At 40.9% G+C, this 55761-nt stretch overlaps 1 protein-coding gene and 1 non-coding gene across 3 annotated transcripts; both read right to left on the bottom strand.

Annotated features, from left to right (window-relative positions):
• Positions 1–10711: 10711 nt before the first annotated feature.
• Positions 10712–10787, bottom strand: TRNAA-GGC (transfer RNA alanine (anticodon GGC)). Its single transcript has one exon. It is a non-coding gene; the product is annotated as a tRNA-Ala (tRNA).
• An 8328-nt stretch (positions 10788–19115) lies between these two features.
• RWDD1 (RWD domain containing 1) lies at positions 19116–41597 on the bottom strand. Of its 2 annotated transcripts, XM_066373395.1 has the most exons (8): positions 41329–41596; positions 39956–40083; positions 33288–33353; positions 30912–31042; positions 24375–24518; positions 22691–22823; positions 21808–21870; positions 19116–19386 (listed from the first exon to the last, which is right to left on the bottom strand). In XM_066373395.1, the coding sequence occupies exons 5-8, from the start codon at positions 24498–24500 to the stop codon at positions 19265–19267; spliced, it is 444 nt and encodes a 147-aa protein (XP_066229492.1). In that variant the 5' UTR covers positions 24501–24518; positions 30912–31042; positions 33288–33353; positions 39956–40083; positions 41329–41596; the 3' UTR covers positions 19116–19264. The 2 variants fall into 2 exon arrangements, with proteins under 2 accessions (XP_066229492.1, XP_066229491.1); XM_066373394.1 differs by lacking the exon at positions 39956–40083 and having other exon boundaries at positions 41329–41597.
• Between the last annotated feature and the right edge of the window lie 14164 nt (positions 41598–55761).

Genomic DNA, 55761 nt, shown 5'->3' on the forward strand with positions numbered 1-55761 from the left:
TTTCAACCCCTACAAGTCCCCTAACCCTAAAGCTCTCCTGTATCCCTGAAGAACTAGGAGAATGAATAACATTCACCTCTTAATGCTTTTCAGTCTTTTTACCCTTCACATAGTAAGAGGACAAGATCACTGGGTCTTCTTGGCTGAAGAAGAGCCTACAAACAAGCATGAAACATTTCCTTTAGCTCAAGCTAACTACTCTCTCCAGGGCTGCCAGGAAAAAATATCTCTAACTTTACCATGGAAGAACTTTCACACACACACACCCTATACAACCCTCCTTATCTCTGCATTGCTAATCTCCAAATACTTGCCTCTTTCTTTATTAAGTTCATACAGGCCGGGATGAGAGAAATCTCTAGGATTACCTACAATCAAATGCTCCTACACTCCTATTCCCCAGTACCCCAAGGAGAACTTCATGAGGGAAATATCAAATAGGTAGGGATGACAGCAGGAAGAAGCCGCCCCTCAGCCCGAGAAGTTCCCTCCTGAATGTTATCCAAACTCCCCCTTCCTTTTCAACCACACATATGCAGTCCTTCTAAAAACTTACACCAACAGGTTCCCTGTCTCCTAAAATCTCCATATGTCCTTCCATTCAAGAGGAACCAGACCAGCACGTCTCATGAGACTCATCCAGGAGACCATGGATCACCATGTCACTCTGTCCACTCGGCACTAGCAGCAAGCAACTAACAATTATTACCTCGCAAAATTTTTTTACTTCCTCACTCAGGTTTTCAGAGACATCGCCTGGTTCAGACCTCACAGCATGGAAATTGATGACCTCTTTAACTGGATGAGGGACTTGGCTTGGCAAGATTCCCTTCTTGAGTTCTCTCCAGAAGAAGAAATAATTTTCCAATTGTTTCTCCTCTTTCTCCTCATCACCCCTGTAAAGCCAGTAGCCACGACCAGGGCCACTATCACAGCAGCCCGGCCCTTGCAGGTTCGCATTGGATTCGGACAGTCGGTAAAGAAACAGCGGAGCCAAAAACTGGTGGGCCATAGTCTTTAATTCTAGCTTGCACCCGGCGGGCAAGTAAAAATACACACTGGGCTCCAAAACCCAGTCACATTCAGTGCTCACAAAGCCACTGACTTATCCGAGTTTCCTAGAATCAAAGGTTTCTAGCTCACCAGACTTATTCACCTCTGTTCCACATCTCCTTCCTTACCCCAAATACAAACTCTACACAAACTGGCATCTCACTCAGCACTCCACCATCTTGGCTGCTTTTCCTGGCCTCCTCCACGTGGCCTCCTTCCGCTGCTGGCTCTACTCTCTCTGTTCTCTCATGCTAACCTCAGGAACCAAGAGCAAACTCTCGTTCCGTCCCCATTTTATAGTGTAGAAATCCAAACTCTTAATCCAATATACAAAATAGGGAAGTCTCTAATACAAAGTCACTTCTCTGAGGCATGATTGGATTGTACCGCCCTACATCAAAAAGGGTGGGAAAGGCTTAATCCCAAAACCAAGCCCCAGGCTACAACAATCCTGCCTGCCCCAACACACATTAATATCACCTGGGCAACGGCCTCCTCGTGGGCAGCATAATCCTTAACAAAGTGAGCATAATACATTTTATCTGCCCAACAACCCCTCACCATATATTATAAAATTAATAACTGCCTTTCTTTTATATGTAACCACAGAGTTGAGACATGATAGATACATAAATTCCAAACTGCCCTCTTGATGTTCCGCTTATCTGTCAGACCTCACCCTTACTGGACTATTGACCCTGAGACAGAGGAATTCCAAAAAGCTGAGAAGCCGCCCCAAGGAGGGGCTCCGGACACACCAGGACTTTTGATTCAACACCCACATGCTCAAAGCCCCCCAAGGAGGAGCATTCCGGACATACCAGGACTTTTGCCTCAGTATCCCCTCAGGCTCTCCCAAACACTATATAACTCACCCCTAGTCTGTAACCGGTGCTCTTCTCCCCCAGGAGAAGTGCCCAGCAGGGTTCCTTTCTTCCTTTCAATAAAGCCTGTGACTCTGGTCTTTCGGACTCCCCTGGATTCCAACACTTTGATCTACTAGCTCGATTTCATTCTGTATTTTTCATTCTTAGAATTGATCACAATTTGTCACTGTAATGAGTTATTAGTGAGTTTTACCTCCCAGAGCTTTGCTGGGCTTTCAGTGTGAAGATTAGAGAAAAAGATCTCTTGCTTTTGAGAGGAAGAAGGGAAAGGTAACCTTTTTTTTTTTTTTTTTTTTTTTTAACTCTCAGAGCTCTCTGTTCTCTGTAACAAGGCCTGCCCTCAGGGGAAACTATTTTTACTGAAGCCTAACCAACTTTTACTAGGATGGCTTTAGGGTTTTACTAAAGCCTAACTACCTGAGGGCAGATACTCAAATCCAGGCCCCTCTAGCCTTCCTGTATTCCTAAGATTGAGGAGGAGAAAAAGGCTGAGAAGCACTTTTAAAGGTCACCCCCGAGGATACAGAGGAACAAAAGAATGAGGATCTAATCGTAGGGCTATGGATGCTTTGCCTCCCTGCCAGCACCCTCTGACCTCCATATGAAAAGGGCTCCTGTAGTAACAGGGGATTACACCTGGAAGAACTTCAAACCTGCGACCTCATTCAATAAAGAGTCTACAGGAAACCCAAAGACAGCAGAGGACACATGAATAAGGACCCTACAGGAAATTTTAACTTCTAAACCAGGGGTTGGAACCTTTTTGGCTGAGAGAGCCATGAACGCCACATATTTTAAAATGTAATTCTGTGAGAGCCATACAATATGTTTAACACTAAATACAAGTAAATGTGTACATTTTATGTAAGACCAACACTTTTAAAGTACAATAAGTCTCTGAATTCTTTTTAATAACGTTGTTATGCTGTTGCTAACCAATGATGAATAAAGTACTTCTTTTTTTTTTTTTTTTTTTTTTTCATTTTTCTGAAGCTGGAAACGGGGAGAGACAGTCAGACAGACTCGCGCATGCGCCCGACTGGGATCCACCCGGCACGCCCACCATGGGGCGATGCTCTGCCCACCAGGGGGCGGTGCTCTGCCCATCCTGGGCGTCGCCATGTTGCGACCAGAGCCACTCTGGCGCCTGAGGCAGAGGCCACAGAGCCATCCCCAGCGCCCGGGCCATCTTTGCTCCAATGGAGCCTTGGCTGTGGGAGGGGAAGAGAGAGACAGAGAGGAAAGCACGGCAGAGGGGTGGAGAAGCAAATGGGCGCTTCTCCTGTGTGCCCTGGCCGGGAATCGAACCCGGGTCCTCCTCACGCTAGGCCGACGCTCTACCGCTGAGCCAACCGGCCAGGGCCGAATAAAGTACTTCTTACCATTAATGTGACTTCTGGTGCTGCATGGTTTTGCTGATGGCTTTGTAGTCTGGTTGATACGCGGTGAGGTTAAGCTTCATGCAGGCATTGAGACTTCCATCCGTTAAACGTGATCGTAGGTTGGTCTCAATGTTCTTTAGATGTGAGAAAGACTGCTCACATGCATACGTAGAGCCAAACATTGTCAGTACAGCAATACTCACACGCTGCAGTGTGTGGTATGTGACAGGAAATGCGTTCCAAGTATTGACAATCAGCTGGTCTGCGGGATGAAGTTTTTTCATTTCTCCCACTTGTGTTTGCTCGCCAACTCTGCTTGCTGTTGTGAGTCTTTCCAAATCTTCATTTAGTGACTTGAACTTATTCACCCACGTGTCTGAGGCCTTCAGATCAGCAGCTTGTAGCTTAAAATCTCTGATGGACACACCGGGGATGTAACTCAGGTCGGCGCTGTGCACTGCACACTTGTGTGGATGGATGACGAACTTAAAAAGACGAGTGCGCTCACAAAATTCTCCAAAGCGCGCTTTGAATGACTGCAGGAGATTAGATGTGAAGCGCGCTAGCTGCTGGAGATCAAGATGTTGAGCAGGGTCACTTGCTGCGCATGCATCTTTAAACTCTCCCAGTTTTTTGCCCTGGCCGGTTGGCTCAATGGTAGAGCATTGGCCTGGCGTGCAGGAGTCCTGGGTTCGATTCCCGGCCAGGGCACACAGGAGAAGTGCCCATCTGCTTCTCCACCCCTCCCTCTCCTTCCTCTCTGTCTCTCTCTTCCCCTCCCGCAGCCAAGGCTCCATTGGAACAAAAGTTGGCCCAGGCACTGAGGATGGCTCTATGGCCTCTGCCTCAGGCACTAGAATGGCTCTGGTTGCAACAGAGCAACGCCCCAGATGGGTAGAGCATCGCCCCCTGGTGGGCGTGCCGGGTGGATCCCGGCCGGGTGCATGCGGGAGTCTGTTTGACTGCCTCCCCGTTTCCAACTTCAGAAAAATACAAAAAAAAAAAAAAAACCCCAAAAAATAAACTCTCCCAGTTTTTCAAAGTGTAGTAAACAACCTGTTTTAATTTCGGCGATGAAGAGTTCCAGCTTGTTCTCAAATGCAAACACTGCTTATTGAAGGGATAAGACTGTATTTCCAACGCCTTGCATTTTCACATTGAGCTGGTTCAGATGTTCAGTCATGTCCACAAGATAGTAGAACTTCAGGAGCCACTCAGTGTTAGCTAACTCAGGATGCTCGACTTTTTTCGTTTCAAGAAAAGTCTGGATTTTGCTCAGACAAGCCACGAAATGGCTGAGCACCTTCCCTCTTGACAACCAATGCACATTGCTGTGCAGAAGCAGACCAGGATAATTATTCCCAACTTCATCCAGCAGTGTTTTAAACTGGTGATCATTTAAAGCTTGGGCAACAATAAAGTTGACCACCCGAATGACCAGTGACATCACCTCACCAAGCTGCTCGCCACACATCTGAGCACAAAGTGCCTCCTGATGTAGAATGCAGTGAAAACTTAGGATGGGTCTCTTTTCATGTTCACGAAGAAGTGCTACGAATCCTCTGTTTTTCCCCACCATGCACGGAGCACCATCAGTACACACTGAAATAAGTTTATCCATTGGTAGATTTTTTTCTTTAGGGAACTCAGTGAAAGACTTGAATAAATCCTCCCCTCTTGTTGTCTCTTTCATACGTAAAACAGCAAGACTTTCCTCACGTAGTGTGTCACCGACAGTATACCTTGCAATCATGCTGAACTGGGATAAATGGCTTATGTCTGTTGACTCATCCAAAGCAAGAGAAAAGAATGGTGCTGCATTTATGTCCTTCACTTGTGTTGCCTCGATTTGATTTGCCATCATGATGGTACGATCGTGAACAGTTCTTGCTGACAGAGGCATGTCTTTTATTCATTTGATTATCTTGTCTTTATCCGAAAAGTCTTAAAAAAGTTCATTGGCAACATCAAGCATGAATGTTTTGGCATACTTCCCATCTGTGAATGGCTTTCTGTTTCTCACAGACAGGAATAGAGAGAGATGAGAAACATCAATCATTAGTTTTTCATTGCAACACCTTAGTTGTTCATTGATTTCTTTCTCATATGTACCTTGACCGTGAGGCTGCAGCAGATGGAGTAATCCCTTACTCGAGCCAGCGACCTTGGGTCCAAGCTGGAGAGCTTTGCTCAAACCAGATGAGCCTGCGCTCAAACTGGCGACCTCGGGGTCTCGAACCTGGGTCCTCTGCATCCACTGCACCACCGCCTGGTCAGGCACAAAATATTATTTTTATTTCAGTTCTGTTAGCTCATTGAAAATTGTGAAACCATTAGCTTACAGGTCACACAAAAGCAGGTGGTGACCTGCCTTTGGCCCAAAGCTGCAGTGAGACAACCCTGATCGAGACTGACATGAATGAATAAATGAATGAGTGAGAAGGAAAATATCTCCTTTGGATGAGAATATCAAGTAATAAATATAGAAAAGATGGAGAAAATCACCTATTCGTGTTTAAACTAGTAGGTAAAAGTTTGAATATAAAAGATGACATTTGCATGTTCTCAAAAACATGCAAAGTATACCCTTACAAATTACTGATTTCTTAGTGTTAGGCAAAATATTAACTTATAGTTTAAAACTCTGGCATATGCCTACCAACTTATTAAGGTTAACATCAATAATATTGAGATAGCTATCTAATATGCTTCCTATAGGATCACTGAGGTCGCTAACTTTCAGTATATTCCTGTCAAAATGTACAGCTTTAATCTCTAATGAGGAAACATAAAAAAAAAATAATAATCAACAATCTTGTATGTACTATTTAGAAATACCAAAGTCAAGTAACACCAAGAAGGAATAAAACAATTCAGATTAAAGTGGACTAAAAATATATAACAATTAAATATAATGCGTAATCCTAGATTTGATCTTGCCCTGGGCTGGGAGTGTACATATTTATGGCATTATTGTGACAATTAAAAATTCTGAGTATATATTTGTGGGTTATATAATAGTATTGTATCAATGTTACATTTCCTGACCTTGGTAATTGTATGAGAATGTCTTTATTCTAGGGAAATACAGACACAAATAATTAGGAATGAAGGGGCATCATTTCACTGATAGTCAAGAGAAAGAAAAAGACAGAGAGAGTTATAAAGCACTTGGGGCAAAATATAAATAATTGGTGATTGTAAGTAAAAAGCACACAAAAATTTTTGTCCTGTTTTTGTGACTTTTATTTAAGTTTGAAATTATATAAAAATTAAAATTTTAGCCAAATCCCATGGACTGTAGATTATTTGTACATTCATGCAACTATCAAGAGAAGAATTTATGTACAGAAATTATTATACATTAGTAAGAAAAATTAAATAGCAATATCGAACAAACACAAAAAACCATGACTAGGCAATCATAGAAGGAATTAAGTGAAGAATTGAAAATATTTTAAATGCTCTCTTTGTCAGTAATCATTGAAATCAAATTAAAACTACTGCACACTCATTGGCAGAATGTAAATGATGATTCTAAGTGTAAGAGAGCATTTGTGGAGCCAAAAGAAGTCTCATATAGTAGTGACGAAATAAAAATGAGTGTATTAAATATGGAGGGCAATTGGACAATAACTGGTCAAGCTGCAAAAACAAAACATATCTCTGTGAACCAATGACTCTTCAAATTCTCCTTTTCTTTCACTGGCTGATGGAGTCTTTTATCCAAGACTGATATCTAGGTGCTAAAGTTTGAAAATGTCCTTGAATAGTTTCACATATTTTAAGTTTTGTGTTTCAAAAAGCTTGTTGGGTTTCTTATTGCCATTATGTGAAATGTATATTTGTATATAAGAAATGTTAACATCTTTTTATATTATTTCTCTCTAGAGAGGAAGTATATCTCAACATCTTAACCAGTATATATTTTTTCTAAATGTCTTCATAGAATCCTTGTACCATTATTATTTTGTTGTTTTTTTGTTGTTAAGAAATTCTAGTTTTTGCATCTTTTGGAAGATTTTGTGGTTTTTTTCTCCCATTCTATTTCGAACTGTAATTGCTATCTCTCAGCCTTCGAAGTGGTGACTCTCAGATTGCTCTTAAAGTACCTACTACGAAGATTGTACTTGGCTAACAGCCTCCAGGTTTTATCCTTTTGCATGCCACACTTCAACACCGAATTAACTTTCTCCCCTGGCTCTTTCAAGGCACTACCACATATGGGGTTCAGTATTAGGTCCAGGACAAAGTTTTCTGAGACTTGCTCCTTGCTTCTTGATTTTTTGGAAATTAGATAAAAATTGTTTTCAATTTTTAAATTTTTGGTAGCATTCAAAGTGAAGCCATCTAGACTTGGGTTTTTGTGTGTTGGTAGGTGTTTTTTTTATTATTACTGATTCAATCTCTTTACTTATTATTGGTCTGTTCAGATTTTTTATTTCTTCCTGATTCAGTCTTGATAGGTTGTGTGTTTCTAGATGTACTGATTTCTTCTAAGTTGTGTAATATGTTGGCATATCATTGTCCTTAGTATTTCTTCATGCTCCTATGTATTTCTGTAGTAGCATGTGTAATATCTCCTCTTTCATTTCTATTTTGTTGTTGTTATTTGAGTCCTCTCTCTTTTTCTTAGTCAGTCTAGCTAAAAGTTTATCAATTTTGTTTATTATTTTTTGAAGGACTCTTAGTTTTGTTAATTTGTTCTGTTGTTTTTCTGGTCTCTATTTTATTTATTTCTACTCTGATCTTTATTATTTCCTTTCTCCTGTTAACTTTGGATTTCAGTTGTTTTTCTTTTATGAGCTCCTTGTGGTGTAAAGATTTTTTAACTTGAGATTTTTCTAATTTCTTAATATAATGTGTTTATTGTTAAAGTTTCCTCTAGAACTGCTTTTGCTGCATCACATAAGGTATGACATTGTATTTCGATTTTAATTTGGTTTGAGATAATTTTTTTCCCTTCATTTGCTTTTTTATTTTTTATTTTTTGTCCCACTGGATCTGCAGAAGTGTCTTGTTTAGTTTCCACATATTTATAGATCTTCTCACTTTCTTCTTGTTTATCTGTAGTTTCATACCATTGTGATCCAAAAATTGATATGATTTCAATCTTCTCATATTTGCTAAGATTTGTTTTGTGTCCTATCATATGCCCTATCCTGGAGGGAGAATGTTTTGTGTGCCCTTGGGAAGAATGTGTTCTGCTGCTATTAAATGGAATGTTCTAATAGATGTCTGTTAAGTTTCTATGTTCTCAAGCATGGTTCAATTCAAATGTTTCCTTGTTGATGGTTTGTCTGGCTGATCTATCCATTGTTGAAAGTGAGGTAATGAAGTCCCTTGATGTTACCCTATCGTTGTTTACTTTTCCTTTAAGATCTGGTAGTATTTGCTTAATATGCCTAATATATTTTGGTGCTCATGTGTTGGGATTGCATATAGTTACAATTGTTTTATCTTCCTGATGTATTCACCTCTTTATCTTTATACACTAGCCTTTGTCTCTTGCTACTACCTTTAGCTTGATATGTATTTTGTTGGCTATAAAAAAAAGTAGTCTATGCTTACTTTCTTTTGGTTTCTACTTGCTTGCAATATCACTTTTTCTCTCCTCAGTTTGAGCCTATGTGTGCCTTTAGAGTGGAAATGAGTATCCTGTAGGCAGCATATACTGGGATTCTTTCTCATGCATTCAACCACTCTAGGCATTTTGATTGGTACACTCAACTCAGTACATTTAGAGTGATTATTGCTTTGTAAAAACCTACTACTGCCATCTTATCTTTTGCAGTATGGTTAATTTGTATGTCCATTGCTTCTTTTCCCTTCAGTTCTGGTAAATTACTGGTTTTCCATGGTGATTTGTTCAGTCTCTCTTTTTTATGTTTCATGTCTCTGCTCTAGAATTTTTGTTTTGTGGTTACCATAAAACTTACATAAAATATCTCATAGATAAAATAGTTTTATTTCTGCTGATAGCAACTTGTGTTCACTCACCTATAATGAGTCTATGCTTGTACTTCTCCCTTTCATATTTTTATTGTCACAGATTACCTCTTATGCTGTGAATTTGTTAAGCAATTATAGTAGCTGTAGTTATTTTTAAATATTTTCTTCCTTTAACCTTTCTACTATAATTGTTTAACACAATTCTAAAATAGAGTTACAGTTTTCTAATTCTGAATGATTATTTATCACCTTTTTCAGAGTTCTGTGTACTTTTGTTTGTGTCACTAATTAGTATATTTTTATTTTAACACAAAGAACTTTCAGCATTTCTTTCACAGTAGTTGTAGTGGTCCCAAGCTCCCTCAGCTTTTGTCTGAGAAAGCTGTTATTTCTTCTTTGCGTCTGAAGGATAACACTGCTGGCTAGAGTACTCTTGGATGGCAATTTTTATCTTCTAATACTTTGAACAAGTCACTCCATTCATTTCTGGCCTACAGAGTTTCTGCTGAAAATACGACTGATAGCCTAATGGGATTCTTTTATAAGTTACTTTATTTTTTCCCTTGGCTACCTTTAAAATTCTTTATCATTGATTTTGACTGTTTCATTATAACTCATTTTGCATTGTGGTAATAAGGTGTCTTATTAGTTTTGTGGACTTTTATTCCAGTTCCTATGCCAACTATTATTACTTCTCTGTTTTTGACAGAGTGAGACGGAGAGGGAGGGTGAGAAGCATAATTCACAGTTGTTTTCACTTAAGATGTGCATTGATTGCCTCTCGCATATGCCTTGACTAGGGCTGTACCAGTGTCCTCTTGTTCAAGCCATCGACCCTGGGCTTTTCATGCCAGCAACCCTTGGCCTCAAGCTGGAAAGCTTTGGGATTGAGTGAAAGATCCCGTGCTCAAGCCGGTGACCTCGTGCTGAGGAGCCCACACTAAGAATTGGCAACCTCAGGGCTTCCAAGTGGCGACCTCAAAGGTCGATGCTTTATCCACTGTGGCACCACTGGTCATGCATCAGCTATTATTTCTTTAAATAAACCCCTCCTCTCTCTCTTCTCATTCTGCTATTCTCAGTATTCTTATATTGACATTCTCAATACAGTCTGATAATTCTTATGGGGTTTCCTTACTTTTTTTTTTTTTTTTGTATTTTTCTGAAGCTGGAAATGGGGAAGCCGTCAGACAGACTCCCGTATGCGCCCAACCGGGATCCACCCGACATGCCCACCAGGGGACGATGCTCTGCCCATCTGGGCATCGCTCTGCTGCGACTAGAGCCACTCTAACGCCTGAGGCAGAAGTCATGGAGCCATCCCCAGCGCCTGGGCCACCTTTGCTCCAGTGGAGCCTAGGCTGCGGGAGGGGAAGAGAGAGACAGAGAGGAAGGAGAGGGGGAGGGGTACAGAAGCAGATGGGCGCTTCTCCTGTGTGCCCTGGCCGGGAATCGAACCCGGGACTTCCGCATGCCAGGCCGACGCTCTACCACTGAGCCAACCGGCCAGGGCCGGGTTTCCTCACTTTTTAAAAATCTTAGTTCTCATGCCCCTTCCACTAGAATCATTTCTAAATTCTTACCTCCGGATTATTTGTTCTCTCTTTCATCTAGTCTTCTCTATTTCCACTGATTCTAATGCACCCTTCATCTCATTTATTCATTTCCTCAACTTCAGCTATTTGGTTCTTATTTATAATTTCAGTCGCTTTGCTAAAGTATTCCTTTTGTTCATTAATTTAATTCCTGAGTTCACTGACTTGTCTTTCTGAGTTTATTTTTACCTCATAGCAGTTATTTTGTATTTTTTATTACATATCACAATATTCTTCACCTTGGAGTTCTGTTCCTAGTGAATTGTCACTTTCTTTTTGAACTACTGTATTGCAATGATTTTTTTTGTACTATTTGAAATGATGTAGCTCTGCAATCTCACTTGAAGTAATGAACACCTTTCTATTTAGGGAAGGCTGTTTATTTTTATTCTAACAGTTCAACAGATTTGCAATTTTCTAATTTCTTTTGTTTTCCAGAAGGTGGCACAAGGTTTTAGTTACTTTTACTGAACCCAACCTGCTGCTAAAGTTGGAGCATGCCTGAAAAACCTGGTGTGAAAGAAAAGCTGGGGGAAGGTGTGGGCTTCCCTGGAGCTTTGGTGTGCCCCATAGACCAGTAGGGGGATTCAGATGTGAGGTCCATGGATAGACCTCTTGCTGAAATTCCAAGGCAGACAGCAAGAACCATGTTCCTTCTATTTTCTGCCTGCTTTCTTGCCTTTTCTCTCCCTTCCTCTAGTCATGAAGTTCTCTCCCCAGCTATCCAGGTGCTCCTGACTAGCAACAGGTCCGTCCAGTGGCAGCCTGAGCAGCTGCGTCGACTTCCCCTGCCACCTCCCCACTCCTCAGCTGGTGAAGCTTCTGCGGTGCTGCTGCTGCCGTGACGCCCCAGGCTCCATACTAGTCTCCTCCAATATCCAATCCACCCACTTTCAGATGCACCAATAGATACATCTCTCAGGTGTCCTGATGTGCTGTGCAAAGACACTTTTTTTTGTATGTCTGAATGCCCAGTTAGTTATAAAGCAATGAAAAGTGGGGAAAGAAACAACTTATTCCAGCAAGATGCTGATGTCAATCTCAAATTCTCTCATTTTAATAGAGAAATTGAAAATAAGGACTCTCTTCTCTCTGGAATTTTGTCTATGAGGGGACTGGGATGAATGCAGTACGATTGCTACCTGGAGAAAGCAGGGATGCAGGGAAAGTTAGGCAGGGATCTTAAGGCCAGGTTTTAAGTAGCAAGTAGAGGTGCATGTTTTTCTGTACAAACATATTACTCGTACCAGAGGAGAGAGAATCCTACATGGGAGGTCAAGATTTTGTTTGAGATCAATTCAGTCCAGAGGAGTGGCCTGAAAGACCATCGTGGTTGCCCAAAGCTCCATTAAATCCTGCAATCAAATCTCTGTCACCGAAGTTCAGGTTCCATTTTTTGAAACATCTCTAAAGTCTGGATAAAAACACACACAAAACCCACCTTCGATGATACCAAGAGTAAACAAAGGCAGGAATTTTGAAAAGGGGAAAAAAACTTGAAAAGGGGTAAGTTTTTCTGGTTTTTGTTTGTTTTTGGTTTTTGCCCGCTTTGTGCCTGGAGCCAGCTCAGCTGCAGAACAGAATGAGCAGCCAAAATGCAAGATTCTTTAACCACTAGATGGCACTCATGAATACATTTTTTTCCTTCTTTTCTTTTCTTTTTTTTTTTGTATTTTTCTGAAGCTGGAAACGGGGAGAGACAGTCAGACAGACTCCCGCATGTGCCTGATGGGGATCCACCCAGCATGCCCACCAGGGGCGACGCTCTGCCCACCAGGGGGTGATGCTCTGCCCCTCCAGGGGGTCACTCTGCCGTAACCAGAGCCACTCTAGTGCCTGGGGCAGAGGCCAAGGAGCCATCCCCAGCGCCCGGGCCATCTTTGCTCCAATGGAGCCTTGGCTGCGGGAGGGGAAGAGAGAGACAGAGAGGAAAGAGGAGTGGGGCTGGAGAAGCAAATAGGCGCTTCTCCTATGTGCCCTGGCCGGGAATCGAACCCAGGTCCCCCCGCACGCCAGGCCGACGCTCTACCGCTGAGCCAACCAACCAGGGCCTTTTCTTTTCTTTTCTTTTCTTTTCTTTTTTCTTTTCTTTTTTCTTTCTTTTCTTTTCTTTTCTTTTCTTTTCTTTTCTTTCTTTCTTTCCTTTCTTTCTTTCTTTCTTTCTCTCTCTTTCTTTCTTTCTTTCCTTCTCCCTTCCTTCCTTCCTTCCTTCCTTCCTTCCTTCCTTCCTTCCTTCCTTCCTTCTCCCTCTCTTTCTTACTTTCTTTATTTCTTTTATTTATTTTTTAAATTTTTATTTAGAAAATTAACTTGAACAGGGTGACATTGATCAGTAAGAGTCCATAGGTTCAGGTGTACCTTTCTCTCGCATTTGAACTTTGATTATGTTGTATACCCATCACCCAAAATCAGATCATTTTCCGTCACCTTATATTTGTCTCTCTTTACACTCCGATTGCTTTCTCATATATGCCATGGCCAGAGGCGGGGGTGGGGGGTGGGGCTCCAGCCGAGTCAGTGACCCCTTGCTCAAGCCAACGACCTTGAGCTTCAAGACAGCAACCTTTGGGCTCAAGCCAGTGACCAAGGGGTCATGTCTATGATCCCACGCTCAAGCCAAAGACCTCAGGGTTTTGAACCTGGGTCCTCTGCATCCCAGTCCGACACTCTGTCCACTGTGCCACTGCCTGGTCAGTGAACACATTTTCAATACAATTTACTCAATTGGGTTGAAGATGGCATAGTGTCCTTTTCATGATCAAAAGAAGTATGGAATTTAATACTATGTATTTACATACTCATTAGAAAAAGTCTGAGGAATAAACCCTGTTCTTAGCAAAAATGACTCCCTTTATATGAAGAAAAAAAAAACCTTATTAAATGGGAGAGATGTATTGTATGATATATATGGTAATTCAGAATAAAGCACCCAAATCTTATTTCTCTCATTCACAACTCAACACAGACTGAGCATGTGCTTATTTTTGCTTGTTTCATTATAAAAAATATAAAATGCTAAAAAGAAAAGAAACATCTTACTGACTCCACACTATCTTTTAGATATAATTACCACTTAATATTCTTGAAGTATAATTGCAGGACCTACATAATTTCCATAGTCACAGATACCTTTCATTGGGTATTCTTTCATTGGGTATTTCCATTAGCTAAAGGGCTTGTTCCTTCTAGCTGCCTCCCAGCATTCATTCAAATTCAAACCAAGTTCTCAATTATCCTACAACACAGCAAAAGGGTTACACTCTATGTCTCAGCAGTTTGTGGGGGGAAAAGGTTATTTTTTTATTTTCTATGCCAATCTGATTTTATTTTCAAATCTCTCTTTCCACTATACAAATAAAATTAAACATACAGATTAAAGATCAAATATCTCTCTCAGTGTTAAACAATGACTTGAGTAAAGTAATGGCGATTTACACTTACTGTCAGGGCCCTTTCTCCCCTCTCCACACATCTTCCCTACTCTGCCTCCTCCCCAAAGGGGCCTATGACAGGGGAGCAGCTTAGCGTCCACGCATTGGTGGAGGGAGGCTCTTTTAGCGTGGCCGGGGTTCTGTTTTCCTGAGCTTTGCAGACCCCCACTAAGATGTCTCTCATTCCACCTGGACACCCAGCACAGGTGTCTGTTGCATGAAACTGGCAGCCACTGCAGGTGACACGGGCCTTGCTTTCCCTAACATCTCAAATTCTTCCTGCTCAGGAGTCTCCTTATCCCTACCCTAGCTTTCTTCTTCTCTGTAGATTCTCTTAGCACTTCACTCATTACAGGAGCTTAATAGAACTTCTTTTATATTCTAGAAAAAGTCTTAGACCTTATCATACCACCCAGTTCTTTTTTATCTTCCTCTATTTTTCCACAATACTCTTTGTTTGCTATAGTTCTATGGGTTTTTCACAGCCATGAATTTTTCACAGCCATGTGTCCAGAGGCGCATTAGAAATGTATGCAGAATTCAGGACAGTTTTTCATATTGTGGAACTGTCCTCTCACCAGAGAACGCAAGGAAACCCAAAGTGATAATACCAGCTGATTCATGTCTGATGAGAACCTGCTTCCTTGGCTCTCTTTTCCCTGTAACCTCACAAGGCAGAAGGGGTAAACGAGCTTTCAAAGGCCTCTTTAATAAGGGCACTAATCTTGTTCATACCTACCAAAGCCCCCTCCTCACCCCCCGCCTAGTATCATCACCTTAGACCTTAGGATTTCAACATGCGATTTTCAGGGGGATACAAACATTAGTCCATAGCAGTATACTCAGTGGTGGGACTCAGCCCGTTCGCATCATTTTGGCAGAACCAATACCTAAATTTTTGTTGAATTCAGCGAACTGGTTGTTAAAATGGCACTTATAATCAGGGTTCTCTCTAAGGTGGCAGCCGCCCAATGTGGAAATCACAGATTTACATTCCTTACTCTTTAAACATTCATCTGCACAACAGCGTAATCTAAGCACTTGTCGTAATGTTCATTCTGTCCATCGGTGAAAAAACAAAACAAAACTGCAAGTGAGGACGCCAATCAAGAAGCAATATGGAAATATCGTAAATAACAGTTTTACTGTTTTTTGTCAGGTATTATTTAATATTTTTTCATTAATATTTTATTCTTTTCTTTTTTTAAAATTTTATTTACTCATTTTTAGAGAGGAGAGAGAGAGGGGGAGAGAGAGAAACAGAGAGAGAGAAGGGGGGAGGAGCTGGAAGCATCAACTCCCATATGTGCCTTGACCAGGCAAGCCCAGGGTTTCGAACCGGCGACCTCAGCATTTCCAGGTCGACGCTTTATCCACTGCGTCACCACAGGTCAGGCCTCATTAATATTTTAAAACTCATAACATTTTCTAGTTTTGTGTACTTCTTTTATTGTTCTTACTTAAGTATTAAATGCATGAAATAATAAACTACCTTTTGGTATATCATTTTTTTATACTTAAAACAGTCATTAGGGCAGAGAACTGGTTGTTAAATTATTTGAATCCCACCACTGAGTATATTTCATCAACGTTATTGATTGTGTAGGGCAAGTGGAGTTTGGTGAACTGAGGAAAGTGTGAGACATTTGTAGACAAAGCCTTGTGAAGAACTTGGCTGGTAACAGACCAATTTTGAACATGACTACTAATTTCCTTTTAAAATAAAATTTGCATATTATATTCCCACCTTACCGAGGAAATTGAGAATCAGAAGTTAAGTGAATGTTTTTCTAGCTCCCACAGTTAGTAAAGAGCCTGTTATTCTAATTTTCACTCTTTTTTTTTTTTTTTTTTTACCAGAACTGTCTATATTTTCATACTAAGCAATGTGTTAAATTTCGGTAGTGAACTAAAATATTAAGTAGTAAATATTAAATCTTCATTCTTCCCCTCTGTGCTCAAACTTCCTGGGGAAGGATCAAAATGTGCTAGTTTATCATTGATTGTCACCAATGTCAGAAAGAGAAATCCCAACCTCCCCACGTGAAAATACATGGGCACAGAGACATTTCCTACCTTAATTAGAATCCCATAGATTAGTTGACAACAGCAAAGAAAGAGACATCAAATGCATACCTTTGAGAATGTGCCTAACATTCTCCTTCAATGTCATTTTCAAGGGCCTTAGCATCAATACCTAACTTTAAAACAAACATTATTAGTAACAGATCCTAATATCTTAAAGACCTTTAGATAGAGATGGATCTATTTTAGAAACAAAAATTAGATGTTCGAAGATACATCCAAATTAATGTTGTTGTTTTTTGAGGCAGAGACAGAGAGAGTCAGAGAGAGGGACAGATAGGGACAGACAGACAGGAAGGGAGAGAGATGAGAAGCATCAATTCTTCATTGTAGCTCCTTAGTTGTTCATTGATTGCTTTCTCATATCTGCCTTGACCTGGGGGCTACAGCAGACGGAGTGACCCTTTGCTCGAGCCAGCAACCTTGGGCTCAAGCTGGTGAGCCTTGCTCAAACCAGATGAGCCCACACTCAAGCTGGCGACCTCGGAGTCTCTAACCTGGGTCCTTCCACATCCCAGTCTGACGCTCTATCCACTGCGCCACCGCCTGGTCAGGCTGTTTCTTTTAATCTCAAAAATATAGGTAAAAAATGTTCTGATTCATATTTTCAAAATAGTCCAAGTTCCATAAGAATAAATCTATTAAAGATACCACCAAGTTTGGAATATAATTTAATGATTATATCCCATTTAGATGTTTGGACAGGTAAGGTCAAAACCAGCAACCTATGCCTGACCAGGAGGTGGCACAGTGGATAGAGTGTGGGACTGGGACATGGAGGACCCAGGTTTGAACCCTGAGGTCACCAGCTTGAGTGCAGGCTCATCTGGTTTGAGCAAGGCTCACAAGCTTGAGCCCAAGGTCGATGGGTTGAGCAAGGAGTCACTCATTCTGCTGTAGCCCCCCCACCACCACCCTGTCAAGGCACATATGAGAAAGCAATCAATGAACAGCTAAGGTGCCACAATGAAGAACTGATGCTTCTCACCTCTCTCCCTTCCTATCTGTCCCTCTCTGTCTCTGTCACACACACACACACACACACACACACACACACACACACACACACACACCCCAGCAACCCAGTTTTTAACATCTTGGGTTATGTGGCAGTAGCCCACACTGGAGTATTTCCAGGTCCTTAATGGCTTTAGTGTAACTGTCTGCTTGGGATTGGCATAATAATGCTTCGTTTTGCTTGTCCCCTGAGCATTTTCATTTACAGAGACTCCCCTTCCCCCAGAGGTCCACATGGTTCACCTGCAGGCCTTTCTACCCAGTGATCTCGGATGAGGCCAGGGAGCCCTGAGGCCTTTCTGCACTACCTGGGACTAGGCTGCAGGGAGTGAGGCACCAGCCTTGGGTGAGATGTGTGCTCCCACTTGACAGTTAAGAGTCAAAAATACAAAAATAAAAATTCAACACTAAAGTTAATATATATTTATACTGGATGAAAATACTTGGAAGTATCATTAGAACGAACCAGCTCCACTGCATTTCCACATCATTACGTTCTGCCTAATTCTGAAAGTGACATTCTGAAATGACAAAGGCGGCAATCTACTTCAGCGCCTGCAGAAAATGTGTAAAACTTAAGGCTTTAAAAAATCATGGAAGAGGGGGAGGTGGAATTGTGTTTGACACTTCAAGTCTCCACTGGCCTCGTTACTTTTAACCATAACTGAACTACTCTTTTAAATTCTTATGTATCCGCTGATCATCTTCTAACAGGAGCTCTCCTTAGGAAAAGCAAAGCCTCACATAACAGAAGCTTTGGGACTTCCTCTTTCACAGAAATGCTGAACATGATTACTTGTACTTGGGATCAAAGCTGTGAAAAGTATTGAATTCCTCAATGATAGCTTAGCTTACATTATTTGGTTCTAATCATAAGGTCCGGCTCTAAATATAAATGTAGTGTTGATACTGCAGTGCCCGGGAATGCACCTCTGAATGGAGGCAGTGCCGTGCAAGGCACCAGTGATTTCTCACTACGGGTGAGATTAGTCCTCCAACAGCAGCGACTGGGTAACTTGCATGAAGCCTGACTCTCTAACCTGGATTCCCTATGTCAATCATTCCAGATTTTTTACACAGGTCTCATCTGTGCACGGATGTGGAATGTGGTTCTCTTGTAGACAGTGCACACGCCAGGAATCCAGCCCCCTTCAGACTGGTTAATCAGAAACACAGGGAGCAGCACATCTAGACTTCCCAGCTGTAGGACAGTGGTTCTCAATCAGCAGTGTGCACTTCAGTCACCCGTCACTGGCACGAGCTTTCTCTGTTCTAATACTCAGGCTGAAGCTCAGCTTTATTGACCTAGAATTGCACACTTTAATAACTCCAGAGATGATTCTGATTCAAATACTATGAAAGGACTAACACCCATTTTATTCCTGACTATACCAGAGGCTTCTGGTTTTGCTAAGACTTAAATTTATCATGCTCAAAGGCTAGAATTCAGGTTTACAGCTTTATTCACCGTAGTCTTCTAATATTTTATATGAATGAGAACACTTAGAATCCGAAAGCCAGCGGTCTCTAGCATAGAAATGCTGAGTAATTCCAACGCCTGCACTCAGAGCCACACCTGAGCACAGCAGCAGTCCAACGTCACGTCTGGAGGACAGGCGGATCTCTCTCCAACACTACATGGTTTTGAGTATGTGCCCTTCTTCCCACCGAAAAGAGGAATTAAACATTTTATATTTGAAATTTTAAGGTCAGTTTATTAAGTTCATTTGATGAAAGCTTTCAGAAGAATATTCTCCTGAAAATGATTTTTTTCTTAGAAAAAAACGAAGGAAAATGAACACCCTCTCAGCACAGCCACAGATGCTGTGGCAGTCCGGCCTCGCTGCGGGCGGCCTGGCCTGTCAGTCGGTCAGGTCGCTCTCTACGTCGGCAGGAGTGTAGTCTGGGTCATCCTCATCCTCCTCCAGCTCCAAGTCATCCATCTCCTGGAACAAGGACTCGTCTACCTCCACGTTGTTCCCAGCTGCAGAAGACAAGAACGTTCCCCTTCAGCCTTATGCTCGGGAATGAAAGACACAACTCATTGGCAGTGCCAGACAGAAACCTGCCCACAGGCCCGGAGGTGACGGGCCCTAAACTGCTCCTGCGCATCACACCAACAATGGGCTGCAATGGTCCGCACAATTTAACAACTTCACGCTTTCAGTCGCAGTCTAAAAAATCCAGTTATATTAAAAAAAAAAGCCTTTCTGGAATGAATTATTTATGATGTGGCATTTGACAAGTTGAAGACAATGCTATGACCTGGTTATACAAAGCTGACGGTCACTGACCACAGGCCCCATTGCAGAGTTTATCTCTTCCAATAGTGGCAGATATGTACATCATTAAAGCTCAACTATACTTGTTATTGAATTGACAGATTTAACATGATCTTCAGCATCACCCAGTTCCCCTTGTAACCAATGCTATGATTTCCCAAGATCCCAAATATCTAAGCACTATGGAAAGCAATATCCAGGCTTTGCATTAAATATCTTCACTCTTCAGTTTGTCCGAGGTACGTTAGATATTAGTACGCCAAACTGTTCATTTTCTTTCCCTCTAGACGCTAGCCCACTGAACTAAGTCTTGCTTCATGTGTATAAGCAGGTCAGTCATAAAATACAATTTGCTAAGGGAAGGTCAAAAAATGACTGACCGACAGAACTAGTGAAGGCTTCACAGAGCAGATGGCCTCTGAAATATCTTAATGATAAATCCGAATCCACCAAGAAGAAAATGGGCCAGAATGAGGCAATCCTAGCAGAAGTGTACGGAAAGGCGGAGAGAAAGGCTAAGACACTGACCACTTCTATCTAGAACGGGAGGTTCTCGAGGTAGGCCAATACAGACGAAGACAGACTGGCCTGAAGAACTGCACAGGTCGACCTTCCCCCCAAGCAGCAGAGAACCATCCCAGGATTTTAAGGAGAGAAATGTCATGTGGTTTTGGTCACCGCTCAGAGGCGGTGACAAAAGGATAGGCAAGGTCACTAAAAGGAGAAAGAGGTTGATGCAGGAATATGATTTAAGAAGCTACCACAAAAGCCAGGTTAAAAAACCTTCAATACAGAAGGAAAAAACTGGGAAGACATTAGTGGCAGAGTAAACAGAAAATCTTTGGTAAGTTATTGGATATAAAGAGATATTTGATCCATTAGATAGGGAAAGAAGTCAAGGATGAGTGTGAGCCCCGGTCGGGTGGCTCAGCTGGCTGGAGCATTGTCCTGATGAGCCACGGCTGTGGGCTCGATCCCCGGTGAAGTATGTACAAGAATCAACCAACAAATGTGTACGAGTGGAGCAGATTGATGTTCCTCTCTCTCTCTCTCTCTAAATTCAATCAATAAATGAGAATTAAAATAAAAAGAATGAGTAAAGACAGTAAAAATTCTAAAATGCAAGGGAGAATGGGACAGCTTTTTGGATCTAGAATTTCTCAACAAAATAGGTAAAACGAGCCCTTTAAAGTGAGAAAAAGATAGATGAGGCCATCCTCACTGGTTATTTGTTTTGAGGCTATAAAAGTCTTAAAACAAAAATATAACAAGATATGTTAAAAAATGTGAGATGTCAGTAAGGGCACAGCGCTCGGGATAAGCAGCGTGAACTAAGAGTGTGCACATTAACACTGTGCTTGACCTGCAGCAGCAGAGGCAGGAACAGGCTGAAAGGAGAGGCCAGAGGGTCCCGGCCTGGCCAGGCAGTGAGTGCAGAACCGTACCCAGGGTGCCACTGAAGGTGCAGCAGCACAGAGCACAAGGTAAGAAATGCACGTAGGCCACAAGCTCCGGGAGGGCAGGGAATTTCCTAAGCTGTTCTCTGCTGTATCAGCAGCCAGGACAGGATTGGCTTATATGAGTGGGGTACAATAAAGAGTTGTGGATGGATGGATAGTGGACAGACAGAAGACCCAAAGAGAGTAAGAATTATGATGAAAAGGAGAAGAAAAGCATAAGGGACTAGATGCTCCCAAGATAGTGAGAGTGGTATGAAATCTAAGATTTTTGGTTAGAGGGCAAAAGAAGTGTCAGATTTGAGGTTTTTATAAAGCTCTATGACCAGACCATGGAACAGTTTCCAAACATTTATGACGCTAGAAATTTGAGAAAAACAGGTCACCTAAGTCACGGTGGCCTGATTTACAAGCTGTTAGGTGCTAATAGAGCCATAATTGTTTATTGCTATCTTTGATTTTGTTTATGTTTAAGTTATCAGAAAGCTTTAAAGAATACACTGCTATAGTTTAATGTGTAAATTTATCAAAAATTATAATTTATTCTTCAAAATATATTTCTTTACACCCTGGGAGGATAAATTTACACTGTTACCACTATGATTTTCATGGTTTAATATTAAAAACATTTTAATATGTACATATGGACTTCTAATATTATCTTACCATCCTCCAAGAACTGGATATCTGATGTATCAAGATTATGATCTGTTTCAAATAGCTGTTTCCCTAAAAGAAAAAATTAATTTGTTTTGAATGGCATAGTTTTCCTTCATCTTCTCTATAACCCTTTAAAAAGTGTAATAACCCAAGAAAACAAGTCTGAAATATTGTTTTTCCTGTGATTTCAATAAGTTTATGAACTCAGCAAAGAAGCATATGAAATATATTTGCATTAAAATAGAACAAGTGATAACCTAGTCTGCCCCAGAGTCCTAGAAAAACAAATAGGTTTGACTCTATCGCTTATTAGGCTTGTAATCCTGTAAATCACGGTGGCTGTGTCTCAAGATCTATCCATTGTGATATTTATATCAAAGATAATCCATAAATATTAATTACAATTAACATTTTCTTTTCTCTTTTTGTTGTGATAGAGACAGAGAGAGAGAGACAGAGAGAGGGACAGATAGGGACAGACAGACAGGAAGGGCGAGAGATGAGAAGCATCATTCTTTGTTGCGGCACCTCAGATGTTCATTGACTGCTTTCTCATATGTGCCTTGACTGGGGGCTTACAGCAGAGAGAGTGATCTCTTGCTCAAGCCAGCAACCTTGGGCTCAAGCCAGAAACCTTGGACTTCAAGCCAGCAACCTTTGGGCTCAAGTCAGTGACCCCTCGCTCAAGCTGGCGAGCCTGTGCTCAAATCGGTGAGCCCGCGCTCAAGTGGGTGACCTTAGGGTTTCGAACCTCAGTCCACTGCGACCCAGTCCAACGCTCTATCCACTGCGCCACCACCTGTTCAGGCTAACGTTTTCTTATAACTGATCTTGCTATATCAGAGTAATGCAGAAGGGTCTTGGGGGAACAGAAATAGGGGTGTCATACCACTTAATTTATTTTTTCCTGCTTGTTCTTCTTCTTTCATTCGTTTCTTTTTAATTTCCAATAGTTCTGCATCAAACTTGGCTTTCCAACTTAAAAAATTCTCAATTGTAACAGGAGTGCCATGAAATAATTGCTTGGAAAATAAAAGACATGTCATCAGATAAGTGAGATAACAGTTTAAAAAGTAAAGCCTAATGATCATCTAGACAAATCAATATAGCCACTTACAGAAAAAACACAGGAAAACTGTTTCAAGTTTTTAAGTACTTAATCTGATTTCTGTCTACACTGGCTACTCTCATTGGGTTTGGCAATTTATTCCTGAATAGCCCATTTATAACTTTTATTACAAAAGAAACAAAGATAATATGCAACATATGTCCAGTCACTGTTCGTAAGAAATGTGTTGCTGTCAGCATTAATGTTTTGAATACACATCAATTTAAAACACTAGCATCGTCACTTATCTTTTTACTTCATTTCAGAATTTAAGGTTTTCTTTAGTAAATACAGTTGTGTGCCACATAACAATGTTTGAGTAGACAACAGACCACGCATATGACAATGATCTTATAAGATAATGGAGTAAAGACATCGTAGCTGTCCAAATGTCATAGGGCAATGCATTAAGTGTTTGTGGTCATTCTGATGTAAACAAACCTATTATGCTACTAGCTGTATAAAAATACAGCACATACAATTATATACAATACATAACTATTTGATAATAACAAATGACTATGTTATATTGGTGTATGTATTTATAATACATGTTTTGCCAGCAGCAACCTCATACATCTTGTGTTTTCCAAGTCTCTTGCTACTCACTCAGTGACTCACCTACAGCAACTTCCCATCCTGCAAGCTCCATTCATGGTAAGTGCTCTATACAGGTGTACCATTTTGTACTTTTTCTGTTAGATACACAAATACTTATCTATTGTATATACAAATTGTATTATAACTGCCTACAACATTCCATACACTAACTTGCTGTACAGGCTTGCAGCCTAGGAGCAATAAGCTATACCACACAGCCTAGATGTATAGCAGGCTACACCATCTAGGTTTATCAGTAGTTTTCAACTGACAAAAAAAAGTCTGTGGACCAGTCCACCAGAAATTTCGTGCCAGTCCACAAGAGTTAACCATCCTGATGTTGTATAAAAATGATATACCCAGTGGATCTTAAATGAAGTCACTTATGCTCAGGGTGATTTCTGTCTTAGCAGTCCTTAAAATAATTCTATTTTCATCGGTCCCCAAGTGTAAAAAGGTTGAAAACCACTGGTGTAAATCTACTCTGTGATGTTCACACAATGAAGAAATTGCCTAACAGTGCATTTCTTAAAACGTATATCCATGTTAAGTAGTGCAGGACCGTACTTAAATCACTGTAAAGGGAGCTTAATACTCTATACCATAAATAAAATAATTTATACTTCTTCATCTTACCTGCATGAATTTTACTAAACTTTACTGATTATTAATTATTACTTATGTTAAGCCACCAACTAAATAAGGGACTTCTAAGACTTTACTTAGTAAAGGTTTACCAAAATTTACTTTCATTTATTTTTGTGATTAATTATATTTCCAAAAACAAACAACAAAATACCCCAAACAACTCAAAACCAAACTGAAAGCTTTACAGAGCAGTGAAAGAAAACAGCTTCTTCTATACCTTTTCCGCTTCTTCTGCTTCTTTTTCTTTTTGTTTCTTTTCCTCTTCTCTTCTAGTTTTGATTTGATCCACTATTTCATTTAGTTTTTCTTGCACAGCTGTCACTAAAGTAAAGATCATCACCATACCAAGGTTTTCCTCTGCCTATGTAACAAACAAAAAAAAAAAGCCAGCAACAATAAAAAGGAGATTGTAGTGGCCCTGGCCGGTTGGCTCAGTGGTGGAGTGTCGGCCTGGCGTGCGGGGGTCCCGGGTTCGATTCCCGGCCGGGGCACACAGGAGAGGCGCCCATCTGCTTCTCCACCCCTCCCCCTCTCCTTCCTCTCTGTCTCTCTCTTCCCCTCCCGCAGCCAAGGCTCCATTGAAGCAAAGATGGCTCGGGTGCTGGGGATGGCTCCTTGGCCTCTGTCCCAGGCTCTAGAGTGGCTCTGGTCGCAACAGAGTGACGCCCGGATGGGCAGAGCATCGCCCCCTGGTGGGCATGCCGGGTGGATCCCGGTCGGGCGCATGCAGGAGTCTGTCTGACTGCCTCCCTGTTTCCAGCTTCAGAAAAATACAAAAAAAAAAAAAAAAAAAAAAGGAGATTGTAGTGAGATGCATACTTCTCAAATAAAAACCAATCAATGTTTCAGCACAATAACTAAATTCCGTACATTCATAATATTACTAAATCAGTTACACATCAGTTCATATACTTGGATAATTATTTAACAATTGAACATACATAAAAATAACAATCTTAAATTTTAAATAGTCATGTAATTTTCTATATCCGACCTAAAACAGAACTTCTGTTAAATAATCATAAATGTAGGTAGAATTCAGAAAACCTTTTCTACAGTAGCTAGTAACATCAGTTCTCAAGCATGGTTTGGAGATATTTTTATCTTTTGGATAGTTTTTATTATTTATTTATTTATTTTTAGCGAGAGAGACAGGAGAGGGACAGCTAGGCGATGGACAGATAGGGACAGACAGGCAGGAAGAGAGAGAGATAAGAAGCATTAGTTCTTTGTTGCTGCACCTTAGTTGTTCATTGATTGCTTTCTCGTATGTGCCTTGATGGGTGTGGAGGGGAATCTATAGCAGAGTAAGTGACCCCTTGCTTAAGCCAGCAACCCTGAGCTTCAAGCCAGTGACCTTTGGGCTCATATCTATGATCCCACACTCAAGCCAGCGACCTTGGGGTTTTGAACCTGGGTCTTCCCTGTCCCAGTCTGATGCTCTATCCACTGTACCACCTCCTGGTCAGGCTATGTTTTGTGTGTGTGTGTGTGTGTGTGTGTGTGTGTGTGTATTTTTTTTTTTTAGATATATATATATATATATATATTTGGTGGCAGAAATAGAGAGAGTCAGAGAGAGGGACAGATAAGGACAGACAGACAGGAAGGGAGAGAGATGAGAAACATCAATTCTTCGTTGCGGTTCCTTAGTTGTTCATTGATTGATTTCTCATATGTGCCTTGACCGGGGGCTACAGCAGACCAAGTCACCCCTTGCTCAAGCCAGCAACCTTGAGCTCAAGATGGCAACCTGGGGGTCTTGAACTTGGGTCCTACGCGTCCCAGTACGACACTCTATCCACTGTGCCATCGACTGGCCAGGCTATTTTTTGGATATTTTTAAGAGCTGTGACAATGAACTGAATTGTGAGGCCAGAGCAATTTTCTAATATAATACAATAATATTATGTATTATATTAATAAGAATAATAATAAAGAATGCAAGTAGTTTTGTGATTTATCTTATATCTATCTTTTTGAATTTTGATTTGAAATGGTTTCAAACCAAATATAAAAGCATCTCTGACTCATGAAAGGTAATTCAAAAGCGATTTGGAAGTTGGTCATTTAAAGGCAGAATAAAATAAAACAAGGCAAAAAAAAATCCATAATTGACAAGCCAGAATCTTGGTCCCAGAACCAGAAGAGATTTCCAAGCATTCCTTCGAGAGGACTGGCCTCAGAAGCACGTGAACAGGTCTTTATCTCCTGGGCCCTCCGTGATACTAACTAAGCTTCAAGCTAGCCCCTGTCACCCTCTGCCATGGAACTTCTCTGTATTTCTATGCTAACCATTCTAAACCTGACTCGAAACAAAGCGTCTCCTGAGTGCCAAACCCATATGAAAACTGACCACTGCTTGGATGTCTGACAGGCATCTCAACGTGGAAACTATCATCTTTTCTACAAAAACTATTTCTAAGTTCTCCATCTCAGAGACTCACACCACCATCTCCCCAATCTAAACATTCCCATCCCATCCTAAACTCTGTCACCATCACCTACCTCCTCATATATACCCTTTCAATTTGCCTGCTGTTCTCATCAACAGTGTCATCAGACAGCATCATCTTCAGCTTAGAATAGCCTGAGAAACTCCTAAGTGATCCTCTTGAAACTGAACGTCAACTTCTCTGACTACTACTCAATAACATACCAAACTGCTTAACAACCTCTCAATAGCTTCCCAAACCAATCAGAGCAAGACCATATTTTTAAACAGTTTGGAAGACCCTCTGGGAATTAACCTCTTTAATTCCATCATATATAACCACAAACCTCAAGTAATTTAGTATGACTAAAAGTTCTGGAAGGAAATAATGATTTTTGTCTCTCTCTCACTTCCATGCCCTTAACAAGTTTGTTCCTCTGCCCTGAAACTCTTTTACTCTTTTACTCCTTTACTGGCTAGAAAATTCTTTCTTCAGGTCTCTGCTTCTTCTCAGAAGCTTCTCCAGTGCCTCAATTCTAAGTCCACTTATACACTCCTGAGCCTCACCCCTCAGAGCATTTTCACATAGAATAATGACATCCAGTTTGCTAGTCTGGACTCCTCAGCTGAGTATAAAATCTATAAGGGGAGGAGGGGATAGTATTGATGATGTCTGCCTTAAGTCATTTCATTTAACACCTTTCAAGAACAAATCCCTGTGGAATCTCATTTTAAAAAGTTAAGTATTCCAACAGAAAAGCAAAAAAGAATCATTCATGTGGAAACTAGACAACTAGAAGTCATATGAAAAAATTTCCACATTACTTATTAAAGAATTTCAAATTATGATTTTATACTATTTTTTCTGTCATCATTTGTTTCTTTCTAAATGAAAATATCTAGGTTAGAAAATGTGGGCAGACACTCTCAATGGCTTTACCAAGATCATAACTTGGCACAACCATTTGACAGTCAACTTGGCAATGTGTATGAAATTAAGTATGGATATCCTTTAACCAGCAATCTCACTTATAGAAAATACTAGACTACTATACTCAATAATTCATTCTTTAATTTAAAGAAATATATATTTGAGTGTCTACTATGTGCCAGGTACAAGGGATTCAAAGGCGACTCTGCTCTAAGTATTTGCAAATAATGATATATAAAAATATTCAAAGAATTATATATTAAAGCAGGCAAAAATGAGAAGTAATTTTCAGTTTTAAAACAATGTGTAATTACATGTATGCATGGTGAAATTCTATGCAGTCATCAAAAATAGTAATTCATATAGGCCCTAGCCGGCTAGCTCACGGTAGAGTGTCGGCCTGGGGTGTGGAAGTCCTGGGTTCGATTCCTGGCCAGGGCACACAGGAGAAGCGCCCATCTGCTTCTCCACCCCTCCCCCTCTACTTTTTCTCTATCCCTCTCTTCCTCTCCAGCAGCCAAGGCTCCACTGGAGCAAAGTTGGCCCAGGTGCTAAGGATGGCTCCACGGCCTCTGCCTCAAGTTGCTAGAATGGCTCCAGTTGTACCAGAGCAACACTCCAGATGGGCAGAGCATCGCCCCCAAGTGGGCATGCCAGGTGGATCCGTCGGGCACATGCTGGAGTCTGTCTCTCTGCCTCACTACTTCTCACTTCAGAAAAATACAAAAACTAACTAACTAAATAAAATTCAAATACATGCTTACTAAAATGGAAAGAAGCTCACATATATTGTAATGTGAAAAGAAAAGGATATTAAACATTATGTATAGAATGATTTAACTTGGGGAGAGAGGAGGACTATGAATATAAGCCTAAGAAAAAGTCTGGGCTATATATATCTCACACCAAAAGTTAATAGGCAATGACACTTGGTTGGTGAGATTAACAATAATGTTTCTTTTTCATGTTTTTCTGTATTTTCTTGAGTATTTTGTAATATAAATTTATTTTTATCATTAAAAATAATACAACTGGCCCTGGCCAATGGCTCAGCATTGGCCTGGCATATGAACATCCTGGGTTTGATTCCCGGTCAGGGCACACAGGCGAAGTGACCATCTGTTTCTCCCCCTCTTCCTCTCCTCCTCCTCTCCCTCTTCCCATCCCACAGCCAGTGGTTTGATTTGTTTCAGTGTGACCCTGGGTGCTAAGGATAGCTCCATTGGAGCGCATCAGCCTCAGGTCCTAAAAATATCTTGGTACTCGACTATCATCTCCTAACGAGGTTGCTGGGTGGATCCTGGTCAGGGTGCATGCGGGAGTCTGCCTATCTCCCCTCCTCTCACCTAAAAAAATACAACTATTTTTAGAGGAAAAAGTACAAATATTCCGTTAATACATCATAAAATACAAGTAAATAAATCACTCAGATCAAACAACTTATATTAATACATGACTGACTGAATACAAGTGGTACCTTGAGACACGAATTTAATTCGTTCTGCAACCGAACTTATAAGTCAGTCAATTCGTATATCAAACTGCCGATACTGGACTCGTGTGCCAACGCGCCAACTGGCAGCAGCTTCCCGAATCACAACTCGTATCTCGGAATTTCGCTTGGATCTCAAACAAAAATATGAACCGAGTCGCAGCTCGTATCTTAAAAAAAAATGTTGGTCTGTTCGTATCTCAAGGTACTACTGTATGTCATATTGACCAGGTTCTCTGCAATGGGTTAAAATGAAGCATTTTATGTCAATTGGTATTAAAATTACTATAGAGAAAACAGGGCTCAGGATCAGCATAAATATCTTTTTTCACTCTTCATTTATTAATAGCTCCAGATACCTCAAAAATATCAGCATTAAGATCAATAGCCCTTGGCCCTGGCTGGTTGGCTCAGCGGTAGAGCGTCGGCCTGGCGTGCGGGGGACCCGGGTTCGATTCCCAGCCAGGGCACATAGGAGAAGCGCCCATTTGCTTCTCCAACCCCCCCTCCTTCCTCTCTGTCTCTCTCTTCCCCTCCCGCAGCCAAGGCTCCATTGGAGCAAAGATGGCCCAGGCGCTGGGGATGGCTCCTTGGTCTCTGCCCCATGCACTAGAGTGGCTCTGGTCGCAGCAGAGCGACGCCCCGGAGGGGCAGAGCATCGCCCCCTGGTGGGCAGAGCGTGGCCCCTGGTGGGCGTGCCGGGCGGATCCTGGTCGGGCGCATGCGGGAGTCTGTCTGACTGTCTCTCCCCATTTCCAGCTTCAGAAAAATACAAAAAATAAATAAATAAATAAATAAATAAATAAAAATAAAAATAATAAAAAAAAAGATCAATAGCCCTTGAAATTTGCAAGTTACATTTTAGGTGAAGACATTTTCCTGTTCTTAGAACAAACAAATAAAACTAGAACTTCTGATTTTAAGATGGTAAAGATTTTGCTTGCCCTCCCGACTCCCTACTCTGAAGGAATTCTGAAGGAACATGAAAACTCTACCCAAGCAACACACAGCTTTAAATACCTGCCAAGCCCAGACTGTGGGTATACCATCCCACCACAGAACTAGCCAAATAAGAACCTTCCAATGCTCATTTTTTCTTCCACATAACTTCCCTCCTTAAAGGAGTCACAAACCCTTGTTGTTTGTAAGCTTAGGGGGAAAGGAATATAGGTAAAAAATAAATAAATAAATAACCACCAGCCTAACCAGGCAGTGGTGCAGTGGATAGAGCGATGGACTGGGATGCGGAGGACCCAGGTTCGAAACCCCGAGGTCGCCAGCTTGGGCACAGGCTCATCCGGCTTGAGCACAGGCTCACCAGTTGGAGCACAGGGTCGCAGGCTTGAGCAAGGGGTCACTCACTCTGCTCTAGGCTTCCAGTCAGGGCACATATGAGGAAGCAATCAATGAACAACTAAAGCGCTGCAAAGAAGAACTGATGCTTCTCATCTCTTTCCCTTCCTGTCTGTCTGTCCCTATCTGTCCCTCTCTCTGTCTCTGTCAAACAGACAAAAAAACAATCACCAGTCCTCTTCACAGACTGTAGGCACTAGTCAGCAACAGGTCAGAGGGTTTGGAAATTTTAATTCTTTTCAGTTGGAATTTTTAACTGCACATGGGACTGGATATTCTGAGAACCAAATTAAAGCTGTGCTTATACCCAGTAGACTTTTTATTACCTAAAAGTCACGGGGTTGGCTGAGTTTCAAAAACAGGGGTACAGGGAAAACTTCTCTTACTCAAAGGTAGAGTGGGGAACAAACAAACAAAAAAATGGATTTGCTTGCTCAATGTACTATAAATTACATGTTTAATAGCATTTTGTGACTCTTGCAAATAATGTATAATACCTAAGGCCAAAAAAATAATGCCATTACGAAACCTGTTATTTCCTTACCTGTAATGCTAATAATTTTAAAATGCTTGCGACATCATTATCTTCTAAATTTTCCTGGGAGAATATTTCATAAAGGGGGCCTTCATCTGGGTATTTCTCACTGTATGTAAACTTGAGGGTAGTCTGGACAGCTAAAAGCACAAAATAAGAGTTTGATATTAATGCCTTAAAATGTGAATGAGGTACAGAGAAATCAACGTCTTTGTTGAGTCAGTAATCAATTTACGTGTCAATAAAAACAAGGTTACAGAAAAACAAGAGTTAAAGAAAAACAAGAGTTGTACTCTTTTAAAAGCCTCCTTACAATGAACAAAAGGCACTGAGTATAACACAGAAAAAGCACTGTCTCAGGCTCACTTTTAGGCCGCCATGAAAGCCAGTTCCCAGGCAGAAGACTTGGCCTTACCCTTGGGGTCTGTATTACCATCCTCACAATGCCAGCACAGGTTGCTAATGGGTTTCTAGATGACAGGTTGTGTGAGAAACTTTTAACCTGACTCATCTATGTATTCTCACTCACTCTTTTAGCCTGCGCCAATGCACAGATCTCGCACTTGCATAGGAGTGAGGTTCTTACAGGCACAGTGTGAGGTATCTATCTTTGCAGTCTAGCCTGGTGAGTTCCCAGTTCCACCAAGCTGCTTGCAACTAAGCAGGTGTACTAAACATTTTCTGTCAAAACTTATTAGCTGCAATAATCCTTTGTCTAGAGTTAGCATTTCTTGTAATTTGCATTTATTAAATCAAAACCTCCTGATGTTGATGATTTTAACTCAAATCTAAATTTTTCTCCATGGGCAGGGAAGACACTTTAAAATTTGCCAGTTTGATTTTTTTTTTTTAATTTTTTGTGTATGATGTCAACAAAGAATTTTAGGAGTCAATGGATACAAAAGAGATTACAGTGTTTCTTTGGCATTTTTCATTTTTTTAACCTTTTTAATTTTATTGCTAAAAAAAGGTTTTTAAAAGATTTTATTGATTCTACTATGTGACATAATAGACACTCACTATAAAAAATTTGGAATACACTAAGGTAAAAATAAAATCAATAATCTATCATAAGGAAGAGATCACTATTACCATTTTGGTATATTTAAAGTATAAAAGTATTTTTTAAAAGATACTTTAAAGTATCTTTATGCATATATTTACATTTTTAACAAAATACTATAATTGCATGTTGCATTTGAGATTTTATACACATAAATATATAAATATGTATAAACAGATTATAAGTAACTGTATCCAACATCCTTGTGATTCAGATTTCAGTATTATCCCTCCCTCCCTCCCTCCCTCCCTTCCTTCCTTCCTCCCTTCCTTCCTCCCTCCCTCCCTTCCTTCCTTCCTCCCTCCCTCCCTCCCTCCCTCCCTTCCTTCCTTTTTTAAAGTTTTATTTATTGATTCTAGAGAGAGGAGAGAAAGAGAGAAAGGGGGGCAGGAGCAGGAAGCATCAACTCATAGTAGTTGCTTCTCATATGTGCTTTGACCAGGCAAGCCCAAGGTTTAGAACTAAGGGCCTCAGCATTCCAGGTCGATGTTTTATCCATTGCACCACCACAAGTCAGGGTATTTCTATATTAACCTAATTTTCAATTATATAATACAGATTTAGTTATCAAATATTACCATTAAAATTTGTATGACATGGCTGAATTTCAGTTGACTAGTTTAACAGGAAGAAAATATCAGCTTACATTACGTCTTTATCAAATTACAATATTAACTGAACTGAAGGTAGAAACGAACTTCAGATACTCCCTCCTACCTTCAACATCTGCCAAGTTTAAATTAATTTTTTAAATTTTAATTTATTAGTTTTATAACTGCTTTATTTCAATTCTTTATTTGCCTTAGTTCTATAATTGTCTAACTGGTTTTACTTGGTTTGATACATATATATTTAAATAACAATATCCATCCTAAAGAGAGAAAAACATGCAGATAGATGTTTATCCAGAATAATTTATAACAGCAAAAATCTAGTAAATAATCTAACGTCCAAAGATGAAAAACAGTCATAGAAAAATAAGTCACTTAACTAAATACTACACAACCACTGAAATAAATAATATACTCGTGCTAAGTGTTGCTTTGGTCAAAAAAATCTCTTTTACCTTTTCTCGATCTGCTATATTGTTAATGTTTCTGTTTCACTTTTAAAAATGAAACCTATTGTGTAAGAATATATCTCACTGACTGTCTATTTCCCTAGAAGTCACGTTACATAGTACACCAACCAGAAACATTCACACTAGTCTTAACTCCTTAGCTCCTCCACACCTGCAGTGCTACCACAGAATTACTGTAGCCTAAGGAGAATTCCTGAAAGAGAGGCTTAGAAAAACTGTAAGTAGTTTTTACTAGACTTACTTTCATCATTTTCTCCAGCCTCAGATGTCACAGTAATGGTGAAGCTGGGAGGATTTTCTGATAATACTGCAAGAAAACAGACACAGAGCTTAAGTTATTAAGATGCTCTAAGGTAGATGCTTTTCCTCATTAGCCAAATATCACTACCCACTCAGGGAAAATGATCCCTAGGACTGAATTTCCATTTCCACAATTACAGACTAAATGAACATTCAAATGATAAAACACAGCCACCAATTTTCTATTTAAATCTCGGGTCATCTTTAATCTGGAAAGAAATACCTATAATAGATAGCCTCCTAGAGTTTTATCAAGTCAATTAAAATAATTAAGTTACTTATCTTTAATTTAAAATATCCACCTATATATGGAAAATTACATTCTAAAAAAGTTCCCAAATGAAATGAAACCAAGTTTGATGTTTCTAATTAGAAACTACCCAATAAATATTCAGTATTTGCACTAATTTTTATACTTATATATTTGAAAATACAATTCAAAATCTCAATGCCAAAAATAAAATTTACATAAATAAGAAAGCTTTATGTATCATTTTATACCCTGATGTCTGATATGCTATTATTTGTTTATTATCTATTCCCCCATAAGAACACTATAAAACTCTATGCTGGCCTCTAGATAGTGCCTGGCATTATCTAGAAACTCAGCAAAAGAGTTAAACCAATGGAATCAAAGAAGAAAAACAAAAACTAAGAAAACCTTCACTCAGAACCATTAGAAGAATAAACAAGGAGAAGTAAGCCACCTATGACAGCTGCTGAGTAGCTGTGTAAAGCCTCGGCCTCACGCAGGCCTGGAAAGCACTGGCCCATGTCAGGGTGATGTCAGGTCAGCAGGCTCTTTCTGAAACGAAAGAGCTTGGAGATCTCGGACAAGTCGCTGTGGGAACTACTCAGCTCCTCCTACTCTGGAACTTCTGAGGCCTTCATAAATATTCATTATCAATAAAAGTTTTGAGGTCTATGCCTTCATTTTAATTGAAGTTTAAAAGTACTTAGAACAACTATGAACCTCTGTGATTACTTGAAAGGTGTTTGTCAGAAAGATAAAAGACCCACTGGACTTGTATTGAATGGCCTCAGGCAGAAGAGCCCAAGCTGAAAAAGTCCCTGAATGGAAGTTACAATAAAGCTTTTATGATTGGCTTTACCTTATTTTTAAACAAACGTGTATAAAATATATTTAATGTATTTCATTCCTGTTTCTTTTTATGACCAATGTTAGCATTTACATGTCATGAAATGTAAACATTGCAACTATAGAAAGAAGGGTTCAATCCAATGACATTCCAACTTACTACCATTTTCTAGGGCTTCATGAGGCTCTAAGTTAGGGATCACCTAGCGCCAATAACAACCGCTAGCATTTATTGAGCATAACTTTGTGTCTGTGTTGTGCGATGCATTTACATAAAGATCTGTTAATTCTCATACTCAAACTATAATTTTACAGTTACTATATTTCACCAAACTTAAAAGACCATCAAATATGAGATGCAGCCTATTTTATGAACCACTAAGAAAAAAAGGCTGCTGGCCCTAGCCAGTTGGCTCAGTGGTAGAGCGTTGGCCTGGCGTGCGGGAGTCCTGGGTTCGATTCCCGGCCAGGGCATACAGGAGAGGCGCCCATCTGCTTCTCCACCGCCCCCCCCCCCTCCTTCCTCTCTGTCTCTCTCTTCCCCTCCCGCAGCTGAGGCTCCATTGGAGCAAAGTTTGCCCGGGCGCTGAGGATGGCTCTGTGGCCTCTGCCTCAGGCGCTGGAATGGCTCTGATTTCGGCAAAGCGATGCCCCAGGATGGGCAGAGCATCACCCCCTGGTGGGCGTGCTGGGTGGATCCCGGTCGGGCGCATGCGGGAATCTGTCTGACTGCCTCCCCGTTTCCAACTTCGGAAAAAGAAAGAAAGAAAAAAAAAAAAAGGCTGCAATAAACTATGATATATAATCAACTGTAAGACAAATTCATATTGCACAGATGTTAAAATGTAAAAATATGTCTTAGAATCAATTAAATATAGTATCATCCCAAATAAGATGTGGAAACTGAGATAAAAAGAGCTTTTAAATAATTTTCCCAAGGCTATACAAGTAGTAACTGGTAGAAATGAAGAGTTTCATTAAAAAAAAACAAAACTCTTTTTTCTAGCTAAGAAATTCCAGGGAAATTATTTGAGTTAGGCTGTGAATTAAGGCATATTAGTAAACAGAGATGGAGAAAGGAATGTAGGAAAGTAACACAGTAGCAAGGGTGTAATGGTAGAAAAGCTTAAGGAATAAACAGAATAAGAAATTACTCGGCCCTGGCTGGCTGGCTCAGTGGAAGAGCGTTGGCCCGGTGTATATGGACATCCTGGGTTCGATTCCCAGTCAGGGCACACAGAAGCAGCCATCTGCTTCTCTCACTCTCCCTCTTCTCTCCCTCTTCACCTCCCACAGCCAGTGGCTTGATTGGTTTGAGCATCAGCCGTAGGTGCTGAGGATAGCTCAGATGGTCCCACCATGGGCATCAGGTGCTGAGGATAGCTCGGGTGATTTGAGCACTGGCCCCAGATGGGGGCTGCCCGTGTGGATTCTGGTTGGGGCACATGCAGGAGTCCTCACTACCTCCTATCCTTTTACTTAAAAAAAAAAAAGAAAGAAAAAAGAAATTACTCCATTTGGTGGAAGTATGTGTAAGTGAGGTGAGTGAAGAAACTATGTAGTTGAAAACATAGTTGAAAGTTGTGAACAGTAATACGTTTTTGTTTTTTTTTGGGGGGGGGGTTAGCAGCAGTTTTATGGTCTGAATTGTATTTCTAAATATAGGATGATAAATGTAGCAACAGTGCATAAAATGGAAGGAGAGAAACGAGACTAGAGGCAGGATGAAACTCGATAGCTATTGAAATTGTCCCAGCAAAGATAATGAGGTTCTGAACTAGGTTGGCAGTGATGAGAATAGCAGGGACATGGTGATGAATGACATTTTGAATCTGCAGGCAGGTATTAGTGGAGCCACTAACCAAAACAAGAAATACAAAAGAAAACTCAAATATGGTATACATTTGAAGGACACAGAATAGTTTCAGTTGGAAGTATTGAGTATGCAAACAGAAATGAGTAAATGGAGCTAAAGAGAGTTGGGCTTGAATTTAATTTGGGATCATCCACAGAGGTGATAGCTCAAGCCATTAGACTAGAGGAGATCAACAGAGAGAAAATGGAGAGAAAAATAAGGACCAACACCAGCTTTTAAAGAATCCTAAATTTGGAGAAAAAAGTTTGAGGAGGAAATAAGGTCAGAGATGAAAAGAAAGCAGCAGCCATAAGAGGTAAAAACAAACTCAAGACTATTTTATTTGTGAGCCACCTCAACTATCAAGATCAGGTCTGACACGACAGTGTCTACAGGGTGCACCTACAAATGTGTCTGCAATGAGTATGTCTGCGCAGCTATGCGGAGAGAAATGGACAAGAACCCTTGGCCTGTAAGATCATGCCTGAATTCCTAACAGGGCCTTTGTGATCTAGTGCCTGCTCACTTGTCAAGTCTTGTTTTCCACAACTCCCACTTCTTACTTTATATTCTAGCAATACCAAGCCACCTGCCCACTGAACACATTTCTCTCCCTCAGAGTCATGCTTCTGCACATGCTGTGTTCCTGCCCCTCGTCTCATTCATTTAACTCATCACCACTCAGTTCTCTGAAACAACTCACCTTTCCCTATGATCCAGCTGCACTCTACACACACCTGCATGCAATAATCATCACATTGTGTTGTAAGTCATTTATCCAGTGTCTTTTCCCAATAGACTGGGCTTCTAACAATTGCAGATGGTAAATATTCGGTAAATGAAGATATGGGAATGGTAGAACATCTTTACTGCCTGACCTTGAGAGCCAGAGAGAATAAGGAGTCAAGATGAACAAAAAAGAAGTTGATAAACGATTAATTCATAAGAATTCCTGATGAAAGGCATGTTTGGTAAAAGTATGGGAATGAAAGAATTGAAAGGCTACCAAGTTTATGGACAGAAAGAGGAATTTCAGAAGTCAAAATTTTAAAAATGGCATTTCCAAGGTGTGGTTATGTCCTCATCATTTAAACACAATGGAATATAAAACTGTTTATTGATAAACCCAAGGAATTATGAAGCCATATTAGAAGAATCAGAAACTAATATACCAAATTTCCGGTGAAGAGGATCTCATATTTCTAGCATTTATAAAGTATTCCCATGTACATTATCATTATCACTCATTAAACAAATATGGAAACTGAGGGTTGGAGAGGTTATATGATTTGTCTAAGGACACAGAGCTAATAATACCCACTACACTAAGCAGCCATTACAGAGAAAAAATTATGAACCAGGAACAACAACAAAAAAAGATACTGGAGAAAACTGCTAGTATTACCCCAAATCCACTCTCCCCTTCTTCCAGCCATACCATTTTTAATTGAGCACACTGACCACCCAGAATAAAAACTACATTTCCCAGCCTTCCCTTCAGTTAGGTCTCACCAAATGACTAAGTTCCAACCAATGAGATGGAAGCAAGTAAGTAGTTTGAGATTTTCCAGGAAATTTCCCTAAGAAACAGCTGTCTTTTACCTTTTTTCCCCCTTTAACTATTCTACTGCCTGACAAAGAAATGCTGCCAGCTTGACCATGAGGGTGACAGAGAACTAAGAAGTGTGGAGTCCCTGAGGAATTTCTGGACGAGAGCTACACAACTATCTCTGATTAATGCAAAGCATAAACTTTACCTTTTTAAAACCACTATTATTGGAAAAGGGTAATATTCCAAAGCTTGGAGATGACTAAAATAGGGATGGGAAAGTTACTTAGTTGGTCTTATAAAGATAAATGATTCCTATATTCTGATGAAGGAATAATCCCAGTTACGATGCATTACTGTTGGAGGAAGTAGAAGAAAGATTAGCCTTCCTAAAGATACCAGACTTCCACCATTATAAGTGGATCAAATACTTTTGAGAAAAAGAGTAAGGTTATAGGGCACAGTGGAATGAACCAATGGAGGGGTACACTGTTAGGTGATATGGGGGTATATGGACAGAATTAATGATTTTTCAAAAAACAGAGAAAATGGAGGTAGTAGCTGAAAGGTACACTAAAGGGATACACCAATGACCTTAAGGTTTTCACAAAGAACCAGAAAGTCTATATTAAATAATCCAATTGCTTCTTAGGAAATGTCTTAGAAAAACTGCTTTCACAAGATGACCTTTGCCCTATCTGTAAAATGCAATTATAAATGTTAAGGCTCATGATGCTACCTAGAGGTAACACAGCAAATACAGGATTATGTACCCTCTTTGTAAAATGAAACAGAATTAAGGGAACCTGATTTTAGTTAGTCCAAAGCCAACCAATTTATTCTAACAAAACTCTCCGTAGCCAGAGATTTTTATACAAAATGCAAATAATCACTTTCTACTACCTTAGCAGCACCTTGTCAAGTGAAGCACTATTAAAGGAGAATGTGTTATCAGGAGAGTCTGTTTATATTTTGGAAGACTAGTTCTTAGAAGGATTCGATCAATGTTCAGTCAAGCTACAGATCAGGTAAAAAAAAAAGAAGAAACTGTATTATGATTTGTTATAATTCACCACAATTGCAACACTAGATCAAAAGTTCTTTGCATATAGTTAAGCAAACAATTCTGAGGTTAAGCTAGGTCTGTATGGGTAGACTACAGGATGGACGAATTGTGCCTCTTCAGCATCCTTGTTAATAATGATGCGCTTTAACAAGGCTTTTCCGTCAAGCCCTCAGCCATATCCACCCCCAAAAAAGTATACTGTACTTACTTCCTTCATCAATAGCACTGAGCAGCTACCAAAATATGAAAAATCTAATATTAAGTGTGATTCAAAATGTAGTTAGAAAACTACCAATTTGTGTTCCTTGGCTAACTAACACAAGCAATCTCTCTTTCTTAAACCTGGCACAAAAATATCAAAGCATAAAATCATCAACACAAAAACAGGCTGAAAAACAGTAAACCTTGCAAATCCTTAAGATTTTAAAAGATTGAACATAAAAATATTTTATTCCAAAGTCTTATGCCACTCCCTGAAAGGTTTCATAAACAACATGATTAATGAGTAAGGCAGAGTTCTTGAAGAACTATAAATTAGGACATCTCAATTGAATTTACTCATCATAAAGCTTGGAAGAACGCTGACAGGACTTAGAGACTGACGGGCTCAGCTGATACAGCAGAATACTCCCATGCATCAATTCCTAAACTGTCTTTTATTACCCTGATTCAGAATCCTCAAGCATTCTTGCCTCTGACAAGAATTACATACACTGAACTATATCAGGGCCTAGTACAATACAAAAAAAAACACACCAGATTGCTGTAGGGTTAAAAATGTATCACTTTTTATAAGTGCTTATATGCACAGTATTTAATGAGGGATACCTTATGTCCGAAGAAATGAAAAGAATAGCACATCTTATGCTTTCTTAACTATGCCTACACAGTGTTCATGCCTGTTACATTTCTAATGTACTGGGAATGACCATATGTCACAATTAATAAAATATCCAACAACTGACCCTATATTCTATTTTATTTAGATTTTGACATATAAGCAAGGATAGAAAAGGGAGCCAGACTCCATACACACTCACCCAGTTAATGACACTCTCAAACCCCTCTTCACTCATCCCCTTAACATCCTCACAGCACAGCTGTACTGCTGGTGAGAGAGAACATGAACAGGACTGGAGCTATACAGGGAGAGCTGAGAGACATCTGCCTGTTGGCAAAGCAGAACAAAGTTTGCTACCATTGCAAGCAGTGGTCAAAAGTGGAGCTAAGAAAACTACACTGAACAATGAAAGGGAGTGGGGTTGGAGTTTGAGTTTACATGTTAAAATAACATACCTTACACTCTGAATTCTGACAGTCAATGATGGACGACACTCGAAGGTATAAGGAACAGTAAACCCACAAATATAAGCTCTACTCACTCTTAGTGGCTTTATTTTATCACTTCTCAAAAACTGAGTGTAATGTGGGAGAAGCCATATTACTAGGGCTATTCTGCTGCATTTTAAGAATCATCTGAAGCACTGCTTAATAGAAAGTAATGATCTTCCTTTAAGTAATGAATTTCTCAATATTTTACATTAGTCCAACCTGCCAAGTTATCGTCTCTTCATCCTCATCCCAGCTGGAGTTAGATCCCATGACCCACATGTCTGAAGATGAAGGAACAGGAAAGGAGTTCCAGACCTAACAATTAACTCTTAGTACCGGTCCTGCCAGGTAATTCGCTGCCCCCCCACCCACCCACCCAAGCAAACCACCTGCCTCTCCTGGGCCTCCATTGCCTTGTTTGCAGCGAGAGGAGTCCCGGCTGGATAACGTCTGATGTCCTTTCCTGTCTGACAACCTGTAAATCTACAGTGGAACTGAACTTTGGGCTACATCATTCACTGGGCATTCTGCAAAATGCCAGGAAATAAGAGATTTTAAAAGAAGAAGAAAAGAAAAAAGACACACTTCAGGGACAATAAATACTACCTTCAAACCGATTCTGGGTAAACGCCACTCTGAATCCCATAAACTTTAAAACACCATCCGTAGGGAAGCACTCTTCTACCCGAAGAAGGGTGAAAATGTGAACACTCACACCTTGGCGGCTCTGGGAAGATCACTCCCACGTGGAGCACGCTTTCGTGTCATTTCCACCTCCAGCTGCTGGAAGTTACACAGAAACCAAAGTGCCCCGCCTCAAATCCAGGCCTGACCCTCTCCAGGGACCTCGCCAGCCTCGCCCGGACTGTTAGCTTTCAGTGAACAAGCGGGGTAAAAACACTGGAGTTGCTCTAAGTGCCTCAACACTTCGGGAGAACTTGAGGAGAGAGTGGCGGGCGAGGTGGCCAAGCGACCTCGCCGTCCCTCCTCCGTCGTGGCCCGGGAGACCGGGGGCTGCGGCGGCTCCGGCCCGCCCCACCCCATCCCGGGACGGCTGCGGGCCCGCGGCCGCGGCAGTCACCTGTAAAGGAGTCAGGGTAGATGGACTCCAGAGCCTCCAGCTCATTGCGCTGCTCCTCGCCGTAATCTGTCATCGTGGCCCTCGCCGCTGCCCATGGATCGCCCAGACACCCAGGCGGCGCGCTGCAGCCGCCGAGCCGGGAGAGCGGGCAGCGGCCGGACGGGCGCAGGCGCAGAGTCCCGGTTGGGAGGCCCGGGGCCCAACGCCAGGCCGGGCCTGCAGAGCAACAGCCCGGAGCCGGCCTCCGCCTGCTCCTTACTTCCGCGTTCGACTCGTGGGGCCTGGCCGGCGGGGCACTGAGCAGCCGCCTGACCCACGCCCGCAGGGGATTGGGAGGGATGGGGAAGGCTCCCGATCTGGCATTCGTCACAGACACCTAGGCGCGGTCCCCGGGCTTTGCAGGGCCTGAGCCTGAGACGCTCCTCCGCGCGGCATCGGCGCTCGATGTGTCAGGGCTGTACGTCTCCCCGGGTTCCGGGGCGGGAGGGAGTCCTTGGTGCAGGCTTGAGCACGCGTCCGGGAGCTCCGTGGTTCCTGGCTGCGGGTTTCCCGTTGGGGACCAGCTGGCCTGGTGGGGCGGACAGACGCACACTGTATAGTGGGCTAATGGTTGGGTGCAGGTGCTTTGTACGTTTATCCAATCTCCAGGGTCCTTCGGTCCCGCGGGAGCTGGGAGGGACGCCCAGAGCACGGTAGGGCCCAGTGGGCAGAACGCAGAATCTCTACTGGTGGGTCCCACGAGTCCGGAAGGTTCGGCCCGACTCCTGAATAGCTACTCGGAGTGAATTGGAGGAGAAATCGTCTCCAAGTCCGGAGACCTGGGTTCTGCATTCAGATTCCTAGGCTTCACTTTCAAATTTGTGAAATCAACACGGCTGGACATGGGTTTAAAGGCGTCTGTGATTGGGTATTTCTATGAATTGATGAAGGAGGTGTAAATAACAGCTTTGATAACCATTGTAAGAGTATCACTACCCTTGAAAATGTTCAGAGCTATTGAGTTAGGAGGAAAAAACTAAGGAATATATTTAAAATATATACATCTGTCATCTCCAAGTTCATCGCATCAATTACAAGGAAAATTTATAAAGAATTATAATGGCAAAAGCTAAGCAAATGGCTAAATAAACATGTTACTTAGAAGAATATTAAAGAACTATGTTTATAATAAAGGGAGATGGTTAAGTCAAAACGGGAAATAAAAATATTCCAACATTAGAAGATTTTTCACTTTTTTATATTTTTGTTTTGTTTTCTGTATTAAGGCTGGTTTCACATGTATAGTGGGGAAAACAATTTTCAATAAAGAGGTCCCCCAAATAAAGACAATAAATAAAGTCCCTAATGACACTGAAATTATCTCTTTCATCGTTCTTAACAATGTCACATGGACCAGAAAGTGGTGAGATAGTGATCGAATTCTGGGTCTATTTGGAAAGTAGAGCAGTCAGGATTTTTTTTTATTATTATTCATTTTAGAGAGGAGAGGGAGAGACAGAGAGAGAGAGAGAGGAGAGGGGGAGGAGCTGGAAGCATCAACTCCCATATGTGCCTTGACCAGGCAAGCCCAGGGTTTTGAACTGGCGACCTCAGCATTTCCAGGTCGACGCTTTATCCACTGTGCCACCACAGGTCAGGTGAGCAGTCAGGATTTGATTTGAGTTGTAAGAGAGGAGTCAAGGATGGTTTTTGGCTGAAGTGAGGGAGGAAGGACTCAAAGGGCTGATTGAGAAAGTTTGGAAAAGTAGCAAACCCCAGCTGTAAAGCCCTTATCAGTTCCCTGAAATAACTTGCCACATAGGCAAGAACAATGGGGATAGGTGAATAGTCAAGGACAAAGGGTTCAAACCTCCTCTCATACCCCCTCCCTTCCTGGAGACACAGAAGTCAGGTAGGTCTGCAAACAAAGAAGTCAGAGAAATCAGGCACTTGTCACATGAAAGCTGAAGCTGTAAAGGTATATAAGATGTAAGAACTCTAACTGGGAAGCTTGGATTTTTGGTGCTACTACATGTGCTTTGCCAGCTACTAATAAATCCTTCCTCCATCAAGTTGTCTGGGCGTTTTTTATCCATTTGCAGCTAATTCCTGCTACAGAATAACTAACTCGAAAGATGTCTTTGGACCAAAATAATAGATGAGGATAAGAGAGTGAGATTGGCAAGTGTTGGAGACCGAAAGCCAACAGGGTCTTTGCAGTTTAGATTTTTGGAGGGACAGAGGTGTGGGGAACTGGCTGTCAGCTGACAGTCTGCCCACCCCCCCACCTCACTTGCCTGATGAAGTTGTTAAGGCTAAGCTCTTCCCCACAACTTCTGACTGATTGTTGAGGTTGGTAAAGGTGATTTACATGCCCTTCCACACACCTCCATGTTAGCTGTGATGCTGGTTTATACTCATCCTACCCCCCCCACCCATGTCCCCCAGAAAGACTGGAGGCAAGTTTCTTTTATCCTTTGTTTTGTGAAGTTAAGATGTGAGGTATGGTGGGGGTTTTCTGCACTTGGTAAAATTCTTGGGTTGCCTTGGAAATACGGTCAGAGATCTCTGATTTGCTAATGGCCCACTTTGCCCTATAAATGAAACAAGAAGCAGGTGTAAAGCGTGCTCTGTTCTAGCCGTCAGCATTGCAGAGCCCTCCCGAGCCCATCCTTTCACTTTAAGCATATTTTCTTAATTCCACGCAGTTCCCACTTAGAATCTGGAATTACTAGCCGCGCTGGTTCGCAGCAGAGAAGGAAATCAATAACACCTTTAAATTAAAATAAAAAGTTTTCTAACTGATAATAACCTATCAAAGTAGATGCAGCAAAGCAACCTTTTTAAGGTATACATTAGAAAAGGGAAGTTAAAATTGGTTGTAAAATTTAATCCAGAAAATGAAGTACCCCTTTGTTTGCTTTGCTATTTTATTAATAGAATTTTGGTAAAACAGTCTTTTCAACCCTGTTATATGTACACTGTAAAGCCTTCATATTTGAGAATGCTATGTTGTCACGTTTTTTAATATTGAAGTTAATGCCTTAAAAGAGTTCCAGTGTGAATGTAATTGAGAACACACCCCAAATTTTTGTCATACCTATATAGGCATCATTAAGCAATTTTTAGTTGATCTCTCATGTATTTGACAGTGACAGAAACCCTTCACAGAACATAGGCAAGTCCTCAACTTCCTGAAAATTGGAGAATTTTTATGAGGTAAATGGTAATTTTTTAATGTTTCAGTTTTAATTTATAATTAAAGATGTTATAGGACAAGTATGATTCAATCCCTGCGTGTAGGCAAACAGTGTAGTGAGAATAACCATTGTGGAATCTGGAGCCAGAAGTGAGAAGCCCAGCTTTAGCCATTTACAAGCTATATAAGTTTGCAAAATCATTCTGATAGCCTGCAGTGATGTATATGAAAGCACATTTGAAATTTTAAAATACAGTATCAATGTTATTAAAAATAGATATAAATCCTCTGAACCATTTTAGTTCTCTGTTGCTATTCTCTGCTCATCTTTATTTATTGCTAAAGAAAAATGTTCCTGACCCTGGCTGGTTGGCTCAGTGGTAGAATGTCGGCCTGACATGTGGAAGTCCTGGGTTCATTCCTGGACAGGGGACACAGTAGAAGCGACCATCTGCTTCTCCACCCCTCCCCACCCCCTCTCTCTTCCCCTCCTAAAACCATGGCTCAAATGGCCCTGGGTGCTGAGGATGGCTCCGTGGCCTCACCTCAGGTCCAGAAATGGCTCAGTTGTCATGCAGCGGCCCCAGATGGGCAGAGAGCATCGCCTGGTAGGGGGTTTGCCGGGTGGATCCAAATTGGGGCGCATACAGGAGTCTGTCTCTGCCTCCCCGCATCTCACTTAATAAACAAAGAAAGAAAGAAAAATGTTCCCAAGAGATTTATATTAGATTGCATTCATCAAAGTTTCTTCCGCAGGTAATGCAAACTAATACTATTTTCTAATATTATCAGTCTTTAAAAAATATTTTAATGTTTAGTTTTACTTCTCTGTGCCTATGAGTTTTCTAAGCCATCTCACTACTCTCACAGGTACAGAATTGAGAATTCCATTTTTAAAGGTTAATCTGAATTCTCAAACAGTTTATGTAGCTAATGTTTCTTTTAATCGAGTGTCTTAAAGACTCGTCAGTAGTTACAAATACAAACAGCCATGTAAAATTCTAATTCCATACGCTCTAAATTACCACTTTTTCTAGCCTACTAGCCTTCCGTTCCTCCACTCTTCTCTCCTACACTTGGATTCAACACAGCAGCTAAAGTGATCCTGCAGCAATGTAAATCAGGTCATGTCACTTCTTTGCTCATAACTGCCCCTGCCCTAATCTCAGATTACAGCTGTGTCTTTACAATATAAATTCTATAGTACCTGGCTCGCTGGCCCTCACCAGCTCTTGTTACCACTCTGACTTTATTGCCTCTATTTCTCTGTGGCCTATTCTCTGCTCCAGCCACACTAGCTTCCTTGCTGTTCCTTAAATACACAAGGCAGGTTCTCCTAAGATCTTCGCACTCTTTGTCGTTTCTTCCTGCAGTGCTCTTCCTCTCATACCCACGTCCTATCTTCAACTCCTTCAAGTCTTTCCTCAAGTGTAACTGTCAGAGACTTCCCCCGATATCCTACATAAAATTACAGCACCGTTTCTCAGTACTACTGCCTATCTCTTTTACTTTATTTAATTTTCTTTTGGCACCTTAAAACTGCCTTGGAATTATTTATGTTCTCATTCTCTCTCTCTCTCTCTCTCTCTCTCTCTCTTACACACACACACACTCACGCATCTCTGCTTTGGATTTGAAATAGACTGAGTGGGGAGGGAGAAAAGATAATGGAGGAGCAAAAGAGGGAAGAAGATGGGGTTAGTGAAATGCAATGTGAATTATTTAAAATGGATAGAAGGAAATCAATGTGGGAGTTAAAAATGGAAAATTAAAATTTAAGTTTGCCTGACCTATGGTGGCGCAGTGGGATAAAGCGTCGACCTGGTACGCTGAGGTTGCCTGTTCAATACCCTCGGCTTGCCTGATCAAGGCACATATGGGATGCTTCCTGCTCCTCCCCTTTCTCTCTCTCTCTCTCTCCTCTCTGAAAATTGAATAAATAAAATCTTAAAAAAAATTTTAATTTAAATCACTCTTTTGACTTCTTGCAAGAAAAATTAGTGAGGCGTTGAATTAGGGATACCCCTAAGGGTAAGCAGAGTCCTGGGCATACACTTTTTGTGGTGTGCCTTGTCTACATAAGCAACTTTCTTGAAAGATGTATTTTTAAAATGTATGGGTCCATGTAAGATATAGTGACATACTGATGAAGATTTAGAATAACAGACAAAGAGAGGCATTTAGGCATGTGTTTATTATTACAGTTATTTTAAAAGAACAAGTAGCGGTCCTGGCCACTGGTTGGCTCAGTGGTAGAACATCGGCCTGGCATGCAGGAGTCTCGGGTTTGATTCCCCACCAGGGCACACAGGAGAAGCGCCCATCTGCTTCTCCACCCCTCCCCCTCTCCTTCCTCTCTGTCTCTCTCTTCCCCTCCCACAGCCAAGGCTCCATTGGAGCAAAGTTGGCCCGGGTGCTGGGGATGGGTCTATGACCTCTGTCTCAGGCGCTAGAATGGCTCTGATCGCAACAGAGCAACACCCCAGAGGGGCAGAGCATCGCCCCCTGGTGGGCATGCTGGGTGGATCCCGGCCAGGCGCATGCGGGAGTCTAACTGCCTCCCCGTTTCCAACTTCAGAAAAATACAAAAAAAACCTTCTGTAAACCTACTTTTGACCCACCCTGTATATAGCTCTTCTTGCCTCTGCAGTATCCGGAAACCATTTATGTAATGCTGGTCACATGATTACTCATTAACCTCCATCATCCCTCATGCTTTTCCTGTGTAAAACATGAAGACTGGCTTCCAATGGTTTTCTCAAAGGATGTACCCTCTTGTTGATGACCACAAATGTAAGTCTTACCCAAAGTATACAGGAAAATGGGAATGATCATTTGTCTTTATTTACCTTAAACTTACTATATTATCTTCCAACCCAGTCTTGTCACCATTGTTTTAGGCCAGGCATGGCCAACATATGGCCCGCAGGCTGGATCCGGCCCGTGTAATGAGTTTATGTGGCCTGCGATTAAATTTTTAATATTCTCTGCTACTTTAAAATCTCAGCTACTCAGAAGCAGAAGCGTCTTTGATTATTGAAAATCGAGATATTTAAGAGGATAGTGATACACGGGAAAGAATTCCGCATGTGACTAACCTAGGGTTAACTGCCAAAAATTGGTCTAATGGATTTGCGATACTTCTTTATTTTTTAAAAAAATTCCACTATAAAGATTTACAACTTTTATACTCGTCTGTACTCGATATGACCTGTTTGACGTTTAGCGGCAATGTGAAACCCACATTCTTTTAGGCGGAGTCAAACAATTCGTTATTTTTGTGGTCAAGTGTGCTAAATCACGTGGCATTGTAGCATAGACAATAGCTGCAGTTGATAACTGAAAACGTATCCAGGCTGTTTGTAAAACGAAATAATTGTTTTATTTGCAATATAACCCCTTCAAGCTCAGTCTATTAATTAAATATTGTTTCAATTGATTGTGGATATAGTTTGGATATTTATATGGTATGTAATTATATTTTTATTTAAAAATATTTTAATTAAAATAATATTGTATATTAAAATTTTTTTCATTCACTTACATTTATTCATAAACAAATTACATGATAGAATTTTGTTTACTTAAATGAATCGTTTTTGTATTTAACATTTTTTAATTTTAATATTTCCTCTGGCCTGTGAAAAAAGTTTTCTTTCTAATCTGGTCTGGGGGCAAAAACTGTTGGCCACGCCTGCTTTAGGCTGTCATCATGGAGTCCCTAGAATGGGATCTCTCGTGTTGGCTGTAATGATGTGACCAGCATTACATAAATGGTATTAGGATACTTACTACAAAGGCACAAAGAACTATATACAGGGTAGGGCAAAAGTAGATTTATAGTTGTTTGTATATAAAATAATACAATAATAAATAATGATACAAAAATAAACTGTTTCAGGTACTCATAACTGTACATCTACTTTAGCCCCACCCTGTAGTTTCAGTAGAAACGACAAAGAGCCAAGGCATTGTGAATAGTAAGGGCACTGCTGCTTGTTCTTTTTAAATAATTGAGGGAGCTATGAAATTAAGAGGAGGAACAGTGGTTTTTGCCACCAGCTGGGACAGGAGCCGCGCCTGTGGGCGGAGCCAGGCCAGTGGCTCCATTCGCAGGCAAACTGCGCGGGACCAACCTGGGAGAGCACAGCCTGGGAGAGCTGCTTGATCAGAGGCCGGAGAGGACAGCAGTCTGAAGCGCCAGTTGTAAACCTGGGCGGACATACTAGACGCGCCACTCAGCCGATTTCCTAATCCGAGTCTGGCAGCCTGTGCAGCTGCCCACACCGGTTCCAGTGTTGCGACGCACTGAGCAAGGGACCTGCCGCCACCCCGCGGGCTCGGGTGCTGTAGATGGTGTTGGCAGCCCTGGTCAGCACATCCAGGGCTCGCCAAGCTCTGGGAAGGCGGTCAGAGCGCCGGAAAGGAAGAGACTGGGCCAAGCGGGCGGGTCCTAGAAGATTCCGAGAGTGAGTCAAAACGCGGAACACCCTGACGACCGACAGGCACTCCTGAAGTACATACTAAATTTTATTATTTTAGCTCTACCAGTAATTACTTGGATGGTTTCTTCTTTAGACTTTATCGTCCCCATAAAATATAGATCTCATAGGATCTATTAAATCATTATTGGAGGGAGATTACTCTTTTGTAGGCAGCTTTCGCAAGTTCGAATTATCTCGAAGTGAAAGGCAGGCATAAACTTATCAATAAAAAGCTGATTACTCTTGATTTATTAAGTATATAGAATCAAAGTACTGCATAAATCCAGGTGAACCACCCCCCTTTGGCATTTGTTTTCTCACATTTCCAGTGGAATATGTCCACATTATGAAATAGTCTATAATATTCTGTTGATGTCACTGACTGGCAACTATAGAAGAAATATACATTAAAATATTTTTATTTGTAGTTTAGGCTAAAACGTCTATGAAAATATGTAAAATATATATTCAGCTGTTCTCTGTGCGGTAGATCGTCCTAAAATATTAGGCAGCAGTGTGTTTTATGTGTTTATAAAATATTATAGATATATGTATTTATTTTCTAGGAGCAACATTTTTTTCTAGGGCAGAGCATTAGTGCATATAGAGTCAGTCATAGAATGCTTGTCCTAGAAATTACCTTGAGGTCTTAATTCAGAGGGTGTCATTCGCGACAGGCTTGTGGGGTCAGAAACTCCTGAAATGTGTTGGTATGTATTTCCTATTACTGTTCTAACAATTCCCATAAATCTAGTGGCTTAAAACAATGCACATTTATTGTCTCGTAGTATATATTTCTTCCTGTTCTGACACACATCAGACAGGTCCCACTGGGTGTAAGTCACGGTGGCAGCAGAGCTGTGCTCCTTCTGGCAGCTGCAGGGGAGAATCTGTTTCTTTGATTTGGCTCATGACCCCCTCCTTCTTCAGGGCCAGTAATGGCTAATTTCTCAGGCATCACCCTCACTGTCTTTGACACTCCTGTTGCCACTTTGCCTACTCTCTGACACTGATTCTTCCTGAGACTTTCTTATACGGACTCTCCTGATTATATCGGGCCCACCCGGACAATATCCCCATCTCAAGAGCCTTAAACTTCACATCTGCAATGTCTCCTTTGCCACAGAAATTATAAAGTAACAGTTACAAGTTCCAGGGACTGGAACATGAACATCTTCAGGGACGCCATCATGGTATGCAAACTCTGAGGTATGTGAGCCTGTGTCTGTGTGCATGATTTTTCAGGATATTTCCTCGAAATAGGTTTGCCCAGAATGGCTCTTCAAAGGGGTCCATGACTCAAAATAGTTTAATCTACCACTCCCACAATTTACTCGCCCTCCCCTATCTATTGTAAGAAATCATTAAAGTCCTAGAGAGATTGACTTGCACAAGACCATATGAATGACAAGAGAGTGTGATTGCCTGATCTTCATTTCAACCCTCCATAACTATAGTATATTGGAAACAAAGGGATGGATTATAGAGGTGTTCTGCCGCTCCCTGAATAAGAACAAGAATATCTGAGGTTCCTGGTCAAGCCTGTAGTCTGTGGCTAACGGAATCAGTGCTACTGGCTGTTGAGTAGCTCAGATCCAAAGTTATGCCTCAGTGAGCATGGAAAAGTCACTTTGCTAAGAGGCACAGTGCCCTGAAGGTGAATGAACCCTTATATATGCAGATACAATGGAAGTAGAAAAAGAGGGACTCAGATGTGATATGGCATCTGATTGTTGGAACTCAGGATAGTTTAGTTATTCATTGAAAGGGGTAGGAGGAGAATCCTCTTAACACTTATAAGGCCCTGGAGATTTTATAGTCTGCCTCCTGTTGGCTGTATTGCAGCAGAGTACAGGATCAGACCTCAGACTATAAGGACTGCATTCTGGCTTCATTACTTATAGGTATGTGACTTTTGGCAAATAGCTTGACTTCTCTGTATCTCAGTTACCTCCTCAGTAAAATGGGGGAACTCATTTTTGAGGGGTAGATAGGCCTAGATTCCATGTTTCACCAGTTATCTAAAGAAATATATCAATAAGAAAACACTGCATTTGTATAAGACTTTACACAAAATTCCTTCACATTCTCAATATTACCTAATCTCATGTCAGAAATTCATTTTATAATATGTGAATCTGCTTATCAGTTTGTTATCAGCAGTAAGCGGAATGATTTGTTTAAAGTAACTGGCATATAGTAAACACCATATTATTTTTGCTACTACCATACTATCAGCGCTACAGGCGGGTACAGCCACCTGTCTGGACCACTGGGGCACAGCAGAGGACACAATACTTGAAACCCATTTCTTACTGAAGTTTGGGTGAACTGAGCTAAAGAAGTTTGGTTGTACTTGGTGGTTAGTATAGAAAAATAATTCAAGTCCAGACTAATGTAATTTGTCTCTGGAAATGCCATCCATTGATCTTTGGTCCAGGGGGTCACAGTTACAGTCCTGTGCCCCGTAGCTAGCTCAAGGGGCCAGTTGTGTAGCTGTCCACTCTGAGGACAGCCTGCTCTTTCATGACCAGACCTATATTTAAAAAAAAAATTATTTATTGAATTTTAGAGAGAAGAGAGAAAGAGAAAGGGGAAGGGGTGGAAGAGTGGGAAGCATCAACTTATAGTAGTTGCTTCTTGTATGTGCTTTGAACCAGGGTTTTGAACCAGCAACCTTAGTGCTCCAGGTCAATTCTTTATCCACTACACCAACACAGCAGACCTAAATTTTGGTAGACTTGTTTAGAAGCTAAAATTGTATCTCTATACTCTATATTTTGAGGTTAACAAACAGCTACCTAATATTATAGTTAAAAGACCTTTGGTTTGCCCTGATATTTCAAAGTCTTAAAGTAAATGTGATTTCCTTTTGTGCTAAAAAACAGAATGCAAGAAAATACTCGTAAAATCACATTGTTGTTTTTATTATAATAATGCATTAGCATTTTAAAAAAATGGAATTGGAGATTGGGAACTGAGAAAGGAGGCAAAGAAGATGATGAATATAAGTTTTTTGATTCTGTGATTTGAAAACAAAGAGTGCTGACTAAAACACGTCTGAACACTGGGGTGGTGTTTGTCTCCTGGAAGGAGGAAACTTAATTGTGGTGGGAGGATGAGGGAACTGACAGAGCTGAAGTTAAGAAATGAGCAAGTCTGTATGTATGCCAGCCACAGAATTTGATGTAGTAGACAAAAGAATTTGGGAGCACAATATAAGGTTGTATTAGTGCTTAATTGATTTTAATTGTATGTCTTAAAATTACAGTAATTATTTAAACATGAAGAGGAGAAAGTATAGTGTTTTTAATAGAAAAAATTGTCTCGCCTGACCAGGTGGTGGCGCAGTGGATAGAGCATCGGATTGGGATGCAGAGGACCCAGGTTCGAGACCCCGAGGTCGCCAGCTTGAGCGCGGGTTCATCAGGTTTGAGCAAAAGCCCACGAGCTTGAACCCAAGGTCGCTGGCTCCAGCAAGGGGTTACTCGGTCTGCTGAAGGCCCGCGGTCAAGGCACATATGAGAAAGCAATCAATGAACAACTAAGGTGTTGCAAGCGCAATGAAAAACTAATGATTGATGCTTCTCATCTCTCTCTGTTCCTGTCTGTCCCTGTCTATCCCTCTCTCTGATTCACTCTCTGTCCCTGTAATAAATAAATAAATAAATAAATAAAAATTTTAAAAAATTGTCTTACTGGTTGTGGAACAAAAGAGTACTCTGGACAAAAAGAAAAGGCTACACATTAATTTTTTTATTTTTTAATTACAGTTTACATTCAATGTTATTTTGTGTTAGTTTCAGCATAGTGGTTACAGCATAGTGGTTAGACAATCATAGGCTTTACAAAGTGATCCCCTGATATTCTCAGTACCCACCTGGCACCATACATAGTTATTACAATATTATTGACTCTGTTCCTTATGCTGACTTTGACATCCCTGTTACTATTTTGTGACTACCAATTTGTACTTCTTAATCCCTACACCTTTTTCACCCAGCTCCCCCACCCCCATTTTCCAGTAACAATAATTCTGATCTTTGTGTCTATAAATCTGTTAAAGAGTTTAATATATTTAAAGTGGATGTATACAATGAAATCTCAAGAATGTGTCCCATCCTTTATTATTCACAGATGGTATAAAACCATATGAAGCCATGCGGAAGAGCCAAGGAATACTAAGAATTTTTTTGCTACAAAACTATAGTAGAAGGTCATGATTAAATGGTTCAAAATTTAAACTGTGTATTTTATATTCTGAAAGAGTTTCCTGCAGAAAGGGCTATCGGAATCTAGTGGAAAGAAAGTTTCCTGGTGTTAGTACTGTATCTAAACAACTCCTCTTTCTGAAGATATAGTATTAACTTCATACACTTTGATTTTTGTTGTTACAACTGAAAATCTTACTGATGAGTATTTACTGTGGTATATTCCCTGAAAACAAATAGAACAACTCTGAGCATGATGAAAAGTGTTAATTTAACTAGTGTGTCTCAACATAGAGGAGTTTTAAATTTTTTCAGATAAATGGAACCATAGAATTTTAGAGCTAGAAGAGACCATAGAGAACACAGTGGATGTGACCTGTATTTACATGGCTCATTTATACCAGAGCCAAACAAGGACCCTAGTTACCTTCTATACTTATGTCTCTTGTTTTAAGATCCCTCTTGTAATGTTACAGAGGTACTGTACATAGAGTTAGGTGACAGAGCAGTATAACTTGCCTTGGTCACTTGTAAAAATATCAGTACATTAATATTCTTTCAAAAATGGAATGCCAGCAAATATCTCTAGAGAAAACTCAGAATCAAATTCAAGGATATTTTCCTTCCAGTAGAAACAACCTGGGCCTATTACCGTTCCAGAAAATATATGTTTTGACCTATATACATATAAACATAAACATAAAAATCCTACTAGTTTTAGAAGGCACCTTAAGAATTTATCTACTCATTTCCTTGCCTTCCAGCAGGTAAGGTCTATTCTCCTTATTTTATAGAAAGATTAACTGAGTTGCCCAATAAGTAATGGGGAGGGAGGAACAGGTCCCCTGTCCTGGCAAAGTACTACATGCAATATGAGTCTCTCATTAGTTAAAAAAATATTGGTTTCCTTAAAATTATTTTTTGTTTTTGTTAAGTTCGAGGAATCCATAATTTCACACAAAATAGACTCTTCCATTATTATGTAAAATTAGATTACCAGGTAGTTGATTTTTGGACAAGTTGTCAGGTCTTCCTGAAAGTGAATCTTGAGTGTGACCAGGCAGTGGCACAGTGGATAGAGCATTGGACTTGGATGCAGAGGTCCCAGGTTGGAAACTCTGAGGTTGCAGCTTGAGCACGGGCCCACAAGCTTGAGTGCAGGGTCGCTGGCTTGAGCGTGGGATCCATAAGACATGATCCCGTGGTCGCTGGCTTGAGCCCAAGGTTGCTGGCTTGAGCTAGGGGTCACTAGCTCTGCTGTAGCTCTCCAGTCAAGGCACATATAAGAAAGCAATCAATGAACAACTAAGGTGTCACAACAAAGAATTGATATTTCACATCTTCTCCCTTCCTATCTTTCTGTCCCTATCTGTCCTTCTCTCTGTGTCTGTCTCTGTCTCTGTCATAAAAAGAAAGAAAGAAAGAAAAAAGAAAATGAACCTTGAAAGTTAGCTTGACTATTGGCAATTGGTCCACGCCTGGTAAGCAGTCACTGTTTTGCTTTAAAAAAGTAAAAGCCGTGCTTTTGCTTATTTTGACCAGTGAACCAGTTGTTTAAATGAATGTGGCAAAAAAATCAGGCACCAGACAGGACATATATCGGAAATAGTCAAGATAAATTAGAAAACTGTCAAATATTATTATAGAAGTACAAAGGCATGCAGAGAAAAGTCAGGCAGGTCTCCCCTTTTGGAGTTCTAGGTAATGAATATACAAATATAGGTGACAGTTGTGCTTCCCTAAGTGGATTTTGAGTGCAAAGGTGCAAGTTGATAATGAAAAAGCACAGATGGTGTCTCTCTAGTGGAGCGCAGTGGCGAAGCTTTATAAGCATAGCTATAAAAATGCTCCTAGTATGGAAGTGCGGCAAATAACATTTATGATACTAATGATATATCAATGCATCATCTTCCGCTGGTGATGATGGTGACTCAAGACCTTCCTCAATGGGCTCTCCCTTACATGTCACCAGTTTAGTAAAAGCACTTTATCCTGGTTTCCAATAGGTCAGACATGTAAGCTTGGAGGAAGAAGCAGTAAAATGATTCTGCATATTGAGGTAGAGAAAAAAGAAAACCAGAAGTTAGAGACAGGGAAAATAGCAATGCAAGACATGAAGTGCAGCCCTGACTGGTTGGCTTAGCGGTAGATCATTGGTCTGGTGTGTGGATGTCATGGGTTTGATTCCTGGTCAGGGCATACAGGAGAAGTGACCATCTGCTTCTCCACCCCTACTCTTTCTCATTCTTTCTCTCTCTCTCTCTCTCTCTCTCTCTCTCTCGCCTTCCCTTCTCACAGCCAGGGCTCAATTGGTTCATGTGCATTGGCCCGGGGCACTGAGGATGCCTGGAGCCTCTGCCTCAAGCGCCAAAAATAGCTTGGTTGTGAGTATCGGTCCCCAATAGGGGTTGCCAGGTGGATCCCAGTCGGGGCACATGCAGGAGTCTATCTCCACTCCTCTCACTTGTAAAAAGAAGAAAAATAAATAAGATATGGGGTGCAAAGAAGAAGAAGAAGAGAGAAGGTAACATTTATTAGCCCTTATTTTATGAAAGGCAAT

Source organism: Saccopteryx leptura, chromosome 3 (assembly GCF_036850995.1).
Source record: "Saccopteryx leptura isolate mSacLep1 chromosome 3, mSacLep1_pri_phased_curated, whole genome shotgun sequence".
In the NCBI taxonomy this organism is placed as follows: domain Eukaryota; kingdom Metazoa; phylum Chordata; class Mammalia; order Chiroptera; family Emballonuridae; genus Saccopteryx; species Saccopteryx leptura.

Excerpts from the sequence above, each read along its gene's own strand:
- RWDD1 (XM_066373394.1), bottom strand. The coding sequence starts at position 41,401 with ATGACAGATTACGGCGAGGAGCAGCGCAATGAGCTGGAGGCTCTGGAG. Across the intron at positions 33,354-41,328 it reads CTACCCTGACTCCTTTACAG|TATTATCAGAAAATCCTCCC; the intron begins GTGACTGCCGCG and ends GTTTTCTTGCAG. Across the intron at positions 21,871-22,690 it reads AGGAAAAAATAAATTAAGTG|GGAAACAGCTATTTGAAACA; the intron begins GTATGACACCCC and ends TTTTTCTTTTAG.